Consider the following 59723-nt stretch of genomic DNA (forward strand, 5'->3'; position numbering starts at 1 on the left):
TGGGTATCTACATCTTAACTTTTCAGGTGGTTTATCAGCTTCAATTTGACCTTCCAATTTCCTTCAAAGTTCATTTCTTTGAGTCATCACTTCCAATTTCAGTCGTTAATCCTGCATCCTGTATGAGTTTTCTCTCCTTATTGGAAATGCATTTTCTCTTTAGAGCTGGACAGACAGGGGCGACATCTGTTAGTGAACAAACACATATAGCGATGATTCTTATCAGAATATAGAGCAATTTAACACTTGTCCTGCTTCATCTCTCTCAGGTAAAGCGTCCTTGACCAGAGAAAGACTCCTGACCAATAGACTATTAGATCTACTAACAAAAATATATATTCAAATAATTTGACCACTTCACGTGTTGTGAACAGGCTGGTGAATAGGCTTGGAATTCGGGCCAATCATGTTGCCTGTGTTGCTTTTAGGGATAATAAGTAAGTACATTATTGACTGTTCTGGAAATGTAACTCAATTCTGTGGCTATTTGTATATTTTCTTTTCATTTATTATAATTATTTCCCTTTATGTTGCAGGTATGGTGGCGTCTGGAGGTATGGTGGCGTCTGGTAAGTTGAAATCTATACCAGAACTTACGAATACATAAGAATATATACAGGATATGGATAAAATATATTATAAGAAATAATGTGTGTGTGTGTGTGTGTGTGTGTGTGTGTGTGTGTGTGTGTGTGTGTGTGTGTGTGTGTGTGTGTGTGTGTGTGTGTGTGTGTGTGTGTACACTCTCTGGAAAGTGCTCTGTCACCAATAAAAACAGCAAATAGTAAAAAACTTAAAAACAAATCGTAAGCAAAATTCCACTGGCACAGTGGAGTAAATAAAATAATTTATATATATTTTTATTTTTGAATAAAGACTGAGCCCTCGCACGGCAGTGGACTTTTCAGACTTAAAGACCTGACCTGCTTGCCTGCACTTTGACTGACCCTGGTTAGCATTATGGTATGAATCATTTGCAGATCAATATTACGTGCAATCTATCACCAGTGAAAAGGGCTCATTGTGGTAGGTATGTATATGTACCTATCAAGGATATGGATCAATATATACATACAGGCAGTATATTGGTATAGTGATATGTTATTAATTCAATATAAACGTAAATATAAATATAGGTGCAAGTTTATTGTACAATCTGCTACACCAACCAACCACTTTCAAATTGAACAATTCACTTCCCATTACAGAGCTAGCTTACTTTTTTTACACCAATTTGTTGTTTTAAGTTTGTTTTAAGAAGTGAGCAAAAAGACAATCAAGCTTGAGCTCTTATAGGGCAGGTCATTCCAGAGCCGAGGAGCCCTGACAGCAAAGTCTAATTATTGGTCTTTACTCAGTAACAACCAGCAGACTACGCCCTCAGGCTGGAACTGAGACTGCATACAGACGTGTGAAAGTGGTTCATTGGTGTAGAAGATTGTAAATTAAACCTGATCCTACATTTATATTTAATGTACGCACTAAATTAACACTCTGGGTTGTACAGTGTCAATTGTACCGTAAATTCCAATATATATACACGCCTGTATCATGTACAGTATACGTAGGTGGCTTCATGTGACGTTAGGTTTAGGGTTGGGTCTCGTTGGACCAAACACATGCACCCGTTGGCTTGTCTATACTGTAAATCTCAGGTCAGCTAACAAAGGGAGGCTGACAGAACATTCACTTAAACAACCGGGACAACGCTCCACACGTCCCAGACTTTTGCTCCTAAACTATGGAATGAACTCCCCATTGCATGAATCTTCCATCGTAGTCTGAAAACTCACCTCTTCAGACTCCACCTTAGCCCATAGCACTTGCCGTAGCACTTGCCCTAGCCTCGATGACCCTGCAGGTGTATGCAAAGGCTAAAATATGTAATTTAGATTTATATTTTTAGACATGGCATTGTATAGTGTATACTTCATCGTACAGTTATTCTACTGTTAGACGGACTTTAGGTTCTTAGTGTATTTGTGTGTAATTGATACCTTCTTGCTTACTGTAAATCGCTCTGGATTAAGAGTGTGCTAAATGCCTAAATTGTAATAGTAAATCTCAAGAAAGATGTATGAACAATGATAATTTGTTAAAACCATCATGTAAAAGAAGCTCTGTCTGTGTATCCTTCTGATTCTAGCAAGGAGACATGACACTTCCTTAAGCAATATCATTGCTTTATTACATGACTACAGTTCTATAAGCTGCAGTTTCAAAACACTCAATTTAATTAACCAATATTTCATTATTTTGATATGATTTTCACCTATGGTATACTAAACTTAAATATTGTGTAATTAGCCTAACCCTCCTTTTTGTACACCCATGGCCTAGTTCTACTGTACCCAAGAAATGGAACCACACTTCCGCGAGAGGATGATGGGAGCTCTTCTGTCATTGCCCTACAACAACCTTTTTTCTATTTTGGACGCATATACAATCAGACATTTGTATGTATATAATTTATGGAATTTGCAGCATTATCTTTTTGTATGGGACAGTATTATTTTTTATTTGTGTATTCAATGATTACAGGTGATTAGCAAATAACTTCCTAACCTACTAGAATTGGGTTGTAAAAATGTATACATGTAGGGCTAATGTATTCCTCTTTTATATAAAAGAGGAAATAAAGCCATTAAATGCAGTGATTATGTGATTTGAATGATTTTTGTCAGTTCTAGTCAGTACACTGCACACACTTAAAATAAATAAATAATGTATCTTTGAAGTAAAAAATAGTTCAGCCCCACCTGTCAAATATTTGTTTGTAATGTTTGTTTTATCCACTCATTTGTTAGGTCAACAACAATGGACACCTTACCTTTAATAATCCTTGGAATGCGTATAGCCCTCGAAGTTTCCCGTATGGGAGGAGAGATATAATTGCTCCATTCTGGACAGATTTGGACAACAGAGAAAATGGGGAAATCACATATAACCAATACACCAGTGGCAGTATCCTTAATCGGGCTACACAAGATATGAATCAATACTTCCCAAGCCTGCGTTTCTCTGCCCGTTTGGTGTTTGTTGCAACATTTTACGAGGTGGCATACTATCCCAGATCAGGAGATGTACGTATTTTATTATTATTGTTGTTTTTGTTGTTGTTTCCAACAGGCAATATGGCTGAAGGCCGGATAATATGTTAATTTCACTCCTGTCCGTCCGCATGTGTCCATCCAAGTGTGTCTGTGACCAGATAATCTGCAGCACTGCCAGCACTGCCAGCCTGATTGCCCTGAAACTTTGCACACTCACTCGGCCAAGGAAGAACCCCCAAATCAAATCTTCCAAATCGGCCTCATGGTGGCGCTATAACAGCCCACTTCACATTTTGGCCTTTACTCTTGAGGTCATAATCCACAAATGAATCCCTAGATTCCTTGGATCGTGACAACTCAACATAGAAGCCCCATGGCTAACTCATAAATTATTTACATTTTCTGTACGCACAGTCGCACACTAACGCACGCACGCACGCACACACACACACACACACACACACAGACACAGACACAGACACAGACACAGACACACACACATACACACACCAATCATAATCTGGGCAGATTTAATGGTAAAGTACAAATTAATGACAAATGACAAATTTACTTAACAAAATATGAGATAAATGGTATTTATCTTTTTCTTTTCTTTTTTCTTTTTTCAGCGCACAACATTCCAAGTGGTGTTGATCTCTGGAAATCAGTACTCATTTGTACTGATGAATTATGAAACTATAGCCTCAACTTCTCGCAATGTACAGGTAGAACAATAAAGAAAATATTTATTTTTTACTTATCTGCTTTCACAGCTGCTGTCAGCAACACACGAGTGCATAGTTCAAAATCTGTGGGCACAATAGTGATAATATTCACTTGTACAAAACTTCAACCAATTAAAATGTGTATGTGAATTCCCAGGCTGGCTATGACACGATCAACTCCACACACCATTTCACCATTCCTGGATCATCCTATTACAATGGCTCTGACAGCTACTTAAATTTACGTAACGGCAGTAATGTTGGCATCGCTGGTCGTTGGACTTTTCGTGTTGACCATGGATCCGATTCTAGAGGCTGTATGATTAATGGTAAGACAACACAAATACTTGCCATTCACAGAATGCACAGTTCTGTTGGTAAATGGTTAAGGGGGCTTTACAATGTGCTTTATTTTCACACATTTAAACATACATTCACACACTGACAACAGAGGCATCCATGCAAGGCACTTCCTTAAGCAATATCATTGCTTTATTACGTGACTTCAGTTCTATAAGCTGCAGTTTCAAAACACTCAATTTAATTAACCAATATTTCATTATTTTGATATGATTTTCAGCTTTCATTTGAATCAGTCACCTATGGTATACTAAACTTAAATATTGTGTAATTAGCCTGACCCTCCTTTTTGTACACCCATGGCCTAGATCGACTGTACCCAAGAAATGGAATCACACTTCCGCGAGAGGATGATGGGAGCTCTTCTGTCATTGCCCTACAACAACCTTTTTTCTATTTTGGACGCAGATACAATCAGACATTTGTATGTATATAATTTATGCAATTTGCAGCATTATCTTTTTGTATGGGACAGTATTGTTTTATTTGTGTATTCAATTATTACAGGTGATTAGCAAATAACTTCCTATAACCTACTAGAATTGGGTTGTAAAAATTTATACATGTAGGGCTAATGTATTCCTCTTTTATATAGAAACTATAGAAAAATATGCACATCACTTCATGGAGGTGCTGGGTTCAAAAAGTAACAAATGAAAAGAGAAGGGAACCCGCACACTTGTATGCTCCAAAAGATAACTTTTATTGACGACGTTTCGAGCCAAGGCTCTTCATCTGGTCAAAACTCAGATGACCATGATGACCAGATGAAGAGCCTTGGCTCGAAACGTCGTCAATAAAAGTTATCTTTTGGAGCATACGAGTGTGCGGGTTCCCTTCTCTTTTCATTCCTCTTTTATATAAAAGAGGAAATAAAGCCATTAAATGCAGTGATTGTGATTTGAATGATTTTTGTCAGTTCTAGTCAGTACACTGCACACACTTAAAATAAATAAATGTGTCTTTGAAGTAAAAATAGTTCAGCCCCACCTGTCAAATATTTGTTTGTAATGTTTGTTTTATCCACTCATTTATTAGGTCAACAACAATGGACACCTTACCTTTAATAATCCTTGGAATGCGTATAGCCCTCGAAGTTTCCCGTATGGGAGGAGAGATATAATTGCTCCATTCTGGACAGATTTGGACAACAGAGAAAATGGGGAAATCACATATAACCAATACACCAGTGGCTGTATCCTTCATCAGGCTACACAAGATATAAATCAATACTTCCCAGGCCTGCGTTTCTCTGCCCGTTTGGTGTTTGTTGCAACATTTTACGAGGTGGCATACTATCCCAGATCAGGAGATGTACGTATTTTATTATTATTGTTGTTTTTGTTGTTGTCTCCAACAGGCAATATGGCTGAAGGAGAATATGTTAATTTCACTCCTGTCTGTCCGCATGTGTCCATCCAAGTGTGTCCGTTTCCAGATAATCTGCAGCACTGCCAGCCTGATTGCCCTGAAACTTTGCACACACACTCGGCCAAGGAAGAACCCCCAAATCAAATCTTCCAAATCGGCCTCATGGTGGCGCTATAACAGCCCACTTCACGTTTTGGCCTTTACTCTTGAGGTCATAATCCACAAATGAATCCCTGGATTCCTTGGATCGTGACAACTCAACATAGAAGCCCCATGGCTAACTCATAAATTATTTACATTTTCTGTACACACACACACACACACACACACACACACACACACACACACACACACACACACACTAATCATAATCTGGGCAGGTAAAGTACAAATTAATGACAAATGACAAATTTACTTAACAAAATATGAGATAAATGGTATTTATCTTTTTCTTTTTTCTTTTTTCAGCGCACAACATTCCAAGCGGTGTTGATCTCTGGAAATCACTACTCATTTGTACTGATGAATTATGAAACTATAGCCTCAACTTCTCGCAATGTACAGGTAGAACAATAAAGAAAATATTTATTTTTTTACTTATCTGCTTTCACAGCTGCTGTCAGCAACACACGAGTGCATAGTTCAGAATCTGTGGGCACAATAGTGATAATATTCACTTGTACAAAACTTCAACCAATTAAAATGTGTATGTGAATTCCCAGGCTGGCTATGACACGTTCAACTCCACACACCATTTCACCATTCCTGGATCATCCTATTACAATGGCCCTGACAGCTACTTAAATTTACGTAACGGCAGTAATGTTGGCGTCGCTGGTCGTTGGGCTTTTCGTGTTGACCATGGAGGCTGTACGTTTAATGGTAAGACAACACAAATGCAATCACAGGCTACGTTCTGCCCAAATCTGAAAGCAATAAGATTGCCATTCACAGAATGCACAGTTCTGTTGGTAAATGGTTAAGGGGGCTTTACAATGTGCTTTATATTCACACATTTAAACATTCACACACACACTGACAACAGAGGCATCCATGCAAGGCACTAACCTGTAGTGTCTTGACATGCTGAAGGATACTTCAACACTAAGCCGGGTGGAGCTGGGAATTAAACAGGAACCTTACGTAATGTTTCCAAGAAGACACAGGAAACCAACATTTTTTTTAAACTGATTGACTGCCAAAAACACAGTATCAATGAATATTGATATGAAATAGGCTAATATACACAGCTGGAAGCTTTTTTAACACACCGTCCCTAAATGTTCTTACATGTAACTAAGCTGTTTTGTACATACACTGTGGGTTCCAACACTGATGATTAGTATGTGTATTGTGTAATATACTGTGAATGTTATACAGTAGTTAATGTGATGTAGGGTATGTAACTATTCCACTGTTCCAATTTGCTTTAGTGATTTAATAATAGCTTTGGACACTATCCATCTACCCAATACAAGTTGGTTGTTTGATGTTATAAAACCTGATTGACCTTACCCTTATCCTGATTGTCCAGAAAACAGCCATTATGAGCTTTGTGGCACAGACTGCGGGCACACATGTGCCAGCAGCATCAATGCTAGCTGCGAGCAAGTGTGCTCTGAGGGCTGTTTCTGTGACGAGGGTTATCTCAGGAGTGGAGGCCAGTGTGTCCCTGTGGAACGATGTCGCTGCCAGTACGGTGGATTCTACTTTGGGGTAAGCATTCCAAGTCAGTCAGTTGTTTTCACTGGTATGTCCACTTAAAGCTCCGCTTCATAACCTTTTGATAATGGGGCAGCAACGGCTCAGGGGTAGATCGAGTGACCCGATAAGAACCGCAAGGTTCCCAGTTCAAACCTGGTCTCCCCCAGAGTCAGCGTCGAAGTGTCCTTGAGCAAGACTTTGAACCCCTACGTTGCATTTTTAACACTAAACACGGTGATTTTCACCCGGACAAATATTTTTGTAATTTTCATAATGCTGCTGATGTCTGAGGTGGGCAGGTCTTTCAGTATACCTTCATGATGCTCAGTGACATCATAGAAGGGGGATTTGTTTCCCTGCTCACATCCCTGTTTTCAGGTGAATTTCACCTGTGTTTAGTGATGGTGTGATAGAGAAAAATACCATACCCCCACAATGGACTTGCTTTTCTTGTTTTTTGTCCCAGGAATGGGTGGACCAAAGGAGAAGTTCTCAACTCCATTTCCTTTTTTAGGAATATTTTTAAAATAATATGCCGACTTTGCCCCATATGAGCATTTTATTCCACCAGTCCTAAATACTAAAAATATGTTGAAATATAGATTGTCTATAGGTTGTCTTGTCTATGTTACGAATAATTATAGATTGTCTATAGGTTGTCTATAGTATAATGATCACATAACTAGTGCAGAAAAAGGATGTACTGTAGCCTACAGTACAGGTGCAGAGAGGAAAAACATTAACATGACATGGCAACATAAGAGCCGTGCACTGCCAAGAAAACAATGATTATGAAACAGAACTAAAGCAAACTCAGGTAGTGTGTAACATGATTTCTGAGTGCAGTGTGCTTCTCTCTTTCCCTTATGCGTTACAGGCTGGGGAGACTTTCTGGACACCCGGTTGCTCCCAGCGATGTGAATGCTTTCCCCCGAATGATCTGCGTTGCTCTGCTGTATCCTGTACCCGCACGCAAGAGTGCAGGATCGAAAACGGCCAACTAGGCTGCTTTGATGCTCTGTGGGGGGACCCTGCACTGTGCACTGTGTGGGGGGACCCCCACTATATCACCTTTGATGGTGCACTGGCTCATTTCCAGGGCACATGCTCTTACGTCATCACAGAGAGTGTGAATAGCACTGCCACTGAAACTGGGTTCAGAGTGGTCGCGACTAACGATCACCGTGGCAGCAATCATGTATCATTTGTGTCAGCAGTGGACATATACCTGTCGAATCAACAAGAGACAGCCCATGTCAGGATTGGAGCCAACAAGAGAGTGAAGGTAAATTCATTGTTAGAGGAAAACGCAACCCTATGCCACTGAGCTTGACACAGCTGCTAGTTATTCTATTAACATACTCTACCAGATTCATTCAGATGACTAATTCATAAATAACAGTATTGTAGCTTCAAATTTAAAGAGCATTATTAGGGTATCTATCCCTGCTCTAGGGTGTCTCTGAACGCTTATGTCAGTATAAGCATTATTAGCTGAATATTCATTATCAATGTTTCTCTCTCTTATATTCCAGGTTGACAACAGTGATGTGTCTCTCCCTGCCACTGTGGGCAGTCTAGCTCAGGTGGAAAGTGATGGATCTTATGTAGTGGTCAACGCCCGCCATGTGATTGTCCAGTTTGATGGCCGGAGCACGCTGTTGGTCACAGTGGGTCAGAACCACCGCAACAGAGTTGTTGGCATGTGTGGTAACTTCAACGGTGACCCTGCAGATGACAAAGCCTTGCCCGACGGCACAGTGGCACAGAATGACAACGATTTTGGGGATGGCTGGAAGTCTCCCACTAGCCGTTCTGGGTGAGCCAATGCATCATATTTTCGGTCTTTTTATCCACTTTTTTTTCGCACAATAAAAACGGTATATACGGTTCTCACCTAAAATAATAAACAAGTAGTAAGTAGTAGTAAGTTAAACATACTTAACATAGTAATCTAACATAAAACAACTACCGAATGCGCGTGTCTGCGTATGTGTATGCAGAAGTAGAGCTACATTTAGTACATTATATGGTAGAAGCAAGTGGAGAGGCTTGATTCATAAGGCTGTCCCTCAATCTATTGTATGTTCAAAGTTACTGAGTGATAATATGTATGTGGGTATATTCCAGACTGAGTAAAGAATATAGAGCTGGCTCTGAGTGGTATACAGCTGAAGCGAGGATGTACAATTTGATTGTCTAGTATGAACTTGCGAGTTGGTTTGAAAGGTGTAGTAAGCTTAAAGGTAGGCCAAGTGCATTTTAGATGAATGAACAGGACTGTGTTAATGTCATAGATAGTTTTTTGTTTGTTGGGGAGAGACATGCAGCAAAGGTCGTCATGAATTGGACTCAAACATGCGACACGCTGTCAGGCCAAAGCCTATATGTGGCATGCGTCTGGACCACTTACACTACATTTAGTTTTTTGGAGCCAAATGGTTATAGAATCTAGGTAGCTATTCTTATACATTTTCTGTCAACACATTGACAAGAAAGAAAACAATAGTGTACGGTATCTTCCAATTAAAACGCAACACATCGCATTACTTTTAAACAAGCGACACGGTGAAATATAATTAGGCTTAATCTGAGCCTCTCCATATCCTTACTAGATGTGGGGCCACAGATGACCGTAGCGGTGGCGGCGTAGAGAACTGTCAATTCAGAGAGGAGTACTCACAGCTGTGTAGCATCATCACCAACACTACTGGGCCATTCAGCACCTGCCACCTGCACTCTGACCCTCAGCCATTCTTCACTTCCTGTGTCTATGACCTCTGCCTCTACTCGCCGGCCAATGGCATGCTGTGTTCTGATATCTCGTCCTATGAGAGAAGCTGTGCTGTCTTTGGGCTGGAAATCCCTCAGTGGCGTTCTGATTTGCAATGTGGTACGTAGACTAGACAATGGCTTTAACAAATTGCCAAGATAACACAAAGAAAGATGAACGGTTTCCCCTCTTTTTCCCATTTTCTACAGTATTTAGTTTTTTACATTTATTTTAATTTGTGTGTGTGTTGCATACTGGTGTTTGGTAGCTGTTGTTTGTCTGTGTTTATTTGTATACTTAAAATAAAATAAAATAGAATAATGGGATTAAAGGTATTTTTTCTTATACCCTGTTTTGTTTATTTTATGTCTCCATGTCTCCAGCGGAGACAGACCCCTGTGAGGAGCTGGACTGTGTCGAGCATGAGTGGTGTGGGGAGAAGCGTGGTGTCCACGGCTGCTTCTGTGATGAGAACCACCATCGCCGCAACAACGAGAGCTATGGTACAGTACAGGTCACACGACTACTGTATGTATGATGAAAACGTCTTTCATAGGTGTGTTGATAGGTTAACAGTGCTTGTCTGTTATTAGTTAGTATGCCAACTAAGTCAGCCCATCAGGGCCCTGTGACTTGGGAACAATCTACATGGGGTGTAGAGGTTCAGGAGTCTGAAACACTAAAGTATGATGTTTTATTAATGACATGATGGGGTCTGCATTCCTTACTAATCTTCAACAGGTGATTCTTGCATTTGAACGATAGAATACATACTCGCAGGAAGAGTCCTTTATTCAAAACTTTACTTGAGTGCGTGCGTGCTTTGAAAGATTGAGGAAGGCGTAGACAATGAATGTGTATGAGAGATAAGTAATCATATGCCACACTTTCATAGCAATACATAGAGATGTCACTGCATACAATGTTGCTATTATTATTAAGAGCATAATATGCCTTCTGGCACAGATTTGCACTCTATACACATTTCTATAGTTGATCTCTCTCCCGTACGTATATTAATTTGTCTCCTGTGCCTGATCTCTCTCCTGTACATAGATTCATTTGTCTCCTGTGCCAGTAGTGCAGCCAACATGTCACTGTCCCGCTGCCAGGTGTTTGAAGCTGGCTTCCATCCTGAGGTCCTCCATCTCAAGGACTCATCCTGCAAAGGGACTCTCCAGAATGGAAGGCTGGTGTTCCACTTCGATAACAATGCAGAGCAGTGTGGGACAGTTCTCTCGGTAAATACGTCCAAAGTCTAGAATGTTGTAGTTACAGTACTGGCTCGTCAAAGCTTACTCACTTATCAGCGCACTAGATACCTGTACAGGAAGTTAGGAACCAAGTTAGGAATGCTGATGTAATTTAACCCTTAAGTACTGTATATTGTTTATACTTGGCGCATTGGCTCAATTTTGAAGCTTTAAGTAAGGGAATTCAAATGTATTCAGCATCTGAACACATTTCAATTAACCTAAAAATAAAAACATGTACTTTTAATATTAATGCTAATTTATGCTTCCTCATATGACCCTTTTGATAGAGCAATGGGTCCTACTTCATGTACAACAACGTCATCTCGGGTGATGTGGACCACAGTATCATCAGTCGTGAGAGGAACATTCACCTGACTTTCAGCTGCGAGTACCCTCTGAGCCAGTCTCTGTCTATGGCTGTTGGCATTAACCCCATTGAGAGGTGAGAGTACCCTCTTTGCAAGTCTCTTTCTATGGCTGTCGGCATTAACCCCATCGAGAGGTGAGACTGCCACTGAGTCTGCATCAATTCTACAAACTGTTAATAAAATTGTAAATCAATCAATCATCCCAGGCTATTACCCAGGACCCATTTCACCACGGTAACAGATGGAAATGAGTATATGGAAAAACTCAAAACACACACAAACGTTGGAAGCCAATCTTAGCCGAATCAGGATAGAATATGAAAAATGAAATAATATTAATATAATAATATAAAAAATATCCGTCTTGATCACATGACTATAGAGATACTGTGTACTGATTTGTATGATGTACAGTATAATATATGGACACAGTCAGTTTGATTTGGAATTATATGAAGAGACCCCATGAGTCAGTGAGTGATCATTTTGAATATTTTGAACTGGATTTTCTTTTCAAGCCTTTACGGGAATTGAATATGAGCTTTTGGTTTATGTCAGTGAGTGATCATTTTGAATATTTTGAACTGGATTTTTTTTTTCAAGCCTTTACGGGAATTTAATATGAGCTTTTGGTTTCCGTCATGATGAGGATCTGACATGAATTCTTTTTGACTGGTTTAGCAAGATGTTTGTAGGACTGTAGCATTCCACCTGCTATTATAAAATGCCCTGTGAGCTGTCAGCTCAGTGGAGCCTCTGAGTCTGCATAGATTCTACAAACTGTTAATAAAATTGTAAATCAATCAATCATCCCAGGCTATTACCCAGGACCCATTTCACCACAACCCCCTTATTTCCCATAAATCCTCCCATTGGAAGGCGCCAACATGGTTTTAGTTAGTTCTGTATACATGAATTACTCCTTAATTGTGTCAGCTAACATCTCTGATTGTTGGGTTCAGCTTCATTGAGGTCAGCCAAGACAGTTCCTGATATTTGTGTGTCTTGAAATGAGATGCTGATGCATTTTACCTGTTATCTTTTTGTGCAAGCGCTGATAAGTGCTTAACTGTTGTGCTGTATCAAATTAGTTACTTGGTTATTTCAACATGTCTTACCTTATAACTTTGATGACCTTATATAATGTATTAGTTTTTTTTTTGTAGCATTGTGTCCAGGAGACTTCCTTCAGGGATGGGCAGCTATCGTATGAGAATGATCGCATTCTTCGACGCCGGCTACCGTTCCCCCTACACGGGTAAAAGTAACATGGAAATGGAAATAAACCAGAGGATGTACATCGAGGTGCGATCGGAGGGAGTGGACAGGCACCAGATCGCCACTGTTCTGGACTCCTGCTGGGCCACGCCTGTCAACAACGCCAATTATCCTGTCCGCTGGGATCTCCTTGTTAGAGAGTAAGCAAGTTCAAAATTTCAGTTACATTTTACTATGGTGCCAAATCATAACAAGTTGTAAAGTTACATAATATTGTAGAGCAGAAGCCCAACATTTCCCCCGCTGAACAAGCAATGCATTTAGCGAAAGTGGAAGGGAAAAACTGGGACCACTGGTAGGCCTTTAGGGTATTGCAATGGGATGATGAGGGTGAGGATGTTGATCCTCCCTCGGCCCTCCTCTTCCGGTGGGGCACTTATGTTTTCACTCCACTAATCCCCAATGTATACACGTGTTCTGAATGACCCTGCCGATAGCGATAGGCAACAGATACGGTAGTGTATAGCTCGGAATCTGTTCTTGAGAGATTAGCTACTGTGTGATTTAAGTGATGAGTATTAACACTGGTAATGGAGCCCTTGCACCTGCACAGTGTCATTATTATTGAAAAGAATTATATATACATTTTCAATATAATATAGACAGCAATTTGTAGTCAATAAACATGCTGAAACACTTGTCTTCTCTCTTTCAGCTCCACTAGTATTTCCCTCCTTGATCTAGCTGCTACATTGTTTTGTAATAATTGCAACATCCTTCCCTGTGGTCCAGGTGTCCTAATAAAAAGGACACTACAGTAGAACTGGACATGAATGGTGTCTCCGACGTGGCACGTTTCTCCTTCAGGATGTTCACCTTCAACAACTTCTCCACCATCTACCTGCACTGCCAGATCCACTTATGTCTGATACACCAGCAGGACTGCACTGCTGTATGTATCCATGTTCGTGTGTGCGTGTGCATGACACAGTTTTGCGAAAAAGTATAAATTAGTATGCTACAGTGTCTTTGAGCTTCGGCTAAATGTCTCAAATATGAATGTTACTTTCCTGCAGCATTGCTACCCTGGCTACCACCAAAGAAAACGCAGGGAGGTGTCCTATGACACTGCAGGTGTCTCACTGGGACTGGGACCTTTAACCTGGAACGTGCCGAGTGGAGGTACAGTTATCTTATCTTCATGACGGTTCTCATATGACATACAGTATACAGCAGTGTTGGAGTTAATGTTTTACTTTTCAAGGTAAATTCACCCCAGAACCTACCATGTACAGCACCGTAAGTGTCTATATCCCATATCTATTATTTATCTTAGTGATTAGGCTAATAGTATTTGTTTTTATTTTTATTTTCCAGGTGAACGGCTGGTGAGGTCTGTGAGGAGTGGCACTCCCAGTCACTTTGCATCTCTGCTGATCCTGGTAATCACTTCTGTTGCAACCCTGGCTTAAGAAGAGTGCACCAACGCAGGCACGCACCACGCACGTACGCACGCACCATGCACGACACGCACCATGCACGGCACGCACGCACACACACACACACACACTCACACACACACACACACACACACACACACACACACATTTGAATTATTCTATTTGGATCTGCACAAGTGGCGTATACAGAATAGACCCAAACACTGGTCAGAATAAGGTTATACATTATATGGTCCAACCAAGCTGCTGCACATGCTTAATACATACTACTATATATATACTATATACTTGATACTACTAGACAGGATGTTTGTTTTGGGTTTTTTTAAGCCACCTAGGGATAAATTAAACAACGCCTTCTCCAGACAGACAGACTGCCCATAGTAGCTGAGACAGAACAGTATTTAGCCAGCTTTTTTGCATTTGTTTTTAGCAATCCGCCCAATTGCAAACCCCTGAGCACAAGTTTATGGACATGGCCCAGACTTCCAAATACAAGGACAATAAGTTGACAGTTATATCCCAAGGCCATAATACGTTCCACCAGAAGCTGATATTTCATAAGTTTGGATGTAAAACAAGTGTCCATATACAAATCAAATGGGCAGCCTATTTCAAATATAGTGACAGTTTTTCTAATTTCATTGATGAACACAATATCTGGGGTATTTGGAATATTTTGTAGTGAATTGACATGGGTGTCATTGTGATCAAACCAGTCTATTTTTACAGTGCTGTGTTTATACATTCTTGTTGTCCTGTCCTGTACTCCTCTGATCTTGTCTGAGACCAGGTCCACCAGACGGTCATGTCTGGCAATGTACAGTCCTTTATAGTGGCTGCAACCATTTAAGATGTGTGCGACTGTTTCTTTGTCATGTGGTACTGGATGTAGGATGCAGTGTGGGTCGTGTGCTGATGGGTACCAGGTTGCCAAGTTGAACTTGGTCGGCAACACCTGTAAACGGGCTTTAATAGTGAAAATGAGAATGTCCTCACCTATGGTGTTATTTGACAGTATAGAGTGTGATAATGAGTGGTTTGCAAAGGGAAGAAGAGCCAGTTTTCCCTGCAGCCTCAGACTGGTCCAGTGTTGTGCACTTTCTGATCGCTTCATTCCTAGAATGGTGGCTCTTGCGGTCGCGGATTTGATTGACAGTTCATGGTGCGCACACACACACACACACACACACACACACACACGGTTACAGATAATGACAAACGATATGCTTAATATATTCAGTATCTATCTATGTAGGCAGACATTATTTTAAATTATTCCATTATCTTTCGGTTATTTAAAAAAATTACCTGTCGGAGCTTGCATTAAAAAAAATTAATAGGATGTAAATATTACGTTTAATTGTATGATGATGGTGAGGATGATATGAAGATGATGAAGTAAAACTTGTGATAATTCTGTAATTGTTACACAATGCTAGCAGTACAGAATGATTGAGTACCTGTTTATGAAGGGAGACAATAGGGCAGCACAAGAAAAACCACAGAAGACATCATTGCTGATTGTGGTCAAGCCTTCATACTATGATGATGATATACTTGGGGCATTTAATATGATTATAATTTGTCTTACTAAGGATTTTTTGGTTTATCAATATAATATGTAGGGTATTAAACTCTTAGTTTCTCATTTTTCTTTCGAATGACAAATTAATTATTCAGAGTGAAAAATAAATTGCATCTGAAATGTTAGTTGATCGTTTACCCAGACACACACAAACGTTGGAAACCAGTAGGCATATATTTGTTTTCATAATAAACAGTGATATTTGTATACCATTATACTTAGTTGCATTTATTTTGAACCTCAACCACTTCTTCTATTTATTTTCAGTGAAGGGGCATCATTCTATTCTCATTATTTTCATTTCATTTATTTTTCATTCTGAATATTTTGAACTGGAAAGTTCATGGGTTTAGAATATTGTGTGAGCCTTTACGGGAATTGAGCCACTTTGCATCTCTGATATCAGTGATCTGATCTGCTGTTCCTGGTAGTCACTTCATTGAGTGTTGCAATAACTGGTTTAAGAAAAGCGCACGCACGCATCTAAGTTATAGCAGTTATAGTATGATTGAGTACCTGTTTAGGAAGGGAAAGCAACAGTAGCCGTAGGGCAGAAAAGAAAAACCAGAAGACATAGTTGCTCATTGTGGTTAAGCCTTCATACTATAATTATGACATCCTCAGGGAATTTAAATATGATTATAATTTGTCTTAAAGGATTTATTTTATGTTTATCAATATATATATATATAAAATATGTAAAGGTATTAAACTCTTATTTATATAGTGTAAAAAATAAATTGCTTCTTAAATGATAGTTCATCATTTACCCAGTAATTTGTTGACCACTTACGCTAACAGATGGAAATGAGTATATGGAAAAACTCAAAACTTAGCCGAATCAGGATAGAATATGAAAAAAATGAAATATCCTTCTTGATCACATGACTATAGAGATACTGTGTACTGATTTGTATGATGTAGAGCAGTGATACTCAACCTCAGGCCCGCGGGCCACATCAGGCCCGCGGGACCATTATGACTGGCCCACCAATGAAAATCTAAAAAAAAGAAAAAAAAATCTGGAAAATGAAATAAAAATAAATAAATCTGAATGAAGTTATCTTTAATTACATTATTATAAGTAATACTATTAGAGTTGTACTATTACTCGAACGAAAATAAAAGCTTGGGGTGGGGGGGGGGGGGGAGATGCAATGCAAATGAAAGACATATACTGTGTATCCCTATTCCCTGACATAATTTTATAGCTAAACGGACAGAATTATATTTTATTTGAATGATGAAACCCAGCTGCCATTAATAGTTGGAAATGGAAATGGAAATTGCGGAAATTGCGGAAATGGAAATTGCGGAAATGGTGGAAATGGAAATTGCGGAAATTGCGGAAATGCGGAAATGGAAATTGCGGAAATTGCGGAAATGTTAATTGCGGAAATTGCGGAAATGGTGGAAATGGAAATTGCGGAAATTGCGGAAATGGAAATTGAGGAAATTATGGAAATTGCGGAAATTGCGGAAATGGAAATTGCGGACATTGCTCTTCACTTATAGCTATCTATTTTCAGGTAGATTGTTTTATTTTACTCAGTCAGCCATATCACTACTCATTTATTTTTCATGAAAAAGGACATAGCTGGGTAATCTATTTTCAGGCATATTGTGTTTATTGTATTTTATTTTACTCAGCCATAACAATTTATTTTCTGTTAACCAACTTGCTGGCTGGCAGGCAGGCAGACAGCTACTCATAGACAGGCAGACAGACAGACATCTACTCATGGAGAATTGGACAGGCAGGCAGTCAGACAGCTACTCAAAGACAGGCAGACAGACAGCTACTCATGGAGAATTGGACAGGCAGGCAGACAGCTACTCATGGACAATTGGACAGGCAGGAAGGCAGACAGCTACTCATAGACAGACAGACAGCTACTCATGGACAATTGGACAGGCAGGAAGGCAGACAGCTACTCATAGACAGACAGACAGCTACTCATAGACAATTGGGCAGGCAGGCAGACAGCTACTCATAGACAGACAAACAGCTACTCATGGACAATTGGACAGGCAGGAAGGCAGACAGCTACTCATAGACAGGCAGACAGACAGCTACTCATGGACAATTAGGCAGGCAGGCAGACAGCTACTCATAGACAGGCAGACAGACAGCTACTCATGGACAATTAGGCAGGCAGGCAGACAGCTACTCAGACAGGCAGACAGACAGCTACTCATGGACAATTGGACAGGCAGGCAGGCAGACAGACAGCTACTCATAGACAGGCAGGCAGACAGCTACTCATAGACAGGCAGACAGTAAGACAGCTACTCATTGACAGACAGACAAATAACTACTCATGGACAGACAGACAGACAGGCAGGCAGGCAGGCAGGCAGGCAAAGAGCTACTCATGTTATGTTATTATGTTATTATAACAGCTACTCATGTTATGTGCAATAATTTGTGCAGTTATGGAAACAGCTCTTTGTGTTTATGCAAGAAAATGTAACACATTTATTTATTTACATATTGTGTGCATGCACATTGTACTTTGATACATTTTGCGAAAATAAAGCAATTGAAAGAGAGAAGTTATCAAGTATCATTAATGTCGTAATTTTATCTACTGGCCCCTGGCCCCTTGCCATTTTTGTAATGTGGCCCACAGGTAAATCTATTTGAGTATCCCAGATGTAGAGTACAGTATATATGGACACAATCAATTTGATTTGGAATTATATGAAGAGACCCCTATGAGTCAGTGAGTGATCATTTTGAATATTTTGAACTGGAATTTATTTTTCAAGCCTTTACGGCAGGGGTGTTGAACTCAACTTGGGGCGAGGGCCGCATTGGTCAAAAGGTCACTTGATGGGGGCCACAACCAGTTGCGGACGCACGCTCGATGTCTCAGTCAGTCACTGCTATAATATCCTATCTATCTATCTATCTATCTATCTATCTATCTATCTATCTATCTATCTATCTATCTATCTATCTATCTATCTATCTTCTGCTCTGCTCTGCTCTGCTCTGCTCTGACCCAGCCAGCCAGCCAGCCAGCCAGCAAGCCACACACATAGTGCTCAGACCCAGCCAGCCAGCCACACACATAGTGCTCAGACCCAGGCAGCCACCAAGCCACACGCATAGTGCTCAGACCCAGCCGGCCACACACATAGCTCCGTAAGGGAGTGGTTGCACCACTCAAAAGATCTTCAAAAAACTGAAGACGATACTGGAGATTGGAGAACCTGTTTTGGACATGATCTGATGCAGGACAATGTCACTATGACAGAAAGAGAAGATGGGTCTGGCCACATTCATTCACCCCATAATCTCAGAATATGTTGTGAAATAAAAAGTCAGAAAACTGGAATGTGGGAAAATGCCTTATTTTTACATTTTCTTAGTTCAAACCATTCCATGATTTCCCCATGCCCACACATCTTTGGGGTCTCTCTCTCTCTCTCTCTCTCTCTCTCTCTGTGAACAGAAACAAGTCGCGATGCGTACAGGATAACATATTAAGACATATACATGAAGGGTATTTGTGCTACCTATAGTACCACTCTACGATAGAAATGGAACCACACTCCAACGACAGGATGATGGGAGCTCTTCTGTCATAGCCCTACAACAAATTTTGTCTACTTTGGAAATAGATATAATCAGATATACGTACGTACAATATATTACATTTGCAATGTTATATTCTTTCTATGGGATTATGTTTTCTTTGTGTATAAAATTATTACAGCTGATTAGCAAATACAAGACCTACTAGAATTGGGTTGGAAAAACATACAATACACTGTACAAGATTAAATAAAGCCATTAAATGCAGTGATTATGTGATTTGAATCACACACACACACACACACACACACACACGACTTTGTCCCTATAAAGTGCACGGGCTACTGGCACCGTTCCACTTCATCATATCACGCAAGAGACGCCACACACCAGTATAGAATTTCTTTTTCAAGCCTTTACAGGAATTGAATATGAGCTTTTGGTTCCCATCCTGATGAGGATCTGACATGAATTCTTTTTGACTGGTTTAGCAAGATGTTTGTAGGACTGTAGCATTCCACCTGCTATTATAAAATGCCCTGTGAGCTGTCAGCTCAGTGGTTCCAAGGCTTCTGACTCAAACACAATACAGGTGACTGCTCTGTTATCTATTAGTCTGAGAAAAATGAATTAATGTATGCATTCTTGTTGTTCTTGTAGCAAGTGTTAGTAATTATTATTATTATTATTATTATTATTATTATTGTTGTTATTATTACTATTATTGTTGTTCTTCAAAGTATGCCACATACATTTGTTCATCTTTACTGATGATAGTACTGTCAAATCTATGAAAGCCATCAATGCTGCAGGAGGCAACCCATAGGCACAAAGGTATAGTAGGTCAGTCCAAGGTTGTTCAAGGTTTTTTATGATTTGGGCAAGTGGCTATGGCCGTTTTTAGCCCAAGGAGTGTTCTTTGTGCAAAACCAATTCTAGGAATGGATTCAGAATCATGAAAACATCAAGATTCCCCCCCTTTTTTAATGGTACTCCAACTTTCAACCCCTGAATTTACCATGATCCAAAACTTCTATAATTCTCAAATTTTAATATGTTATTTGGATGACCCTAAGGATCATAAAAAACCTTGTACGATTACTATTGCAATTTCTTTTGAGTCAGGCCCTTTTTTAGCTTAGATTGGCCTATAGGTTAAGGGATATATTTGAGTTAAAACAAAAAGAGTTTTGTTAAAACTGATAATCTGTTAAACTGTAATCATTGCTATAGTGTTTGTTCAGTCTATTCAGGTGAGCTGCAAATTTCTGCCAATCAGCAGAGGGTACCCATTTATCAGTTTAAAATGTATTTCTTTGAGTCATCACTTCCAATTTCACTTGTTAATCCTGCATCCCGTATGAGTTTTCTCTCCTGATTGGATGAAATTGGTACATTGCATCCATTTTCTGTTAACTAAAGAGCAGGACAGATAGGAGAGACCCCTATTAGTGAACATGTACAACTCTATAGCGATGATTCTTATCAGAATAGTCTATAGAACAATTTAACACTTATTTTATATTAACAAAAAGAAAATCACTTGGGCTAAAAATGGCCATAGCCACTTGCCCAACATTTGGGCAAGTCATAAAAAACCTTGAACAACCTTGGACTGGCCTATTACCACAAATAGGCTACAGGCTAAGAATACAAGAACCACCCCACGATCAGTCAATCTGCGGTCGGCGGAAAAATAATTAGGGCGTGTGTGGTTTAAGGCGAGCATTCCGGTTACCATTAGATCTATACTAAGAAAAATATTTATTCTAATAATTTGACCACTTATGTTCTGAACAGGCTGGTGAATAAGCTGGAATTCTGCCAATCATGTTGCCTGTGTTGCTTTTAGGGATAATAAGTACCAGTAAGTACATTATTGACTGTTCTGGAAATGTAAACTATAACTAAATTCTGTGATTATTGGTGTATTTACTTTTAAATAATTCATTTATTTCTTTACTTTGCAGGTATGGTGGTATCTGGTAAGTTGAAATCTATATACCAGAAGAACTACAGTATGTACAGGATAACATCTTAAGACATATACATGAAGGGAATCAAACAGTAATGTTTCAAAAATAATCATGGCCTTTCGATAAAATAGCTAGATAATAGAGCACTTCGACTGGCCTGGGTTAGCATATGGTATGAATATGTATTTCAGATATAAATATGTGCATAAATATGTGTAAAAATGCGTAAAAAGGGCATAATACTGAGGTGTACCAATTAAGTATCAACAATATGGATAATGGACAATGATACAGGTATGTGGTATATTGTACACTGTACAAAGTGTTAATTTCATTTAACTGAGCATGTACAAAAGGAACCAAATAGACCCCTTACGGGTAGATTTCGTTCAATTTGTATACACTCAGAGTTAAATAAACAAAAAATCATTTTACGGTGTAGGTATAATCATTACATATAAATATAAAAGTAGGGGCAAGTGTAATGTACAATCTACACACCAATTAACCACTTTCACACACTTAAGGCAAATCATGACCTTCTCTGTGTGCCTGTGTTAGCCTAATTGTGATATCACCTGTATTTGTGCTACCTAGTACCACTCTACGATAGAAGTGGAACCACACTCCAACGACAGGATGATGGGAGCTCTTCTGTCATAGCCCTACAACAAACTTTTGTCTACTTTGGAAATAGATATAATCAGATATACGTATGTACAATATATTACATTTGCAATTAAATAAAGCCATTAAATGCAGTGATTATGTGATTTGAATGATTGTAGTCAGTATAGTCAACACTGCACACACTTGTGTCAATTTATGAGTGTTAGAACAAACTAAAAGGTAGGAGCGCACACCAGTAGTGACTGCAGGAGACATTTTTCAATTCAGGGATTTAACTGCTCATGTAAACGTAGCCAATGTCAATCTGGCTCAATCTGGCCAACACCCAAAGTGTCATTGTTGCCAGCAAATTGGTTGCTGGCAACAATGACACTTTGGGTGTTGGCCAGATTGAGGACACTCCCTGATGAGTGCACCTTTGTCCCAATCTTTATAATCAATAGTTTTACCCCTTTTGTGTCATACAAACTGAAGAAGGCATCCTGTTTGCAGAAACGTCGGTTAAATAAATGTTTCTATAGCATCGTGACTACGAGCTGTGCGGCCTCTTCTCTTTCTTTGTCCAACTTATGAGAGAAAATATTTCAGTTGGTTTAAAAGGATGTGTCTATGATCTGTCAAATATTTGTTTGTAATGTTTGTTTTATCCACTAATTTGTTTGTTAGGTCAACCACAATGGACACCTTACCTTTAATAATCCTTGGAATTCGTATAGCCCTCGAAGTTTCCCGTATGGGGGGAAAGATCTAATTGCTCCATTCTGGACAGATTTGGACAACAGAGAAAATGGGGAAATCACATATAACCAATACACCAGTGGCAGTATCCTTCATCAGGCTACACAAGATATGAATCAATACTTCCCAGGCCTGCGTTTCTCTGCCCGTTTGGTGTTTGTTGCAACATGGTACGAGGTGGCATACTATCCCAGATCAGGAGATGTACGTATTTTATTATTATTGTTGTTTTTGTTGTTGTCTCCAACAGGCAATATGGCTGAAGGAGAATATGTTAATTTCTCTGCTGTCTGTCCACATGTGTCCATCCAAGTGTGTCCGTTTCCAGATAATCTGCAGCACTGCCAGCCTGATTGCCCTGAAACTTTGCACACACACACTCGGCCAAGGAAGAACCCCCAAATCAATTCTTCCAAATCGGCCTCATGGTGGCGCTATAACAGCCCACTTCACGTTTTGGCCTTTACTCTTGAGGTCATAATCCACAAATTAATCCCTGGATTCCTTGGATCGTGACAACTCAACATAGAAGCCCCATGGCTAACTCATAAATTATTTACATTTTAGCATTTTCTTCAAAACACATTTGTTTGCTACTGCTCAAAATGTGTCCAAAAAGTAGACATTATCTTTGGAGTCATGTGATCAGTCAGACCTTTCAGATTATATTCCAAAATTTGCGGGCCCTGGATGGGCAACCCGCCCTGTGTTCGGTCGGACATGCACGCACGCACACACACACACACACACACACACACACACACACACACACACACACACACACACACAATCATAATCTGGGCATATTTAATGGTAAAGTACAAATTACAAATTTACTTAACAAAATATGAGATAAATGGTATTTATCTTTTTATTTTCTTTTTTCAGCGCACAACATTCCAAGCAGTGTTGATCTCTGGAAATCACTACTCATTTGTACTGATGAATTATGGAACTATAGCCTCAACTTCTCGCAGTGTACAGGTAGAACAATAAAGAAAATATTTTGATTTTTTGATTTTTTTGATTTTACTCATCTGCTTTCACAGCTGCTGACGGCAACACACGAGTGCATAGTTCAGAATCTGTGGGCACAATAGTGATAATATTCACCTGTACAAAACTTCAACCAATTAAAATGTATTTGTGAATTCCCAGGCTGGCTATGACACGTTGCACTCCACACACCATCTCACCATTCCTGGATCATCCTATCACAATGGCACTGACAGCTACACAAATTTACTTAACGGCAGTAATGTTGGCGTCGCTGGTCGTTGGGCTTTTCGTGTTGACCATGGATCTAGAGGCTGTACGTTTAATGGTAAGACAACACAAATACAATCACAGGCTACGTTCTGCCCAAATCTGAAAGCAGTAAGATTGCCATTCACAGAATGCACAGTTCTGTTGGTAAATGGTTAAGGGGGCTTTGACATGCTGAAGGATACTTCAACACTAAGCCAGGTGGAGCTGGGAATTAAACAGGAACCTTACGTATTGTTTCCAAGAAGACATTTTTTTAAACTGATTGACTGCCAAAAACACAGTATCAATTAATATTGATATGAAATAGGCTAATATACACAGCTGGAAGCTTTTTTTAACACACCGTCCCTAAATGTTCTTACATTGTAACTAAGTTGTTTTGTGCATACACAGTGGGTTCCATCACTGATGATTAGTATGTGTATTGTGTATTATACTGTGAATGTTATAGTTAATGTGATGTAGGGTATGTAACTATTCCACTGTTCCAATTTGCTTTAGTGATTTAATAGTAGTTTTGGACACTATCCATCCATCTACCCAATACAAGTTGGTTGTTTGATGTTATAAAACCTGATTGACCTTATCCTGTCCTTTTGATTTATTTTCAAGGTTCCCCTGTCCAGTTGGGTGACTCCTTTTGGAGTGACAACACTTGCCACCAGAGGTGCACCTGTACCTCAGCGGGCCTGCAGTGCCAAAACCAACCCTGTTCCTTCTCCCAAATCTGCCGTCGTGACCATTTCCAGTTCTCCTGCCAGACGGTACAGAGACGCACCTGTACCATCACTGGCGACCCTCACTACTACACCTTTGATCGTCAAGTATTTCACTTCCAGGGCACCTGCACTTATGTCCTGTCTGAGCAGTGTGGCCGTGCAGGTCTGCCCTACTATCGTGTGGAGGGCAAGAATGAACACAGGGGCAGCACCCGGGTGGCATGGACTCGACTAGTCAAAGTGTTTGTTTATGATGAAGTTATTGAGCTTGTCAAGGGCCACCGTGCTGAGGCAAAGGTTAGTCATTTTGTTAAGCCTAATTTATACTGTACTCCATTGTATTATTTTCTTGCTTGATGAAAATAACTGATTTTCATTTGAAAAACATATTTTCAGTTGAAAATCAATTAATGCATTTTGTCTGACAATTATGCTAATTAATCTGCAGGTGAATGGAAGCTACGTTGCCACACCATTCTCGCTCCATAACAACAGCGTCCAAGTCTACCAGTCAGGATTTTCTGTGGTTGTGAGCACTGATTTTGGCTTGCTGGTATCCTATGATGCCTACCATTATGTCACGATCAAAGTGCCCTACGATTACCAGAATGCCACTTGTGGCCTCTGTGGCAACTTCAACAACCGCGCCCAGGATGACTTCCGGACCCGTCAAGGCCAGGTTGTGAGCTCTGATGTTGTCTTCGCTAATAGCTGGAAGGCGTTAGGGGATGACGATCCTGGTTGTGGACCCCGATGCGGAGGCCTGGACTGTGCTGCCTGCACCTCGGCTCAGACAAATCTCTATAGCAACAATGAACACTGCGGCATCCTGCAGAACCCATACGGACCCTTCGCTAATTGCCATCGACACATTCCCCCACAGACATATGTGGACAGTTGTGTGTATGATCTGTGTGTAGGAGGAGGGTACCAGCCTATCCTGTGCCAGGGCCTCAGTACTTATGCCAGACAGTGTGAACAGCATGGGATCCAGGTGAACACCTGGAGGCAACACGGCTTCTGTGGTATGTACATATGAACTACTTACTGTATGTCAAAACCACACAGCAATGTTTTGCCTTGGGGCAAAAGTCAATGATATCAATGTCAATCAATTTTGATGTCTTAATTTGTCCAGAAATCCCCTGCCCAGCCAACAGTCACTTCGAGCCACGCGGCACTGGGTGCCCTGCGACTTGTGTCAACCCCAATGCAACCCAGAATTGCCCCATTCCTTCTCAAGAGAGCTGTATTTGCGACTCAGAACACGTCCTCAGCGGTGGTGTCTGTGTCCCTCTTGCTCAGTGTGGCTGTATGTTTGAAGACCGCTACTACAGGTCCGGACAAACTATCATCCTGGACAATGACTGCGGGAGGAGCTGTCGCTGCAGTCATGGCTCCATGACCTGCCACTCTCAGGGATGTGGTCCACTCGAGTCTTGCAGGGTGGAGGATGGAGAACGGGGGTGCAGATCTAACAGCCATGAAACTTGCTGGGTGAAGGGACCGAGATCCTATCGCACATTTGATGGACTGACGTATGAGTATCCTGGAGCTTGTCGGTTGACCCTCGCCAGGGTAATGGGATTGTCCCAGCACCCTCACTTCTCGGTGACAGCAGAGAAGGTCCCCAGAGGCAGAGATGGTTTTGAGCGCTTGTTGAAATTTGAGGCTGAGGGGACCCAGGTGTCTATTGACATAGGAGGAAGCAGCAGAGTGCATGTGAGTATTTCAGTTGCAAAATTAGATTTCAGAACATGACATATTCTGCTTTGTATTATTACATTAACAGGCTTGTAATATCTGTCTTTTTTCCCCCTTGGATTAAGTAATGTCTTATTCGGGTTACCATGTCTGTGTGTACGTGTGTACGTCTCTGTAATCCACGTAACTGGAGAACCCGGATGGTTACAGCTCAACTGTCTGGGCACCTAGGTTGCCAAACAAGACGGACGGTGTGCTACTGGTTATTTGCTACACACATTGACATGACAGGCTGTCACTCATAACCTTGGACTTGCAAGACAAAAACAAAGTATAATTTAAAAAAATAAAAATAGTGGCAGAACATGCAGACTATGTGGGAACTTCAACGTGAACCAGAATGACGAGTTCCTCACGGCCGCTGGACTTGTGGCCTCTTCTGCCACTGTGTTTGGCAATGCCTGTAAGTAATGTCTTATTCCCTCTGCAGTGAATCCTTACGCTCAACCTCTTATGTTGTTTTTTGCTTAGGTTGATGGTCAGGTCGTTGGTCTTCCATTTACTACTGCGTCCAACCGAATCCGCATCTTCCACAGCAACGTTCACAGCATCATCATCCACACCTCTTTTGATGTGGTCATACAAGCAGACTGGCCTCACTTGGTGCGTGTCACAGCGCCCAGTGTCTACAGCGGTTCACTTGGTGGACTCTGTGGTAACTACAACGGTCATCAGCATGATGACTTCCGTACACCCAATGGCATTTTGGTCAACAGCTCTCAGAGTTTTGGTGACAGTTGGCGGGACGGCTCTCTGTCAGCACACTGTGTGGAAAGCGGCGGGCAGAATCGGAATCAGAACAACACAACAAATTACAATTCCAATCAATACTGTGGCGTAATGACATTGACAAGTGGGCCATTCGCCGTATGCCAGGCCAGGGTGGACCCACGCGACCATGTAGAGGAGTGTGTGGAGGACATGAGGGAGGCAAGGAATCCAACTGTAGCTATGTGCGAGGCTCTGCGTGATTATGCACTGCTGTGCCAACAAACTGGCATCACCTTAGGGGACTGGAGGAACACCACAGGCTGTGGTAAGAACATTGTTCTTGCCCTTTCAGAGCTCTACATTGTTCATTTGATATTGATCATTTTCATGACCTTTGTGCTTTTCTCCTTTTCCAGTGCAAACGTGTCCATCTAACAGCCACTATGAACTGTGTGGCACTTCCTGCCCTTCCTCCTGCCCCAGTCTGTCCTTCCCCTTTTACTGTGCCACCGTGTGCCAGGAAGGGTGCCAGTGTGACGATGGCTTCCTCCTCAGTGGCAACCGGTGTGTGCCAACCATCGGCTGTGGATGCCAGCATGAGGGCCGCTATCGGCAAGCCGGTGAGAGCTTCTGGGCCGGTGAGGAGTGTCAGAGCTACTGTAGCTGTAACGGCATCACTGGCGCGGTCCACTGTACGCCCAGAACCTGCGCTCCGCAGGAATCCTGCCGGGTGACTGACGGTGACTATGGCTGCCACCCAAGTCCCCATGGCACCTGTTCTGCCTCCGGGGACCCTCACTACCTCACCTTTGATGGCAAAGCATTTGACTTCCAGGGGACCTGTCGCTATGTTCTGGCGACCGTGTGCAATGACACCGGTCTGTATCCGTTTCAAGTAGATGCCAAGAATGAGGCATGGCGAGGATCCAGTGTTTCCATCACGGCTGAAGTGTTTGTCAGTGTGTGGGGCTACCAGGTGCACATGTCAAGGGGGAGACGTGGAGAGGTGCAGGTAAGTCATGTGTGAACCAGTAATTGCCTTGTTGCATTGTATAATGTTTAGTACTATTACAGAACTCATTAGGAAAAACAAGCACATTGTTATTTCCAAAAAAAGATATACTTTCATCAAATTATTATCATTTCAACTTTCCTTTAAGGTGAATGGCGTGTCTAGAAACTTGCCTATTCTCTTGGATGGTGGTCGTGTGTCTATCTATCTAAGTGGACATCGCACATTTGTCAATACTGACTTTGGACTCAGTGTCAGCTATGATGGGTCAACTTGGGTGTCCATCTCTGTACCGTCAAACTATAGGTATGTTTCATGTATATTTTTGCTGTTAATTAAATGTCTTGCTCTAGTTTTAAATAATAACTATTCATTTCAAATCTCTAAAAGTATTCGCATTTTGCAAGCGTTAGCAACATCTATCTATAAATGCACCATGTCTGTGTCTGTGTCTCTGTAATCCACGTAACTGGAGAACCCGGACCAAACCAGACGGACGGCGTGCCACGGGTTATTTGCTACACACATTGACATGACAGGCTGTCACTCATAACCTTGGACTTGCAAGACAAAAACAAAGTATAATTAAAAAAAAATCTTTTCACTCATTTCAAAAATAGTGGCAGAACATGCGGACTATGTGGGAACTTCAACGGGAACCAGAATGACGAGTTCCTCACGGCCGCTGGACTTGTGGCCTCTTCTGCCACTGTGTTTGGCAATGCCTGGAAGGTGCCCAGCAACAACACCTGCAGTGAAGGGTGTGGCGCGTCCTGCCCGCGCTGTGCCAACGAGGCGCCCTCTAGGGCCCAATGTGAGGTGATCCGAGCCTCTGAGGGCCCCCTCAGTTTCTGCCATGGGGAGGTGGACCCAACGCCTTACTTCAATGACTGTGTGTTTGATGTGTGCATTACGGAGAGCAGAGGCCAAGATGTGCTGTGCAGAGCTATTCAGACTTACGTCAGCGCCTGCCAATCTGCCAATGTTAGAATCTACCCTTGGAGGCAGAACACTGTCTGCGGTAAGTTAACAAGCTTTATACTCTGGCACCCAAGGCATCTGGGTCAAATCTATTGTTCTCGGCTCTGTACTGTACATGCAGTATCTGTATCAGTAGAAAATGCAGTCAGACAAGGATTATGAATTATGCCATCAGACAGAAGAATAAATTAACCGCCCTTGTCACCCAGTCAAACAAGTTTTTATCAACGATTCTATACTGGAAGTACTGTATCAGCCAAGCCTACTTAGATGGTCAAGAGTAGGAAAGATTGATTGATTGATTGATTTGCAGAATTACACTAGCCTACATTTCAAGTACAACTCAATACAATAACTGTTAACTGTGAGTGGACGACACCATAAAGCATTACACTTGTTTACAATAAGGCCCACCGTCGTAAATGGCTATTTAAGTCAAGAAAACGGTAGACCTGGGAGAAAACTGGATAGCGACCATTGTGTGTCTCGTTGTGAATCCTCAAAGCAACTGGCATGAAGGAGCTGCCAAACCTGGGGAAGTGAATCTGTTATTTCCTCACTTGCTCAGATACCCCACTATATCTAGGTGGAGGGGGTGGGAGGGATTCTCTATGATGGCATCCAGCTTATGCACCATGCACTCCTCCACCCCCTCCAGTGAGGTCCCCACGACAGAGCCTGCCTTCCTCACCAGCCTGTTTAGGAAGGCAGGCTACTGTATATCACTATATTAGTACAAATCCAGTCAGACCAGGCTTATTAAGATATCATCAGACGGATGAATAAACAAGCCTCCTTTACTGGAAGTACTTTATCAGCCAAGACTACTTTATAGTATATCAGTACTGTAGTCAGACAAGGTTTATTGAGATACCATCAAAGAGAACAATAAACAAGTTTTCGTTACTGGAAGTACTTTAAAAGCCATGCCTACTTCACAGGAAGAATGAAACGTGCCTACGCTACTGTATAAACTAAGCCTTCCTTACTTTCTCCCTTGCAGGGCTTGATTGTCCAGCAAACAGCCATTATGAGCTTTGTGGCACAGACTGCGGGCACACATGTGCCAGCAGCATCGATGCTAGCTGCGAGCAAGTGTGTGCCGAAGGCTGTTTCTGTGATGAGGGTTATCTCAGGAGTGGAGGCCAGTGTGTCCCTGTGGAACAATGTGGCTGCCAGTACGATGGATTCTACTTTGGGGTAATTAAGTTGCTTTCCAGTCAGTTCCTCATATTTTCTTTTCACATAACCTTTTGAAGTACTATATGTCCCATACAAATAAAAAGCTTCAGTAACAAATCCAACCCTTCCCCGACTGTGCAGTCTCAGGGATTTCACTGCTAAAGGCATTTTGTAGGGTATGAGCCGTATGACAAAGATTTTAACCGCATGGTATACTCAAAAACAACAATAATACAATTTCAGATTAAAATATTAACAGTATTTGACCAGGATGATCCACACATATTGGCCACTTTGATTTCCTTGGGCTTACAGTACATTTCTGCCGCTTGTGTGATCACTATACCAAAGAAGCAAACAAATACGAGGAAGGAAGGCACTGGAGCAACTCAGACAGTTTAAGCCCTTTTTAATTCACAGGGTGAAAGTAAAAATGTACGTTTCGATGGATCGTTCACATCTTCGTCAGGTCATATGGTCACATGACCTGACAAAGATGTGACTGATACACCGAAACGTTGTAAATGTAATCCCTCAAATATAATATTAATATTATGTTCCAACTTTACCTCACCAGTTCTATTTTGTGCAAGAAAGATAAGTTGAAATATAGATTGTCTATAGTTTGTAAGTGAATAATGAGCACATAAATCAGCATTAAGTTAACAAGCTTTATAATCTGGCACCCAAGACATCTGGGTCAAATCTATTGTTCTCGGCTCTGTATATGCAGTATCTGTATCAGTAGAAAATGGAGTCAGACAAGGATTATGAATTATGCCATCAGACAGAAGAATAAATTAACGGCCCTTGTCACCCAGTCAAACAAGTTTTTATCAAAGATTCTATACTGGCAGTACTGTATCAGCCAAGCCTACTTCAAGAGTAGGAAAGATTGATTGATTGATTTATTTATTAACAGTTTGCAGAATTACAGTACATTTCAAGTACAACTCAATACAATAACTGTTAACTGTGAGTGGATGACACCATAAAGCATTACAGTTGTTTACAATAAGGCCCACCATTTTCAATTAATCAAAGTACTGTCGTAAATGGCTATTTAAGGCAAGAAAACGGTAGACCGGGGAGAAAACTGGATAGCGACCATTGTGTGTCAATTTCAGATTAAAATATTAACAGTAGGATTTGACCAGGATGATCCACACATATTGGCCACTTTGATTTCCTTGGGCTTACAGTACATTTCTGCCGCTTGTGTGATCACTATACCAAAGAAGCAAACAAATACGAGGAAGGAAGGCACTGGAGCAACTCAGACAGTTTAAGCCCTTTTTAATTCACAGGGTGAAAGTAAAAATGTACGTTTCGATGGATCGTTCACATCTTCGTCAGGTCATATGGTCACATGACCTGACAAAGATGTGACCGATACACCGAAACGTTGTAATCCCTCAAATATAATATTAATATTATGTTCCAACTTTAACCAGTTCTATTTTGTGCAAGAAAAATAAGTTGAAATATAGATTGTCTATAGTTTGTAAGTGAATAATCAGCACATAAATCAGCATTAAGTTAACAAGCTTTATAATCTGGCACCCAAGACATCTGGGTCAAATCTATTGTTCTCGGCTCTGTACATGCAGTATCTGTATCAGTAGAAAATGCAGTCAGACAAGGATTATGAATTATGCCATCAGACAGAAGAATAAATTAACCAGTTCTATTTTGTGCAAGAAAAATAAGTTGAAATATAGATTGTCTATAGTTTGTAAGTGAATAATGAGCACATAAATCAGCATTAAGTTAACAAGCTTTATAATCTGGCACCCAAGACATCTGGGTCAAATCTATTGTTCTCGGCTCTGTATATGCAGTATCTGTATCAGTAGAAAATGCAGTCAGACAAGGATTATGAATTATGCCATCAGACAGAAGAATAAATTAACGGCCCTTGTCACCCAGTCAAACAAGTTTTTATCAACGATTCTATACTGGAAGTACTGTATCAGCCAAGCCTACTTCAAGAGTAGGAAAGATTGATTGATTGATTGATTGATTTATTTATTAACAGTTTGCAGAATTACAGTACATTTCAAGTACAACTCAATACAATAACTGTTAACTGTGAGTGGATGACACCACAAAGCATTACAGTTGTTTACAATAAGGCCCACCATTTTCAATTAATCAAAGTACTGTCGTAAATGGCTATTTAAGGAAAGAAAACGGTAGACCTGGGAGAAAACTGGATAGCGACCATTGTGTGTCAATTTCAGATTAAAATATTAACAGTAGGATTTGACCAGGATGATCCACACATATTGGCCACTTTGATTTCCTTGGGCTTACAGTACATTTCTGCCGCTTGTGTGATCACTATACCAAAGAAGCAAACAAATACGAGGAAGGAAGGCACTGGAGCAACTCAGACAGTTTAAGCCCTTTTTAATTCACAGGGTGAAAGTAAAAATGTACGTTTCGTTCACATCTTCGTCAGGTCATATGGTCACATGACCTGACAAAGATGTGACTGATACACCGAAACGTTGTAATCCCTCAAATATAATATTAATATTATGTTCCAACTTTAACCAGTTCTATTTTGTGCAAGAAAAATAAGTTGAAATATAGATTGTCTATAGTTTGTAAGTGAATAATGAGCACATAAATCAGCATTAAGTTAACAAGCTTTATAATCTGGCACCCAAGACATCTGGGTCAAATCTATTGTTCTCGGCTCTGTACATGCAGTATCTGTATCAGTAGAAAATGCAGTCAGACAAGGATTATGAATTATGCCATCAGACAGAAGAATAAATTAACCAGTTCTATTTTGTGCAAGAAAAATAAGTTGAAATATAGATTGTCTATAGTTTGTAAGTGAATAATGAGCACATAAATCAGCATTAAGTTAACAAGCTTTATAATCTGGCACCCAAGACATCTGGGTCAAATCTATTGTTCTCGGCTCTGTATATGCAGTATCTGTATCAGTAGAAAATGCAGTCAGACAAGGATTATGAATTATGCCATCAGACAGAAGAATAAATTAACGGCCCTTGTCACCCAGTCAAACAAGTTTTTATCAACGATTCTATACTGGAAGTACTGTATCAGCCAAGCCTACTTCAAGAGTAGGAAAGATTGATTGATTGATTGATTGATTTATTTATTAACAGTTTGCAGAATTACAGTACATTTCAAGTACAACTCAATACAATAACTGTTAACTGTGAGTGGATGACACCACAAAGCATTACAGTTGTTTACAATAAGGCCCACCATTTTCAATTAATCAAAGTACTGTCGTAAATGGCTATTTAAGGCAAGAAAACGGTAGACCTGGGAGAAAACTGGATAGCGACCATTGTGTGTCAATTTCAGATTAAAATATTAACAGTAGGATTTGACCAGGATGATCCACACATATTGGCCACTTTGATTTCCTTGGGCTTACAGTACATTTCTGCCGCTTGTGTGATCACTATACCAAAGAAGCAAACAAATACGAGGAAGGAAGGCACTGGAGCAACTCAGACAGTTTAAGCCCTTTTTAATTCACAGGGTGAAAGTAAAAATGTACGTTTCGTTCACATCTTCGTCAGGTCATATGGTCACATGACCTGACAAAGATGTGACTGATACACCGAAACGTTGTAATCCCTCAAATATAATATTAATATTATGTTCCAACTTTAACCAGTTCTATTTTGTGCAAGAAAAATAAGTTGAAATATAGATTGTCTATAGTTTGTAAGTGAATAATGAGCACATAAATCAGCATTAAGTTAACAAGCTTTATAATCTGGCACCCAAGACATCTGGGTCAAATCTATTGTTCTCGGCTCTGTACATGCAGTATCTGTATCAGTAGAAAATGCAGTCAGACAAGGATTATGAATTATGCCATCAGACAGAAGAATAAATTAACCAGTTCTATTTTGTGCAAGAAAAATAAGTTGAAATATAGATTGTCTATAGTTTGTAAGTGAATAATGAGCACATAAGGGAAGTTGTATTTATACAACGTAGTTTAGGGAGAAGAGACCTCCTTCCGCTTGACCTTAACCACACCTCCCTCATTATCAACAACTCCTCCCTCCTCATCAACTCACCTGCCTTTCATTATCACCCAGCCAATCCCTGGTGCAATCACCACAGCATAAATACACCTGCGATCTCTCAACCAAGTTGTTTGTTCTGCTCCACGACAGACCAAACATGGGTTGTGAGTACTGCACTTGTAGATCGGCTATTTTCACTATTCTTCAAAATCGCCATCCTCCTCCACACCAACCTCCTCCTTCCGCCTCGATTCTCTAGGAATCCAGGGGGGGCAGTGGCGGAGCAGAGAGCTCATTCCGAGTATAGAGCAAAGATGACCGTCAGCTCCAGAGACTATGCCCCCACCCTGAGTCTCGCCCTACCTTGGGTTCCTACTCCATGCATTCACCTCATTCTGTTTCAATAAACTGTTAATCTTGAGCGAAGGTGTGGTCTCTTACTAAGTGAAGTGAAGTATTAATATGTAGGCCTACTGTACAGCCTGAGCCTACAGTACAGGTGCAGAGTGGAAAAACAACTTAAGAACCACTGACTATGAAATGGAAGTAAAGCAAACTCAGGTAGAACAACAAACCACCAACATGATTTCTGAGTGCAGTGTGCTTCTCTCTTTCCCTTATGCGTTACAGGCTGGGGAGATTTTCTGGACACCCGGTTGCTCCCAGCGATGTGAATGCTTTGCCCCGAATGATCTGCGTTGCTCTGCTGTATCCTGTACCCCCACACAAGAGTGCACGATCGAAAACGGCCAACTAGGCTGCTTTGATGCATTGACCACCTGCACTGTGTGGGGGGACCCCCACTATATCACCTTTGATGGTGCACTGGCTCATTTCCAGGGCACATGCTCTTACGTCATCACAGAGAGTGTGAATAGCACTGCCACTGAAACTGGGTTCAGAGTGGTCGCGACTAACAATCACCGTGGCAGCAATCGTGTATCATTTGTGTCAGCAGTGGACATATACCTGTCGAATCAACAAGAGACAGCCCATGTCAGGATTGGAGCCAACAGGAGAGTGAAGGTAAATTCATTGGAAAACGCAACTATTATGCCACTGAGCTTGGGACACAGCAACACAGCTGCTAGTTATTTTATTAACATACTCTACCATACAGATTGCTTAAAACAACGTTGAATTCATTAAAATGACTAATTAATAAATAATAGGATTGTAGCTTCAAAGATAATTAATTAATCTATCTGTGAACACATATCAGTATAAGCATAATTAGCTGAATATTAATTATCAGTGCTTCTCTCTCTTATATTCCAGGTTGACAACAGTGATGTGTCTCTCCCTGCCACTGTGGGCAGTCTAGCTCAGGTGGAAAGTGATGGATCTTATGTAGTGGTCAACACCCGTCATGTGATTGTCCAGTTTGATGGCCGGAGCACTCTGTTGGTCAGAGTGGGTAAAAACCACCGCAACAGAGTTGTTGGCATGTGTGGTAACTTCAACGGTGACCCTGCAGATGACAAAGCCTTGCCCGATGGCACAGTGGCACAGAATGACAACGATTTTGGTGATGGCTGGAAGTCTCCAACCAGCCGTTCTGGGTGAGCCAATTATCGACTGATATTTTCGGTCTTTTATTTGCACAGTACAAAACAGTACAAAAGGTAACAATTTCTTAAAATACACATGAAATAAGTGCTGATGAGAAATTAATCCCATATAGGGCGTATACAAGGTTCTCACCTAAAATAATAAACAAGTAGTAAGTTAAACATATTAATCAAACATAAAACACGACAAACGTGTGAAGCTGCACGTGGTACGGCTGAAGTGAGGATAGAGATTATTGGATTGTCTAGTAGAATTATAAGCATGAACTTGCGAGTTGGTCATAAAATATACGTTGAAAGGTGTAGTAAGCATATTGGAGCCACATGGCAGATGGAGCCACATGGTTATAGAAGAGGTAGCTATATTTCAAGCAACGTGTAGGGTGAAATATAAATTTGGCTTAACCTCCATATCCTTAGATGTGGGGCCACAGATGACCGTAGCGGTGGCGGCGTAGAGAATTGTCGCTTCAGAGAGGAGTACTCACAGCTGTGTAGCATCCTCACCAACGCTACTGGCCCGTTCAGCACCTGCCACCTGCACTCTGACCCTCAGCCATTCTTCACTTCCTGTGTCTATGACCTCTGCCTCTACTCGCCGGCCAATGGCATGCTGTGTTCTGCTGTCTCGTCCTATGAGACAACCTGTGCAGTCTTGGGTCTGGAAATCCCACAGTGGCGTTCTGATTTGCAGTGTGGTACGTAGACTAGACAGACACTACTTTGACAAAATTGCCAAGATAACAAAGAAAGATTAATGGTTTAAAATAATAAATAAATAATCTCTTGTCCCAGATGGGTCCAAAGGTATTTCCCACTCTTTCTTACGCTGTCTTGTTTATGTCTCCATGTCTCCAGCGGAGACAGACCCCTGTGAGGAGCTGGACTGTGTCGAGCATGAGTGGTGTGGGGAGAAGCGAGGTGTCCACGGCTGCTTCTGTGATGAGAACCACCATCGCCACAACAACGAGAGCTATGGTACAGTACAGGTCAAACTGAACAAATATGATGAAACCCTCTTTCAACAGTTAACAGCACTATTAACAGTGCTGTATGGATTGTCTGTTAATTACATGAATCAGGAGTCTGAAACACTCAAGTATGGCGTGTGTGCGTGGATAGAGGAAAGTAGAGACAATGAATGTTTATGAAAGATAAGTCATATGCGACACTTCTTTCATAGCAATACATGCTGTAGAGATCATACACAATGTTGCTATTATTATTAAGACAAGGAAATGAAGATACACGCACACTGTGCTAGTGAAGTGCCTTTATTTGCACAAAAAAGTTGACTGTGACGTTTCGAGCACAATGCTCTTCCACAGACTCTGGGTCTGAGGAAGAGCATTGCGCTCGAAACGTCACAGTCAACTTTTTTTTGTGTGTATATACTACTACCGCTCGGCACCTGCCCAAGTTTGGGTTGGATGTGCATGTCTTTGTACTTTTTCGCTATTATTATTAAGAGCATAATATGCCTTCTGGCACAGATTTGCACTATATACACACATTTCTAGTTGTAGTTGTTGTTTTTGGTGTATTACATTATAAAATATAAAATATATTCTGATCTCTCTCCCGTATTTAGATTCATTTGTCTCCTGTGCCAGTAGTGCAGCCAACATGTCCTTGTCTCGCTGTCAGCTGTTTGAAGCTGGCTTCCATCCTGAGGTCCTCCATCTCAAGGACTCATCCTGCAATGGGACTCTCCAGAATGGAAGGCTGGTGTTCCACTTCGATAACAATGCAGAGCAGTGTGGGACAGTTCTCTCGGTACAAATGTCCAAAGTCTAGAATGTTGTAGTTAAAGTACTTTTATCAGCACACTAGATACCTGTCTAGGGTAGGATTGATGCTGTATAGCTGTATAGTAAAGTATATCGTTTTTACTCGAGTTCAAGGCTTTTTTACGAAATTGTATTGTATTGTATTCACTATTCAGCGTCTAAATGCATTCAATCAACCTAAAAAAAAAAAAAACAGCCAGCTGAATACTTTTATGCTTCGTTATACATGACCCTTTCGTTTAAAGTATAAATTTGCATCCCTAATACACTTTTGTAATTTCCCCCTGATAGAGCAATGGGTCCTACTTCATGTACAAGAACGTCATCTCAGGTGATGTGGACCCCCATGACAGGATCATAAGTCGTGAGAGGAACATCCACCTGCCTTTCAGCTGCGAGTACCCTCTGAGCCAGTCTCTGTCCATGGCTATCGGCATTAACCCCATGGAGAGGTAAGAGTACCCTCTGAGCCAGTCTCTGTCCATGGCTGTCGGCATTAACCCCATGGATGGAGAGGTAAGAGAACCCTCTGAGCCAGTCTCTGTCAATGGCTGTCGGCATTAACCCCATGGAGAGGTAAGAGTACCCTCTGAGCCAGTCTCTGTCAATGGCTGTCGGCATTAACCCCATGGAGAGGTAAGAGTACCCTCTGAGCCAGTCTCTGTCCATGGCTGTCGGCATTAACCCCATGGAGAGGTAAGAGCCACTGCATCCCATTACCCATGCAGAACAAATGCGGACGGAAATAAAAGCCTGTGTACCGAGGCTACCCAAAAACACATTCCACCACAATCCCCTTATTTCATACGCATCCTTCCATTGGAAGGCGCCAAGGTGGTTTTAGTTAGTCTGTTCTGGTGCATGAATTACTCGTTGTATAACATCTCAGACTGTTGGCCTCAGCTTCATTGAGGTGTGAGCCAGAACATTTTCGGATATTTTTTGTGTCTTGAATGGAGATACAAATAAAATACAATACACTACACTACCTACCTAGTATTTTTATTTTTTTGTGTTGAATCAAATTATTACTTGGTTTTCAATATTTCTTACCTTCTAACTTTGATCCCCTTATATGTAATGTATTTGTTTTGTTTTTCTGTAGCATTGTGTCCAGGAGACTTCCATCAGGGATGGGCCGCTATCGTATGAGAATGATCCCATTCTTGGACGCCGGCTACCATTTCCCCTACACCGGTGACGGTAACATGGAAGTGGAAATAGACCAGAGGATGTACATTGAGGTGCGATCGGAGGGAGTGGACAGGCACCAGATCGCCACTGTTCTGGACTCCTGCTGGGCCACGCCTGTCAACAACGCCAACTATGCTGTCCGCTGGGATCTCCTTGTTAGAGAGTAAGCGATCTAATTATTTTTATTCAATTTTATTATGGTGCAAGTTACAAGTACAAGTTGTCTCATGACAAGATACATAATACTGTAGAGCAGAAGCCAAACATTTCTCCCGCGGGGGAAAGAAACACATGTAACAATTTTTTTATTTTTTTTCATTTAAAACATTGAAATAAATGTGTTGATTGACGTGTTAAAGTCGGAATCAAATAATAGTTCATTAAAGTAAAATCCTCTGAAAACACACACAGCCCACATATCAGGTGGATGGGCCACAAGTAAGATTTTCATCCAGAAAAGGTAGAGAATCACTGAAAATCAGAACATGGCTCTTGATGGGCGTGACCAACCGCCCGAGGATGTATTTCATAGGAGTTACTGTGTGATTTAATGTGATGAGTTTTGACAATGGTAACTGATCCCTTGCACCTGCACAGTAAAATCATCAGTGTTATTTATATGAGTGTTTTAGTACATATTTACATTTTTAATATAATACAGATATCGCAAGACAATTTGTAGCCCACAAACATCCTGAAACACTTGTCTCCTCTCTTTCAGCTCCACTATATTTCCCTCCTTGATCTAGCTGCTACATTGTTTTGTAATAATTGCAACATATTTCCCTGTGGTCCAGGTGTCCTAATGAACGGGACACTACAGTAGAACTGGACATGAATGGTGTCTCCGACGTGGCACGTTTCTCCTTCAAGATGTTCACCTTCAACAACTTCTCCACCATCTACCTGCACTGCCAGATCCACTTGTGTCTGATACACCAGCAGGACTGCACTGCTGTATGTATCCGTGTGTGTGTGTGTGTGTGTGTGTGTGTGTGTGTGTGTGTGTGTGTGTGTGTGTGTGTGTGTGTGTGTGTGTGTGTGTGTGTGTGTGTGTGTGTGTGTGTGTGTGTGTGTGTGTGTGTGTGTGTGTGTGTGTGTGTGTGTGTGTGTGTGTGTGTGTGTGTGTGTGTGTGTGTGTGTGTGTGTGTGTGTGTTCCCATGACAGTTTTCTCACATAGTATACATTTGTATCTTTAGTGTCTTTGAGCATCGGCTAATAATATGAATGCTACTTTCCTGCAGCATTGCTACCCTGGCGACCACCAGAGACGACGCAGGGAGTCCTATGACATTGCAGGTGTCTCACTGGGACTGGGACCAATAACCTGGAAAGGTATGGGAGGTACAGTTATCTTATCTTTATGACGGTTATGTATAAATCCCATACATCTCTATTATTTATCTTAGTGATTTAATCACTTTTCTTTTTTTCTTTTTTTTAGGTGAACGGTCGATGAGGTCTGTGTTAAGAAGTGGCACTTCCAGTCACTTTGCATGCCTGCTGATCCTGGTAGTCACTTCACTGACTGTTGCAGCCCTGGCTTAAGAATTTAGGAACACACATGCGCACACACGCATACAATATATATGCTTAATATATTCAGTAGATATCCAATAATATCCAAGTGTGCAGATGTAAGTATATGCTGGTGATTGTGATTATGAAAATTAAGATTAAGTCAAATGTGTGATAATTCTGTCTCCGAGTATGAGTACCTGTTTATGAAGGAAAAGCAACAGTAGGGGGCAGCAAAAGATCAACCACAGAAGACAGCATTTCTGCAGATTCATACAATGATGATGATGATGATATGCTCAGGGCATTTCAATATGCTCATACTAATGATTTATTTTGTATGTTATACGTAGGGCGTTCAACTCTTAGCTTTTCTGAACACTATATCTTTCAAATATCAAGTATTCAGTGTGAAAAATAAATTTGACCTCTTAACAGATGTAAATGAGTTATAACCTATGAGTATATGGAAAAACACACAATTTCAAACAGGACATCCATACACACAACAACCAACACCATAACCATTGATTTGCAAAAGCTCTCACTTGACATGAAAGAGCCTGTCAGTGATACAGTATGTCAGGTTGAGTTTCTCTCCCTTTTGAACCTCCATTGTCGGAGCCAGAGTTTGGACAGACAATGCTGGTATCCCCTGTGTCCTCTTGTCTAGTGAGGAAATCCATCACTGTCCGCCAATGTGTCCTGAAACGGTACAGAGTGAGGCCAGGGATATAACAATGATTATCACACACACAGCAATTGTCATTGGTATTATGTTATGTTACAAATGCGCCAAAAGAGTGATTGGTTTCCAATACTTTCAACACTATATCCTTTGGACACATTAATTTACATTACATCAAATTATTGTAATGCAATTAGCAGGCAATCTTATAAAGGGTAAAGACCACCTGTAAGTGCACATACAATCACAGTATTGACCATATTTACATGGAGGTCATTTTGTCATACTCAACCCTGACAAGGTGGGGCCACCGGGGTCACCCCCTCCAAGAAAACAGTTATTTCCAACAAATGTCAACAATAGTCTTCAAGGTTTCCATTTGTCTGTGATGGCAGCTGAATAGCTAAATACTTATGTATGGGACTGAACTCTGATTGTTTGACAAGTTGGGCTTTCGTATGGTTCAGCATGGTTAATCCTGTGGCTTATGTAGCTTTTCCTGCCTTACAATGTCAACATGTGACAAAGTGTGAGAGAAAGCGAGGCCACAGATTGGCCTTCATAAGGGCATGAGTGAGTACAAATCAAAGAGAACACTACAGAGAATAACAAAAACGACAGGAGAGAAGTATAGAGAAGGGAAGGCAAGTAAACCATAATAACTGACAGCATCCATATCAGGTATCTGGCTTTCCAAAACTCAAAGGCACTGTACAGTACTAGGTCTATATCCAGCTGAACCTCACATCACATACCCATTTCATTCCACTCTGCCCAGTCACACATCCTTTTAATCTCTTTCACTTTCTTTCCTGCTCTGTCCCTCGTTCAGTCTCTTGTATTCTGTCTCTAATCCAATTGACTAAGTGCACTTCTATTCCTGAAGGCACACAAATCTTGTCCCCACAGTCCCCTCAAACACGACCCACATCTTTTGACCATAATGACATCCACATGTGGCTAAATGTTACTTACCGTTAGTTTGTAAACAGCTGTCACAAATACTTAATGACATTCTCTCTGATGCCAGTATCTCCTGTGCTAAAGCTGCATATACTGTAGGCAACAAATTGTGGTTTCAGAGAGAAAGCTGCATGCTAAACTATGTAAAATTGTCTGGACTAAGCATCTGTGTCAAATACTACACAAACAATACGTCAAAATTGGTACAAAATATGAAAATTATTATGTGCAACAACTACAAAGAGTCACTTCCCTTCAGTCGTACCGTACATATTACAGTAAACCCTGGAGTGATGATTTAACTTTGAGAAATAATTAACATGGATTTTGCTACATGAAGCCTTGACAGGTTCAAGTGAGCATACCAACACCTCAATGGATGTCTTTGGTATTTCACATAGAAGTACTGTACCATTCATTCAGTCATTCAGTTTGTCTCAATAAACACCATCAAAGGAATACCACTCATTTTAAAGCATGCTGGATGGGCTCCATAAGCTGACATAGTACCATTCACAACTTCAAGTCATACCGCGTGAGACTGCTGGTTGTTTTTCAAAACGCTCTATTCAGATGTCCCCGCTTTCTTTTCAAAAACTCCTCCCATGTGTCCTCAGGGTGGGATTTCCTGCTGAGGTTCGTCCAATGTACCTTTCACTCTCCGACTGTGTTCAGACAACATCTGCGTCGTCAAAACCCTTAATGCACTGATCCCTTTTATTTCACCTTCAAGTTGTTTTCTGAGCCACCCCTGTGTCACGACAGGGGTGTGTCATTGATTTGTAGCCTCAAGAGGAAGGTGAAGAGGGGGATAGAATGTGTGTGTGTGTGTGGGGGGGGGGGGGGGGGGAGAAGAGTGGCAGCTTGTTTACTTTTACAAGATGTTGAAGACTTTGCCAGCTAAATTGGATTCCCTCATTGGGTCCCTGTTGTGGTGTGTTGGAGGGGTCAGCAATAGTCTCATCTGACCTTTGACATCCACTTTTTCCACTTTACCCCTCTGTGTATGTCAACACTGATCACTATGCAACTTGCAAATAATTAAATTTGAACTAAACTCAGCCTATTATTGACAATATTATACCAATCACGTATGAAAATATTGAATAGAAATCAAAACATATTTTTTGTTAGACAGAAAGGACTATTCATTGCATTGTCACATGCATATATTTAACTGCAATGGCCAGGCCAGTCCAGACAGCCTACTAATATATCAGTCACCTACAGTACTAATATCGCTACTCTTTTGTGCGCTGACCCCTGACGAATTCACAGTCACCGGTTGAAACACTTATTCTGCTTAAGGTTAAAGGTAAAACAATCAGGAGGTGTTTAAACACAGCAAATAGTTACCGGATGAGCAAGGGACAGATGTTGCGTATTACAAGGATGAGGTGGACACGCTCTACCACGTCTGGCACAATTTGTTCCACTACTGCGTGGTTAATCATTTACTCAAAGTATTGACTTAGTCAGTCAGTCAGTCAGTCAGTCAGTCAGTCTGTCTGTCTGTCTGTCTGTCTGTCTGTCTGTCTCTCATTCTCTCTCTCACGCACTCACGAACGCACGCACAATAGTTAATTACAGAGGTAAATCGGTGTAGAAAAGTTTATCCAAGCATTTGTAACATCTAACATCCTGCCACAACAAACAATCATAAATTATAATTGTCAGTCTGAGGCTAATGTGGCCATGCAGGCCCAGTATTAAACTCAAGGTTTGAATCCAGATGCTCCACAAATGTACCAGCTTCAGGCCTACGTCAAATTCCTTATTTAGCCCTGCCTTTGTGGAAGAGCCGAGATTCAAATTATCTTGTGTTTTGAGAGAAAACTCAATTTAGAAAAGTATGTTTGGTCATTGATGCCCAGTCATGCGGATGACACAACATGGATTAACATGCTTACTGTTTCCTGTCTCCTTAATAGAAAATGCTGCGAACTAATTATCTATGTTTTCTATCACATTGTTTTCCTGTTTTCTTACACAAGGCCTACAGTGTCTTAATCAGGCCTTAGTCATCTATTGTTACTGTCTTGAGTAATTGGAATTCCCTGGTGAATTTAATACTCCTGAGAAGGTTGGACATTGTGTGTGGAAAATCAGGATTATGTTAGGTTAACTAGATGTGCCATACAGTGTGCTTCATGGATATAGCATGGCATGCAGCATATCCATATCCTGTTCCCAAAACCCATGGGGCCAAACTTGATATTTCATAAGCCTGATACACCAAAATATGCTTAATTTAAAGCTGCAATCCAGACTTATGTTAGTGAATAAACAAATATTTAAACCAATCAGTATGGTAGAGTTGATACATTAGTCTAATCTAACAACTGTTGTGGTTGGAGGTGGACTTCCCGCTCTACTACTAAATTTAGCTCGAGAGTAGGAACACTACTGGTTGACAAGAGGTATTGCCTGAAGCTCAAAGTGGGAGTTCTGTTTTAGCTCAGCATAGAAATGTCAGCCCTCGCGCAGGAGACCCTAGCTGGTTCGAATCCTGGGTATAGGACATAAATCTTGTGAATTGCAGCTTCAAATTCCGAAAACCATGTTATGTCCCATTCAAGGAGATGTAAAACCAATACTCTGGCTGCTGCTTATCAGCCCATCTTTCCTAGACATGATGGGTATTTGATTTATAATGTCTGTGGCCATGCTTTTTCCATCAGGCCACTGAAATATTAGATCAGAGTTTTACCAGGGGGCTTCCTCTTGCCATCTGGTTCTGTTGGTTAACAACACATGATCACTTCCACTGGTCCTATTCCTATACCTACTGGGTCCGTACATGTCTTGAGTTTACTGGCTTTAGATCAACATTATTAAAGTAACTGATGTATTCTTTTTTGAGGGGCGCTAGCCCCTCATATGTCCAGCTTTGAGCGTTTGTGTGAACACAAACATTGTCCTAACACAAACATTGAATGTCATTGACAAAACATTGACAATGAATGGCCAGTTTTGAGTGTTTGTGTAAACACAAACATTATTGTGTAAACACAAACATTGAAGACAAAAGTGAGGACGCAAATTGTGATTGGCCGGAATGAGATGATGTATGAGGTTAATTGTTAATGGTGCTCATCACTTCACACGGGTGTTAAATAGCTCTATTTTCTGATAGGAATCATTTGAATTGAGTGTTTGCTCACTAGGCTACTAACATTTTAGTGTTTAGAAAATACATTTTACATGGAAGTGATGACACAAAGAAATGAACAGACAAAACATGGAAACATTCAAGCTGATAAATCGGTATACTCTTTCCTGATTGCCTGAAATTGACAACCCACCTGAAAATTTAATTTTGGGTTTATGAGCTGGGTTACTGAATAAACATAAATGATTACTATTAGAAAGAGATTTAACAAAACAATCTTTGTTTTTAACCCAAATATTGTGCAGGTTATAATTCAACAAAAGCAGGTGAGATTTTGTCATCATAATTGATATAGTGTATAATTTGATACAACACAGTCTAGCTTTGCTATAGGCCTATTACACTTTGTAGGCCTATTTTAAAGTTAAAGAAACACTTATATTTTCAAATATAATTGGTCTTTAGCCTATAACTTATAGGCTAAAGACCAATTGACGCCAATGGACATGTCCATCTATGTATCTTTGGTGGGCTATGGTCAGAAACCTGCCTACATATAACATCATCAGCAAATATAAATTACAGCCTTTCTATTCATGGCAGTTATGCTGAAGTAGAAGCCATTATTATTGTGTTATTAAAAATATATATTAAAAGGACTAATAAGGTAAATAAAATGGGTGTGGTTGTCCTTTAATACTGTATACACACACGCACACACACACACACACACACACACACACACACACACACACACACACACACACACACACACACACACACACACACACACGTGAGCTGAAAAGGTGTGTATTCTATTAGGCTACATTGATTCATATTAATGGCACCAGTACCAAAAACCTGGGGTGGAGTCCTCTAGTGGACAACCAATGACCTGCAAGCTATGTACTGTATGTTTGTTTTCCACGGCAGCCGGCAGGTAGAATGGCGTGTATGATTGAACCTTAGGATTGAACCTTAGAGGTAACGCGCATTTCGTTCAGACGTTGGTTTGTGGCGCTATTGTACAGTATACAGTATAACTGCTGCATGTCTACCGTATGGGCACAACAAATTAAAATAACAAAAAGTAAAGAAAAGCTCAGTAGCCTACCTGGCTATACCTTCCTGGCTAATGCAAGTTGCCAGATAGAGGCCCAGATAAGGTAAGGTAAGGTACAGTTATAGCCTATCAGTTGTTCAAACATAGTTAGATTTTTTTTAGTAATATTGCAATGCATACACAGCCTATGTTTTATGTCGACCTGTGGCCTTCTTCCTATATTACATTTCCTGTTGTTTTTTGTCAAACACAACACGCCGCACCCACAATTGATGCTATTGCCTTCAGCTGTGTTTACTGTTGTGTACTGTTTACCTGTGAAATGGCTGCTGTGAGAGTCAGCGGTATATTCAGAGTTCAGACGTCAATTTGAAGTTGTTTTCAAAGTGATATTGTGAAGTACCGGTAGGCTATTACCCGGTATTTACCCTATAGTGTCTGGAATGTTTTTTTATATCAGAAGTGCAATGTCACAGTTCCAACACCAACTGGTATAAAATGTGCATGTTTGAATGTTTGTGTAAGTATGTCAACAAACAGTGAGCCTTAAGTTCAAATAGCTGCATGCATGCTTGTGTCTTTCAATAACTTGTTATTTGTCTTTCAATAACTTATTTACGAAGAAGTATGGTAGGCCTATATCAAATACAATATTAAACAAAAAGGCATGGATAGATAAGAAATAATTATTTGAAAAATAATATAGAAATAATTGGGTTAAACTTAAGAGTTATATTTTCAGGGAATAGTATTTGTAATGTAAGAATGCAAATTATATATATGTGTCTGTGAGAAGGTTTAGGTTCTATTATCTAATCTAGTACAAATAAAACATATTTATTGTAGGCTAAACACTGATTTCAAAATTATCACTGTAAGTACTTGATGGGCTGATTGATGCACTGCACACATGTAGTGGGATGAGGAACACCTCAGCGATGTCCTTCATGTCCCCTGTATCTCCTAACCTAGCTCTGATCCATAGCACGCACTCCTCCTAACCCATCACCCCCTCCAATAGTGACCATGTTATCTCCCCTCTCGTACCTCCATACTCCATATCCCCCTCCACCAGTGAGTGACCATGTTGATCTTCCCTCTACCTCCATACCCCCTCTCCCCCACTCCCCCTCCACCAGTGACTATGGGCTGTTTATCGACTGGCTCCTTCTTCCTGTTTGCGGTACTAAGAGGCTGAAATTAGATCTGGATCAGCGAGGATTTGAGATAAATTGGGCAGCAGATCGGTTCTAATTCAATATTCTCTCGGTTTGTCGGGGGGATGGGAAGGAGGAGCATGGTTCAAACTTCTGTCTATATGATGCTGCAGACAAAATAAGGACCAGATTGATGATGCAGACAAAAGATTGATGTAGATAAGGGTGTGGTGAATTTGTGTCCGTTAATTGCAAGGTAGACTCTTAGGTATGAAGTTGCACAAATTATATACAGTACAGTGATGTTCAATAATGATTGTCTGTAAATGATCTGTTTTACTTGGATTCTGCAATCTCATGTTGCTCATTTGATAGAGAATAGTACTAACATAGTTTGATAATGAGCACATGCACATTCATAATGCAGTCGCTTCCTGAGTGTAAAGCAATGTGAATTAGAGTGTCCACCAGATGTCATACAGAATATATTATTTAGCTTACATGGCAATGAATGAATACTTCCTGCAAAAACCTAGTTCATTCATGCAAAAACTACAAACTGCCATGAAAACCAAATGCTCATGATCTCTAGGGTTGTCACGATCATGAATGTTTACCTGACAATTAATTGTCGATTGTTGATTAATTGTGATTTATTTGTGGTTTTGACATTGAAAATTGGAACATATCCTATATTAAAACTCACACCCGTGTGAAGTGCCATTCCGGCCAATCTCTCCTAAGTACTGTGTAATGTCTGACATCTCTCTACCACTACCAGCAAATACAACGGCAACCCCCATGGCACAATCGTTATGGGATGCTCAAACAATGACACATCTCCCATCATTTCATTCCGGCCAATTCGAATTTGCGTCCTTTACATTGTCTTCGTTGCTTGTGCTTGTTTGTGTGTTCACACAAACACTCAAAGCTGGCCATTCATTGTCAATAGCATTCAATGTTTGTGTTTGCACAATCACTCAAAGCTGGCCATTCATTGTCAATAGCATTTAATGTTTGTGTTTACACAAACACTCAAAGCTGGCCATTCAATGTTTGTGTTAGGACAATGTTTGTGTTTACAATACACAAACCCTCAAAGCTGGACATAGCTAGGAGGCACTATAGCACCCCTCAAAATTGGCTAATGGAACTACGGGCTGCTGGCCCGGCGGGGGGGTGGGGGACCTCTGACGTCATTCTGACAAGCCAATAGCCATAACCAAGGAAGTTCCCAATGCAGTTCCCAAATATGGAGTGTGTTGTCTAAACTCAATGTGTTGTCAAGGCATCAGCCACGAACAAATCAGTCTGCTCCATATATGGGAACAAAAGGGACAAGGACAGACATACAGAGATTCGGTTGTCCAGAGCTACCGATCCGACTGCTTGCTATATTGCCCATACAGTATATGTCATGTGCATATACTGTTTAGGACTGACCTGGCACTCGCAGTCAGAAGGACTCAATGGAGTGCAGTGCTCGCCGTCGAATATTTCGGATATCCAGTTGTCCATATATGTTTTAATGTATCAACATTTTTCAAGATGGAAACAATTATGACAATTAATGATGTAATTATTGCGACAGGCCTCATGATCTCTATCTCTGGGTCAGTCACTGACACAAGCCCAGGCACAAATGTCTTCTCCCTCTGGCACCCACACTTTCACTCCTGTCTTCACTGCCTCATCACCAGTCAAGGCTGCATGCTAAACTCCATAGCAGTTCCCTTGGGTCAGCCCATATGGCTCTGGTCCATGGGGGTAATCAGCCACTCCCATTACAACTCCCATGGGAGTGGGGTTCGCTCCTAGCCTCTTTGTACGGCGAGGAGTCCGGGGTGTGGATATCTCTCTTTTCACTGTCCCTCTTTGATCTGACTCCAATCCATGAGAGCTGATACTGTAGCTCAACCTGACACTCGGCACTGCCTCTGTAGAATTCCGTGTCGGGAGGAACAGAATAGGTTTGGGAGGAAGAATGCCAAAGTATCTGTGTTTTTTGTGCTCCAGACAGACGTGATGGCCCTCTTGGTTAAGCTTAGTCCAGGAGGTCATGCCCTGCTCTGATCAGCACAAATACCCTGAGGGTAAACATGGGTAAACAAGTGTCTCTTGGTGTTTCACTTGGTATTGTTACAAAATGTTTGCCTACGCTACTTATTATTCTGAATAAAATCATAACTATATTATGCTTGTTTCAATGTGCTCTGCAACATGGTTTAGAGCAGAGTTAAATAGTTTAACTCCACTACACTTGCTGTTTATGTCTTTATAGGAGTGCATTTTCTTCCCTATTCATTCACACCTGAAACCCTTTTGTTAAAACTGGTATTATTTCTACAAGTCTGACTGCAGTTTCTTCCTCTAGGGACACATTCTACGTAGATGGGACGTGATGGCTAGCGTTACACAGGTGCTGGAGATGAGCCTCGCTGCCATAAGATGTAAAGTTCTGGTACTGGCTGAGTGGCATTGCTGTGGGCAAGGTGAGCTGATTACTTTGAAAGAGAATCCTTTTAAACATCCCTTGGGATACACGGGGGCGTACAAAGATGTTTGTTCGGCACAGTCATGTATGATGAACCGGTTATGTCTTTAGCCAATTGAGTGAAAAAGGTATGCGTGTGAGAGTTTGTGTGTGGCTGTGTCTGTGTGCATATGTGTATGTGAGTAGGTGTGTTTAACAAACTCCTCAGCTTAATTTAGTAGTTTTAGGTTGCCCAACCTCTTGGCTTAAGTATTCTGAGAAATACTTAGAAAAGGCCTCTAACTCTTGATTGACAAGCTCCCTGTCGTACATCATAAACAGACGAGCCACAACACATATATCGCCGCAGGACTTCACTACAACTTAGGTTGACCGATTGTGCCGCCTGTCATCACAAATCTGTGGAACATAACGTACCATAACAATGGCTCGATTCATCTGCAGTTTGGGTCATTTTCTGGCCCCAGTTCTTTCCACTATTACTGTAGATAAAAGATACAGAAGAAAGATGTGTGACAGTGGACTAGAATATGAAATTTCCATGCAGTACTAGTTATGTGCTATATCTGCACTTCCCTTGGGAGGTACAGTAAGTGACACGTTTTCTCTAGTCATCTGAATCTTCTTCCAGAGGCACTCAGGACTCCCTTATGATGGTATCATCAAGACGCAGGGATGAAATGCCAAAACCCACAGGCTGTTTCTTTTTCCTTACGCTGCCAGATAGATGTGGGAAAGCTTCTTGTCATCCTAGAGAGCGCTATTGTCTTTCGTAGCACAATAATCCGCTCCTCTGTCCTGTCCGGACCCCACAGTGCAACATTACATCACGCCTTTATTTAGCGACCATATCAGCGTCACATCACCACCATCACTCTGTACCTGCATTCACCACAGAGACGGGTGGCTAAGATTGAAATTCAAGCCGCCATATTATATGAGATACTGTACAGAATATCAGCACTCGTCCTTGGCTATTTCTAAGGCCAATCGGATCTCTTGAGGTGGAATAGGGGGACAGAGCTCCAGTTTCCCGTCAGCTCTGTGCCGAGGAACAGGGTCCAGATATATTAGATATCACACAGATGACATATATGTCTTGAGGAGATCATTAATACGCAACACTAGGCTACCCAGCCTTGACTCTACTGAGTTATGTTGTTTTTTTGTCAATAAATGTTTCATGGCTCTTTCACTGCAGTTGAAATGGACATAAACTTGGTTTTCTTTTTTCTTTACTAGATTATTATCTCACTCTGTGTTTTACTTTCAGCATTTTGATGAGAATTCTTGAATTTGTAATCCATTTTGTTTTTGCAGTTGTTCAGTAATGATGACATTTAAAGGATTCTTAAGTATTCCCCCTTCTGTTTTACTAGCTTCCACAAAACATGGTGGGTTACATTTTGCACTTCATGTAATTTTCAAGTTGCTGTAAGTCACTGCTTGGAATTTAAACAATGTTCAAAGCAGAAGAATTTGAAGTTAAACGCTTTTGTAAAGGACATTTGCCTTAGTGTATCAGTGTCAGTGAAGCGTAGAGTTCCGGCTTCAATGGTACATTTAAGTTGTTTTTACTAAGCGTACAATGGAAACTACAGTATGCACTTCACAATGGTATTGTGAGGGGGGACGGTCCATTTCTACACTCTCAGTTAAATAAACACAGTTCTGTTCTAACTTGAACTTTCTGTTTATTCAGTTACTCTCATTTGCTCTGACAAAACAAGTGAAGGGAGGATTTCCATATGGCTGAATGTTGAGTAGAGCTGATTTCATGAATGAGTATTCTACCCTTGCTGACTTTTCTAATATAATTTCTTATAATAAACACTCAGATGTTCTCCCACGTAACAATTTCCTTGCCAAAAGTTTTTATGTTACAGTATGTAAACACGCTAATGTGTAAATTGATATTATATTGATGTTGGCCTGTGCTGGATATTTGGTCGGAAGTACTGTAGTTGCCTTTCATTCCCAAAGATATCAATCACTGATGGATTATAGCACAATTAACAGGTTCTGCCTGTTAAATCACATATAGTCAGCCCCTGTACACACCACCTGGCAAGCAGAAATAGACAGAAATAGAAACAGGAAACATGCAATTGCATGGGCCTGACACAGAATGCAATAAAATCTGTAATGTTTTAATGGGATTTCCTCAAAAACATCGCCTCTTCACCATGAACTGGCTGCAACAAAATGCCTCACGTTGTTAATTTTACTTTCTAAAAGGAAACATTCTTTTGTCATTTTTCCTCCTTTAATCTTCTGAACTGCCATTTCCTTCTCCTGAACATTAAAGCTGTGTTCTGATTGAAAATGGAATGAGTGGGCAATAAAAGCAGTCTCTCCAGAGCACATTCGCCATCATTAAGCTTTAATCACCTGCTTTCAGCCGCAGACATTTTATTGCTCTTCAGTCAACAAAAGATGTGGGCTCACTACTGGTTTCATAGACATTTATGACCTGACATTTTAATCACTTTCAACCTGGCATCCAAATTGAGGCCATGTTACTATAGGTGAATAAATAAATGCAAAAATAGATGTACAAGCTCACAACGCGTCACATTGTGAGTGTGTAGACCGGCTATTTTTGCTATTTATCATCTGACAAAGGAATATAGGGCTTAATTGGTTAAGCCTTGTTCCACTTAAACCCAAACCTATTCATGATACTGTTCTGTTTTTAGGCCATCATTTGTCTCAGTTAAAGAGAGGTAAAGGGAGACGGGAGAGAAAAACCAAGCGGAAGGTTTCTAGAGGAAGTAAGTTAGAGAAGCAGGCATCAGATGATACTCTACCCTCTTTTTAGTGGAGTGAGGGATGGATAAAGGGGTGGAGACGATAGACTGATGTGGAGGGAGGTGAAAAATTGTGCTATTACGAGGCCTAATAGAATTACCCTCGGCCCCACAGGGAAACAGAACGGACTCTCCCTCCTTCCCACTTCTCCTCCTCCTCCACCCCTCTATCTCTCCATTTGCCTGGGCCAGATATAATTTCATCACTCTCCACTTAATTGTGTGCATTGCTGGCAGAGTCTCTCTCTCTCTCTCTCTCTCTCTCTCTCTCTCTCTCTCTCTCTCCCTCCCTCTCCATCTTGCTCCTCCAGCAAACAAATGCAGGTGCATGGGAGAGAGGGAAGAAGAGCAGAATATTAGAACAGAGTGGGAAACCGCATCACTTCATTTTTCTGGATGGACAGCTTGTAAAAGCGATGGGTTAGCCAGTCCCCTCTGAGTAGCCTGCAAGTGTAAACACAACAGAACTATGTTGAGATATCGACTTTAGGTATACCCGAGAAAACAGTTTGCCATGAAAGATGCAGTTTGACACAGTTAATTACTGTACCTACAAAACTGATGAACTAATCTCTGTAAACCTCCAACATCTCAAGGTTTGTAGCAGTGCTCATCTATGGCAATTAAGCTTTTGATTTCAAATTAAAATATACAGTATAGGTTATCACCCCAGGCGTTCGTCATTGCCCAAGGTTATCCAGCATACTGGCTGGCATATTAGCCCGAGCTGAATGCCAGACAGTTTTTAGTTCTGCATTTTGTTTGTCTCCAGTGTCTCTTTGGTTGTAAATACTACGTACCACACCATTCACAGAAAAAGTGTTCAGTAGACATCTTGTGGTCCTTCCGCCGAGGTCGCTCATGGTGACAGATTGGCACATGGTGGCACTTTTTGCTTGTGCAGATTGGCACAGAAATCAAACAATAAATCAAACGATAACATTTCTAAATTTCAAATTATGGAACGACTAATAACCTCTCAAGTAGGGCGAAATTTCATATATCTGTATTTATGCCAAATATAGTAATTGTATATTGCGATACAATTACTATATATTGTGCAGCCTTACTCTCAAGACAGATTCAGAGGCAATGGGTTCTCACTTCCCAGATTAGATTGTGGAAAGACAAGTATAAGTATAAGTACGTTAAAATGTAGTTTTAAGAAGTGACTTAAAAGAAGACGGTGACTGCGACTGCAGTTCACATTTACTATGAAAACGTGCATTTCCCGTCAGTCCCTCAGTCACCCCACGCCTCTATATATGGTCATGCCTCGTGACATCACGTGACTTCAGGGATCCCTGATGTCATCGATATTAAGCCCATATATGGGAATGCCCATATATGGAGATCCCTGATGTCATCAATATTGGCCAGCAACTCTCTGACCTCAAACCCTTAGATCTCCATATATGGTTTTCTACTCAGTCGGGGTCTCATAGGAGGGCTGTGGGCAGTTCAGTAAACCCGTCCACCACTGACATCATTGATGGGGATTCCAAGCTAATAGAAACTGCAGGCTTTCTAGTCCTGAATGTGATAATGGAAGCCATCGTTCACATGATAATACAAATATATATATATATATATATTTTTTTAAACTTTAAAGAAAAGTCTGCCTAACGATGATGTCACTGGAGGACGGGTTTCTGCCCACAGCCCCCCTATGAGACAGATCGAGTAGAAAAGGATTTGGTATTTTATCATGAACATTAGTGAGGACCAATTATATGAAGATAGGTTGAAAAGTGGTGAAGTGGTCCTTTAAGTTGGAATAATCTTTAAAACAATATATTTATAGTTATAGAATATTGGCATTGCTGATGTTAAACACCTTTGCAAGGCACAAAGAAATGAAAACATGCATGACATACATACTTTTGTTATTCCCACACCCAGGGAAAATAAAGGCTGGGCATGTGATCTAACTTTCATAACATATTTTCAAAATCTTCTAAGATTTGTCAAAACATTTCTAGACTTATCGAAATAGCAGATCTAAAAGCCCATGTTTGTAGTTGACTTGGTTAAACTTTTAGCTGAGTGAATAGAGACAATATTGTAAAGTGAAGTACTTTACAGTACAGTAAAGTCACGTACAAGCTGGAGCAATAAATAAAAGTGTCATAAAACTTACTTTATTATAATTTCCCAAGGTAACTGAACCTGTACCGAAGAGGAGATGATTTCCCCACACTCCAAACGGTTGAATGAACGAGTGAACGCTTTCTCAGATGACATGTGGTCGACTGTTTCAGCTGCTTTTAATTCCGCACACACTGGTTATCACAACCCTCGGGGGGAAAATAATACAGTTTAGGTTTACCCTCATTGTACAGTAGGTATATGAACGTGGGTGGATGTGCACTTCTCGTTGAATTGTGTCTGACTTAATTCGTAGCCTTGAGCACTTGTTGCTATGCAGCCGGTGATAGAGCTGTCTCTTGCTGCCTTACAACGTTTACAAAAACGTCCACATTTGTTTTGAAAAGGACGTGAATTGTGCTCCATCACGCTCTTGCCGTATCTCCAACTGACCTTTGGCCCGAGGAGAGATCGTTCACCTCGTAGCCTACTGCCCCGCCTCCCAACATCATGTTACTTTCAAAGGCACTCGCTGCTGTTTGATCTACTGCTACAGTCAAACCGTGACCAAAGAGAACACGTGCGTGCGTGCGTGCGTGCGTGTGCAGGTATATTCGCATGTGCACGTGTGTCATCCACAGTAATGTATGGACTTTCTACACAGCACCATACATCATGGTGATGGTCTAAGCAGGTCCTCAGGAGAGACGATCTCTCCACAGTCGTAAATATTGGGGGCGCATTTGACCCTTCAATCCATGTAGACGATTATCTCTACAGGAACACTGTGCTAACTTGTATGGTATGAGGCATGAAAGGCAAGGAAGTACTGTAAGTTGATTGGCTCAAAGCACTTCAGACAAAATTTGGACAAGATGTTCTCTCTGCAGTCATAAATATTGGGGACATTTTGACCTTTCAATCCATGTAGACACTTATCTCTCTACAGGAACTCTGTGCTAACTTGTATGGCATGAGGCATGAAAGGCAAGGAAGTTAGTAGATTGGGTCAAAGTATTTCAGACACAGTGTGAACTCTGTGGTATTCCTATAAGATCTGTAAAATGGATCATTAAGAACTTTTATGAGCCGCATTGTATGATGGATTTACGAAGCCTTTAAAATATATAGCAAGATGGTTTGGCCAGCTTTTCAGCATTATAACAGTCATTCATCCGCAGTATTAATGTCATGTTCTGGGAAGTGGAACATCACACATTGTGTGAAAAATTATACCAAATACTGAATTACAGTAGTTTAATAACTAACACAATAACTCACTACAGATTGTGTCCAACAAACACCATAATATCATGAGCGCAATATCCAATTAATGGAAGCCAATATTAGCCAATCAGAAAAATCTGAAAGACCGGTTTCGTTGAATGGCTCTAGAGAGACTGTGTACCAATTTGCGTGATGTTTGGACAAAATCTGTAGGTGTACTGTCCAAACAATTGTTTTGCACAAAGCGGCCTCCTGGTGGCGCTATAAGAGGCCAATGTGAAAACCTTGGGGCAGAGGTTCAGCTGTGGCATTCAGGGAGTGTGTGTGCAGAGTTTGGCTGCCATCAAGCAAATGGTGCCGGAGATTAGCTGTCCACAAACGGACGGACAGACACACAAACACGGACGGACGGAGTGCAAAACATACTCTCTCACCATGCCTTCGGCCTTTTGGAGACAATGATGGAGGGAGGGAGGGAAGGGTGTGCGCTTCAATGAGTGCCCCCTTTCTAATTGTTTTTCATTCTTGTACAGTGGTAGATAAATATCTGTCCAAACATGATTAAATCAGTGTTTAAAATTAGGGGCGTCCTTGGCACATTTCCCACTCTACAAGTACAAATTGAAGAACATTTATGAGATCTCCCAATCATATCACATCGCAGGTTGTTTTGACTGTTCTAGGATATGCTGTTTAGACGCCATGTTTTCCAGAATCGATGACCTGTGGAAATCAGATTTTGTAGGTGAAGGAGTTGTGGTGTCATGGTGTTAACTCATCTGGGACCTCACAGGCAGACCTCTGGATCTGATCTGGCTTGTGTTGTTTTACATACAGGACCTTGTGAAAAAAGGTCTTTTCATGCCCTAACCTCGCATTCCTGGACACTCCTGGGGGAATCCCCCGTTTCCACTTTCTCACTTTTCCCTCAGTGATGATTTGCAGTGTAAATAAACTGGTGGCGATGTTACACTGAGACCACATACAGCGATGATGAGGACAGTGTAAATTGAGTGTAACCTGCCATAAACTTGTTCACTTCACAGCAATTAGAGGGAGAAGGTTAACCTGGCACAAGGGAGTGTCCATGGAACTTATACCCACAACTCTATGAGCAGTCACGGTGCTGTTGAGTTGCAGTGTTCCATTTGAGAGACTTGCAAAATACCACATTCCGGAGAAAGTATCTCTAAACCAGTGGCAGGGACACCTCTGACCATTTGGTTGCTCCCCCTCTCCCCCAACGAGAGCGTCGTGTTTCCTAATGCAGATCGTCTACTTTCGCCGTTTGATAACTTTGATTTGTCATAATGTTGGTGCTAAATTACTAAATTACACTTAAACTCACAGGCGGGGAAAAGGGGCTGCTTCAGTGCTTCAGCTCTGGGCAGATCCACATGGGCGCATGCAACTCGAAGAAAATTATTATTATGAGGATCAGTTTGGAGCATTTTGTTGCCCCCCTCGGCGTGCGTGCCTGGCAGCGGTACTGACCAGTGGATACCAAATGCCAAATGGTGTGCGGCACACTTGTGTCTGAGCTAAGTCCACGAATCCAGGTGTTACTTGGGATTTTGTGACAAGCACCCATTATTATTGCAATAGTACAACTACTGGTATACAAAAAGTTATGAATATCTTTTCAGCACTTTTTGCACTCTCATTATAGACATGCACCTTTCCTGTTCGTGTAATGTTGAATGAATGAACATTTTATTTTCATGGGATTATCAGATACATCAGTTAAATAAACACACAAAACATTCCAGTATATTACCCAACCAGAAAACTGGGAACCCATTTTTCCCCCTTTATTTTCCCTCCCCCTTTCCACTTCCTCTTGGGTGTTTCGGTGTTTATTCTTACTAACAACAACACTACATGTGGAAGGCAGTGGTGCAGAGTAGACAGATTCTGCCAACAGCGAACAGCAGAATCTATTTTGAGAGATTACCCAAACAGCAACTGATGCAACCTGAAGTATACACCGTACATACATTCATACAATCCTACACATAGAATATAAAAAGTGAAGTGAAAGTTAATCAATTGTAAATTACCCTTCTAATCCTATCAGATATCTTTCTAGATAGTCCCACACTTTAGAAAGATATTCTGAAAATGCAAAACTATGATTCAAAAAATAATTCAGTTAACACACTTTTCTCATCTATCTAATTCTGACACAAAGGACAATACAAAATAAAATGAATTTAATCCTCCACCTCATTCAAATCACAATATTCACATATCCGATCATCCCTCAGCTATGCCCCTGTTTCAATTATGTAATGGCAGGATGCCACACCATATCTGTGCACAGTGACTTTTAGACAAATTTTATACGAAACTGTAACATACATTATTTTTCACATTTATAATATTGTATTTAAATTTGGTAAAATTTCTTCTGCCCATATAAATGTATTTAGCCGAGATTTGTTTTTAAAGTATTCTTTGGAAATGCTGTTCCTCCAGATAATGTTAATGAATCACCCATTTAACCTTATTTACACTACACACCTACACTATCTGATTTGATGTGTCAATGAAGTCCAAAATGTCAATTCAATTTCAGCAACCGTGTTAGATGCCAAACATTTTGAAATTGTCACACAAGTTAATGCTGTCTCCTCCTGCTGCCATGGCCTATCCTCTTTCCCCTCTGCATGTCACTCACATGTGCATGGTTCCCTTCACGCATCAAACATTCCTCCCTTACGACTGACTGGAGGTTAGAAGTAGTTATCTTGGAGAATGTGTTTTACATTTGAAACCTGGGGTACATAGAACCTGATCTAGTTGCTTGGGTCAGAAGAACTGAGGGGCCTGGCTGTTGCCACTACTGAGCGTGGGACGCTGAGAGTAGGGCGGTTTGGGAGTGTGTGTGGCACGTAGGTCAGGCTCTTTGCTGCTCCAAGTCACGTTTGATTTGATGGGGAGCGTTGATGTGTAAAAAGGACATGAGACTACTGGCCACATTGAATCATGGTGATGGTAGAGTGTGGGTTTTATCCAAAAGCTTGACCTCCTTGTAGTGGGGTTAATTTTGGACAGGGTGGCTAGATTTTCATCAGAACCACAAATACCAAAAGGCTCATTTCCCTTTTTCTGACTTATACCCTGTCCCTGATTTTAAAGGATACTAGTCTGGCATGTTTAGCCCCTTGACACTATACGGTATAACATGACATTAGTGCAGAGACCATTTTCCAAAGCCTTATTAGATTTTCGATTCATATCCGTTAATATCAGTACAGTATGAAACTCAACTTGCAGAGGCTTTACACTTGTTGCTAAACAATGTTGCAATAAAAAAAAACAATATAACTAGCATTATCAACAGTGGTGGGAGTGGTCTCCTTACTCTGCCACTAAGAAATGTAGACCCTGGTGTTGGGTATTTGGGGTATTTATTTTGTCTTGGAAGAGTGGTAGAAGTTTGATCTCCTGCATGGAAGACCCGGGTTTATGGAACTTATGGATTTCAGGATTTTAAAGTATGCCAAAAATAGTCCCTGGAGAAAAGATTGATTTGTGAGCAAAATAGTAGACTAATAAAACATGTAACCAACATTGGTTCAATCATTCTTGTAAATACTATAGGGTAG

At 40.9% G+C, this 59723-nt stretch overlaps 1 protein-coding gene across 1 annotated transcript; it reads left to right on the forward strand.

Moving 5' to 3' along the window:
- Nucleotides 1–2347: 2347 nt before the first annotated feature.
- On the forward strand, nt 2348–40944 carry LOC308333549 (alpha-tectorin). Its single transcript, XM_080790008.1, has 44 exons — nt 2348–2456; nt 2808–3083; nt 3683–3778; nt 3936–4107; nt 4447–4562; nt 5177–5452; nt 5978–6073; nt 6232–6391; nt 7044–7225; nt 8091–8498; nt 8749–9032; nt 9829–10106; nt 10370–10489; nt 11043–11227; nt 11530–11684; nt 12777–13028; nt 13621–13780; nt 13905–14010; nt 14206–14270; nt 21221–21224; nt 21273–21287; nt 21391–21405; nt 21994–22109; nt 22693–22968; nt 23653–23748; nt 23923–24088; nt 24646–25049; nt 25201–25777; nt 25891–26474; nt 26988–27552; nt 27644–28239; nt 28388–28545; nt 28860–29260; nt 30224–30420; nt 35064–35459; nt 35712–35995; nt 36425–36702; nt 36863–36982; nt 37596–37780; nt 38086–38246; nt 38900–39151; nt 39786–39945; nt 40234–40333; nt 40434–40944. The coding sequence occupies exons 2-44, from the start codon at nt 2991–2993 to the stop codon at nt 40535–40537; spliced, it is 9414 nt and encodes a 3137-aa protein (XP_080646134.1). The 5' UTR covers nt 2348–2456; nt 2808–2990; the 3' UTR covers nt 40538–40944.
- Nucleotides 40945–59723: the final 18779 nt, after the last annotated feature.

Source organism: Protomyctophum bolini, assembly GCF_963924005.1.
Source record: "Protomyctophum bolini genome assembly, chromosome: 18".
Classification (NCBI taxonomy): domain Eukaryota; kingdom Metazoa; phylum Chordata; class Actinopteri; order Myctophiformes; family Myctophidae; genus Protomyctophum; species Protomyctophum bolini.

Coding starts and splice junctions, on each gene's coding strand:
- LOC308333549 (XM_080790008.1), top strand. CDS start 2,991: ATGAATCAATACTTCCCAAGCCTGCGTTTCTCTGCCCGTTTGGTGTTT. Junction 25,050..25,200: donor GCCACCGTGCTGAGGCAAAG/GTTAGTCATTTT, acceptor ATTAATCTGCAG/GTGAATGGAAGCTACGTTGC. Junction 39,152..39,785: donor TGGGATCTCCTTGTTAGAGA/GTAAGCGATCTA, acceptor CCTGTGGTCCAG/GTGTCCTAATGAACGGGACA.